General features: G+C 53.1%; 2 protein-coding genes across 3 annotated transcripts; one reads left to right on the forward strand and one right to left on the reverse strand.

Annotated features, from left to right (window-relative positions):
• The first annotated feature begins 1030 nt into the window (after window positions 1-1030).
• On the forward strand, window positions 1031-15590 carry MDM4 (MDM4 regulator of p53). Of its 2 annotated transcripts, XM_075722300.1 has the most exons (10): window positions 1031-1139; window positions 3859-3933; window positions 5301-5434; window positions 5898-5947; window positions 8841-8902; window positions 9659-9755; window positions 11143-11303; window positions 11869-12003; window positions 12754-12834; window positions 14621-15590. In XM_075722300.1, exons 1-10 carry the CDS (start codon window positions 1065-1067, stop codon window positions 15173-15175), a joined length of 1425 nt encoding a protein of 474 aa, XP_075578415.1. In that variant the 5' UTR covers window positions 1031-1064; the 3' UTR covers window positions 15176-15590. The 2 variants fall into 2 exon arrangements, with proteins under 2 accessions (XP_075578415.1, XP_075578416.1); XM_075722301.1 differs by lacking the exons at window positions 5301-5434; window positions 5898-5947; window positions 8841-8902; ... (1 more) ...; window positions 11143-11303; window positions 11869-12003.
• Window positions 15591-31327: 15737 nt separating this feature from the next.
• Window positions 31328-33454, reverse strand: LRRN2 (leucine rich repeat neuronal 2). The gene has a single exon (XM_009480950.2). It carries the CDS (start codon window positions 33452-33454, stop codon window positions 31328-31330), a length of 2127 nt encoding a protein of 708 aa, XP_009479225.2.
• Between the last annotated feature and the right edge of the window lie 36151 nt (window positions 33455-69605).

A 69605-nucleotide genomic window follows, 5' to 3' on the forward strand; every position in this document is an offset into this window, starting at 1 on the left:
AAGATTTCCACTGTGGTCGATTGTGACTCAGCTTCTGTTTCCCCGCCTCTGACTCAAGGATTTCACCATATTCAGAGTTTGCCAGTGGTCTGATGGAGACTGGCAGTTCCCTTGAGCTGGCAGATCCCCAAGTTCCTTGCCACATTGAGCCACTCCTAGAGACAGGCAGAGTCAAAGCATCCTCAGTGCCACAGCAAATCTGTCCCAGTTGTTGTCACATGGCTGTTTGTCAGGCACTGGGCAGCTGGATGCAGCTTGGGCAGGACAAAGCAGATCAGTTTGGACAGAGCAGGTGAGGGGCACAGTAACGTTAGCATTATACAGCAGTCATTTAAGATATGCATGCAGGGCAAGTTTTAAACTCTGGTTTCCTGAAGCTTCTAAGAAGTGGAAGTGGTTAAACTCTGTCGTGGTTTAGCCCCAGCCAGCAACTAAGCACCACGCAGCCGCTCGCTCACTCCCCCTACCCCAATGGGATGGGGGAGAGAATCGGAGGAGTAAGAGTGAGAAACACTCCTGGGTTGAGATAAGAACAGTTGAATAATGGAAATAAAGTAAAATAGTAATGCTAATAGTAACAGTATAATAATGATAATAATAATAATGATACACGAAGCAAGTGATGCACAATGCAATTGCTCACCACCTGCCAACCAATACCCAGACAGTTCCCGAGCAGCGATTGCTGCTCCCTGGCCACCCCCCCCCCCAGTTTATATACTGAGCATGACGTCATATGGTATGGAATAGCCCTTGGGGCAGTTTGGATCAACTATTCTGGCTGTGCCCCCTCCCAGCTTCTTGTGCGCCTGGCAGAGCATGGGAAGCTGAAAAAGTCCTTGACTAGCATAAGCAGTACTGAGCAACAACTAAAAACATCAGCCTGTTATCAACATTCTTCTCCTACTAAATCCAAAACACAGCACTATGCCTGCTGCTAGGAAGAAAATTAACTCTATCCCAGCCAAAACCAGGACAAACTCAAAACCAGGTTTCTCAGCTTAACTAGTGCACAAACCTTCTCATTTATAGGTTTGTGCTACAAACAGCTAATCATTACCACAATGACATCTTCAAGCTCTGCCCAGCATCCAGCAGCTGAGAATGCCCGCAGAATCACACTCGGACAAGTTAACCAGGTAAGAATCTGTCCCACTTATCTTCACTGCTTTCTCCTCACTAAAGCATGATTTCTTCCATCAAATCAAAGCTTTCTGAGTACATTTAAGTAAGAAGAACTTAGCCTAATGGAGTAGGGCTTTTATCCTGAGGCATTGTGTTAGCTTTCACTATCAGATCAATGATTTATGAATATTTTAAAGGGGGAGAAGGGGAAAAAGCAGTTAAAACTGGCCATACAAGAAATTGCATAATGCATATTTTTGTGCTGAACCTGTACTTGGAAGTATTCCACATACAGCATTCCTCCTAGTGCTAGACAGTTTGTGACTGTTGTATGGGAGCTTTGTAACCTTGTATGCTGAACTTTGTCTAGCATCCCCATGCCTTTTTTGAAGTCAACTTAGGTAAGTATTGAGCATGTAGTACTCACATTATTGACTATTCCTAGAGTGTCCTTGGAACAAAAGGTAGTTGTAGCTGCAAGCCAAGGCCAACGTGGCAGGTGTGTGGTTTGATTATGGCTCAACACCATGTTGACAGCCAGAGAAAGAGAAATTTGCAAACAACAACAGTAGAAATCTGGTCTAAAAACCAGGAAGATTTCTCCAAGACAGGCATCCAACCTTCCCAAGCCTATTAATTGGAAAAAGCATCTCCACAATATGAGGGGATGTGGTAAGAGTGGAAATAAGCTGGTGGGAAGTTGAGAGATCCTCCCATTTGAGGCTTAATTTAGAACCCATCTGAGGCTTAATGTAGAAGCTTTGAAATGTAGCCAAGTCATGCAGAATTGAATGTATATGCTTATTTGTTCAACTCACTCTGTGTGAAAAAATAAGTAAATAGGCTCTGATATTAGTAGCAAAATATTGATTGTCAACACTCAGTGTCTTAGGCATTGCAGAATAAACACTTCCATTTTGGCTGTACTGTAGCAGCTAAGAGCCCATTTTAAAATGATCAAGCTAACTAGGTTACTTCTTTAATCAGAAAGAGATGTATAAGAAGTTACTTCAAAATCCATTTGAGAGTGGTCATTAGAGAAATGAATGAATGTAAACACATAATTTCATCTTATTAAAAACCATGTGCTGATACAAGCACTTATTTCAGTTGTGCTGAGCTTTTTCCTAGTGAAAAAGCTGTTCTTGAGAAAGAGACTTTGGGCTGGACACAAGCTGTTCCACTGGAGCTTGAAAATGCATTTAACAAAACAATAATGAGAAAACAGGCAGACCAGACACATTCACAGAGGAGGTGATTTTTTTTACAATATTAGAAAACAGTGGAACCAATTCCTTGCCAAGATACTGTCAGACAGCTGAGTGACAAATTACATTTGTGACAAGCAACCAAAACCTGCTCTTACCTTGTGCAGGTGCTGCAGCTCAGGCTGTCTCTTGAGAAGATGTTGCAGGGCTGCAAGCAGGCTCTACTCCTTGGGAAAGGAAGTGGAATTGCAATTGCATTTATATAGGCAGAAAGCAGGGGTGGTATGAGACACAGGTGAACCCACCTAACATTGATAGTGAAGGGCCTTTCCTACCTACCGTGTATTACATGCCTTGAGAAGGCACACGCCTTGTCAAGGGGGAAACAGCAGTGAACATCATGTGCTGAGGACTGGCCTTTCTGTCCTGTGACTGAAATATCTTGCTGTATTAGCATCTGATAGGCGAGGAGAACAGAGGAAGAGATTCAGTGTGGGAAACATGTGCGTTAGTATACAATATTGTACACAAATGTGTAGCATTCAGAGAACAGTGAGGGCTGTCTGACATTTTTAGGGAACGCAAGGCATCAGATCATGTGGTGGCACTCTCCTAGGAATTGTTAAAATTCTTGTGGAGTAGATGAACTGGCAACGTAGGGGGGAAGTAGCTATTTAAAACTTGCTGCTGTTTTATATAGCATCATCTGTCTCATCTGCTACTCAAAGCTGCTTGGGTGTGTGGGTGAAACCTAAAGGGGTTGTGGAGCAGTTGCATGGTTCCCAGAGTGCTTTTTTTTTAATATAATAAAGACTTTGGTTGCTGAGTGAGATCCACAGAAAATACAGGTTCTGATCCTTGGTGTTCATTAACCACACCTCGTGTTTAATGCAGTCTTATTATTATGTGCCTATTCATGGATCCTAATAAATACATACTCCCTAAGGTCTGTACAGAGCAGACCCAATTTGTTCACTGCACTAATTGGGAAAATTCAGGCATGCTGCTCTTGAAGTGGCAATCTGAATGCACCGTCATTGCTCCTAAATATATGACTCAGTACATTTGGTTAGTCACTGCCTAGGACTCCATACCAAGGGTCTGAGTTTCCAATCTTCCCTCACAGGATGAATGACATCAAAGTTAATGGGACAATGTGAGTGATTAAAGCCTTTAGAGCTGGCTGCCCAGATTCCTTGGCTTTTTTTGTCTTGCACTTGAGTCAGAATGATTGTGCTGATTTTCAGTCCTTCTAAATTCTTTTTAAGGGGTTGTCCATGCAGATTACTTGCAAAAAAGAATACCAGCCTTCAGCAGGTTAGCCTGAGGCAAGCAGTGTTTCCCCAAGACCTCCAACTCCCACCACGGTTGTCAGCTCTGTGCTTGGTGTGTCTTACACAGGCTGACTTGGACAGCTTGGGTTCCTTAGCTGTGATGTGCAGCCTGCATGCCAGGGTGACGAGCTTTCTCTCAGCAGGGCGCTGCTTCGTGTCATTCAAACAGAACTCTGTGCTTTGTGTTTTAGGTGCGACCCAAACTGCAGCTTCTGAAGATTCTGCAGGCTGCAGGTGCCCAAGGTGAAACCTTCACACTGAAGGAGGTGGGCTCATTTTCTAGGCCTGTCCCTGGTTCTTTGGGAGATGGCTCTTTGTGGGGAAGGGATGGGACTGGCTATTAATTTTTCTGTACTTTGAAGCCCTGGCTTGCAAAACAGGGATACCTTACCCCTAGGGCTGTTGTGATTTGGTTGATCATAAATTGTCTTGAGAGCTGCCGGAGGAATTGGAATAAGAGCGTGAAATATTAAAGAAAATTATTTATCCTGGAAAATCAGAAACCTCTTTCTCTAAAGGAGACATGGGCTAGCCACATTGCTTAGAGCTCGTAGGAGATTCTGTTCAATTGTCTTGCTCTCTGCTCAGTGCACAAAAGCCTTCAAAATTGAATTCTAGTTGATATTTTTCTTTAACTTTCCTTTGAAATGGCTTGTCAGCTAAACCTAAGAGACCCTGTGAATTCATTTATTTTAAGATTAAAATGCAATATGTGTACAAGATTAAAAAAATGACACTGACTGTGATTTACAAGAGTATCCTGTCTGCAAAGAATTAAATGCAGTGGTTTTTCATTATGAATGTGTCAAATATTCCTGCAGAGCCCTGTGACTTATTTTAAACACTTATGCATTTAAATAACTTATTTAGCTTCTAAAAATTTTTGCAAAAACAAATTGAACGGTTTAAATGGGGGGAGTTGAGTATTAAATGCAGGTTATTTGTATAGATTAACATTTTAACTCAGTTCAGTCAGTTTTTTCTGCAGTGAATGGAGTACTGTTAGCAACTTTTTGGTGATGCTGTCATTCAGGAGGGTCACTTTGGTGGGTAATGGGGGGTGGAACCTGCCTATATGATGCTTAACGCACTTTGCTTTCTCCTCTTGTACTCTGGATTCCTCACTGTAGCTGGCAGTGTCCGCTAGCTCTCAGAGGACGTTTGCTCTCCATCCTTCTTTGTGATACTAATGCACTCATTTTTTGCATCTTGCAAATTGTCTCCTGAGGGACAGCACTGTAGCTTGTAGTCATCCCTGTGCTCTCACTGAGGGAGACTGCCCAGACAGAAGTGTTATCACCCATGTCGTGTTTCGTTTTAACGTGAGGTAGCAGAGTGACTTCTGTCGATTCATCTTTGACTCAGTTTTCCTTCTTATCAAGGGTTAATAGTTACAAACCTTATAGCAATATGGTAAAGCGTAACTCTCCCTTGGTTGGGAGGTACCGATGAATTGCAGATGCGCATAATAAGCATCTGTTTGACTCTATTGGACTCTATTGTCAAGTACTATTTGACTCACACTGTGTAGGGTAGCGGGAGGCAAGTATCGTAAACTAAAGCGAATTTCCAGGGTCTTTGGTGGTTTGGTTTCAACTGCAGATACGGCTAATGGTATGTTATGTATCCACAGGTTATGCATTACCTAGGACAGTATATAATGGTGAGGCAGCTATACGACAAAAGACAGCAGCACATGGTCTATTGTGGAGGAGATCAGCTAGGAGAACTGCTGGGACTGGAGAGCTTCTCTGTAAAAGATCCAAGGTAGGAAAAAGTGACCTTTAATGTACGTTGTATTATAGAGGTTGCCGAGACAGACTCTTGGTGTCAGTGTTTCTGTTCACTGTCGCATAAGCCTCCGTGAATACCAAGTGCCCTGCTGAGTGGCTTATTGGTAATGCATTTGACAAGTTTGAGTTTAGCTCCTTTGTTCTGAAGAGCCAGTTCTGAATGGTTCAGGCAGTGAGCTGCTTGAGGTGACATCTTTTCCCCCTTTTATTTCTGCATCTTCTCAGGCCCTTGATCTCACACTTAAGCGAAAATCTGCATCCTTCAGTTAAGTTCTGAGTTAGACTTCTCTGTAGCAAGCATTTAGGAGTGGCAAAAAAACCCCACTGCGGCTTCCAGTGTCTCTCTGGATAATAAAAGAGAATTTCTGTCCCTGGTTTAAAAGGGTAATGCTGTTTGGTTTCATGAGTATACTCAACTGTCGCCTTCTTTCCCACAGCCCAGTCTATGACATGTTGAAACGGAACCTGACTTCTGCTGCAATGGCAGGTAGGTTTGTCACAGTATGGGCATATTCAATGTAGTGTTGATGTAACTTGGGTAAGTAATGATATTCAGAAAAGAGAAATGTTTCTGAAGTTGGAACAAACTGCTAATGAAGCCTTTGACAAGACAGTCTCTTTGAGTATGTGTCTTTTGTGTGTGTCCACCATCAGTAGCTGTGGTATGAAATCAGTTAGCTGTTTGAGTAATGTGGCTGCCTATAACCAATGGCCAAACCTTGGAGCAGCAGACACCCTCTGTCTGGAAGCACACTGACGGAGCTAAATACTGTGGATGTACAAATCAACGTGGCTGAAGTATCCCACCCAAATCATTACTGATTTCTCAGTCTTCTCTCAGTTTCATAGCATGCTGTGACTTCTCGCTCTCACCTCATTTTATACTTTCATAGTCTTGAGACTGAATATAAGAGTGCTGGAAACCCAGCCTAGTTCTGCAAGCCAAAGAGGTCTGGACTTCAATCAGACACTTGAACCTTCAAAAGTCACTGTTATTTTCCCAGCTCATAAGAGAAATCAAATCTATCTACATCAAAAGCCCTTCAGTCATAAATTAAAATCTGTTCTTAAATTAATCTCAGCTGATGGCTTCCTTGCAGCCAGTTTCCATTGTACAGCTGGTAATCTTCATTTGAAAAAAAACTTGTGATGAAACTACAAGTGTGTGAATCATGAGGGACCTGCACCAGGAGAGTTGTGGAGTCTTGTGCCGTACTTCCTGGGGTCTCTAAGCAGATAATATGGACTTAGTTCTTCATAAGGGCTTAGTCTGGTTTTGCACACGTACATAAAAGCTTGTGCAAATTTAGAAACAGAAAACATGGCCCTAAACTGCTTAGTTGTCTTCTTTGAGCCATGTATTGGTGCCTCTGAGGTCCCCCTCCTTTCTCTATTTATACAGAAGAATCTTCCTAAGTGGACTCTTGTCTAAACACGTTACCTCCAGAATAACTGTGTGAGTGCTGTTTTCCTCGCTGGTGATGCCCTAGCCTCTTCCCTATAGGCAGTGTATGTGGAGAGCAAAGGATCCCAGCGAAACACTCTCTCTGCTGCCTTCTCCCCTTCTACTTGGTGTGTGCGTGTGTCTGCGTGCGTGCGGCTGGGTGTGCGTGTATGGTCCAGTCATGGTGTAACTATTTTTAAACCTGCCAAAGGAAATACTGTTCCTTTAGGGAGATGATCACTGAGTTATACCACCGTGTCTGCTTGTGTATGTGTGTGACTATAAAACGAAACAAGCTTGGCAGACCAGACCTTTGACAAATACTTAAGAAGGATGGAGTCTAGGTATTGTTTTTCCTTCATCGCAACATACGAATAACTAGAAGTGCCATAGGGCTGAAAGAGGTCTTCACGTTTCATGTTTTGTCATAGCTGCTTGTATTCATTAGCCAAATCGGTATTTATCAGCACATCATTTTGCAGATTATCTTGGCCACTTCTTTTAAGTACACCTGTAGAAAGAAAAGTGACAGTAGTGCATCTTGATAATAAGGACTAAGCTCTTACATAATGCTGTTTATCAGAGGGTGCCCTTACTTGGCTAGCTTTCACTCACATGAGGCATATTTAGGAATACCTCGCTTTAAGGACATTTTGTATAGTATATGTTGGCTTCAAAAAAGGAAGCCTTCCAATAAGTGGAGTGTCTTTTCACACAGTGTTCAAGGCTAGTTTGCATTATTTATAAAGTGTTAGAAGGGTAGGTCTTTACCTCTTCTAATGCCCCTGCAGAGCCAAAGCAATTATGGATGAGCCAACTGGCTTCTGTTTTCCTTCAGGTATTAAATAATCAGTGACTGCAGACGCTGTAGGGTGATGGAAGGAAGAAAGGAAAGCTGAACTAATGCATGGAGGGCAAAGAATATGGGCTGTAGCCATGTCATTTTGTGGTCCCGTGTTTTGGCCCATTTTATGGACCACTTTGCGGTCCAGTTTTCTGCCTATAGCAGCAGTTTTCAGTGTCTTCATATCAGTGTCATGATTCATGGTGTGAACTGGACTGTTCATGTCTGCCTGGCATTCAGCAGGGAATTTCTCTGCTAAATTGAAAGGGGAGCAGGCAGGAATCACCCTTGCATCTTTTGTTCTCTAGCAAGTCATTCTGTTTAAAGGGTAGACTTCCTAAGTGCAAGTCTCCTATTATGTAGAAAGATTTCTGTTAATTTGATTGTTCTTGCTATTTAGGTTGGCCTTTTCATTAACTCTTGGGGCCAGCATAATCATCTGGATTAAATTGTGCTGTGGATGTGTATATATACACAGTTACTGAGGAAAGAGCTTGCTATGCATGCAATTTTCCCCTCTTTAGTCTAGTCATTGTTCTTCCTGCCCACACCCTTTAAGAAAGATGTTTTTCCTGTCTCAGCATAAGCTGAAATAGATGGTGTCCTCAGGTATTTATAAAAATCTTACTCTTCTGTGTTCACCTTCTTCAGCATGGATCTGATCCAGCCTTCAAGTGAGAGTCCCCACCCTTTGCTATTGCTCTGGGTTTCTGCCTCCATGCAAACCTCTTGTGTAAAGGACCTAGAACTTGTGATGGGAGGACAGCCTGTAGGAAAAACAATAGTTTTTCACATTGGGAAGAAGGTTCTTACGTGCTGTGAGGTTTTATCAAGCTTCATCTCTGAGGAGGCACAGACTCTCTATTCCATAGGCTAATGCTTCCATATGTACCTAGCAAAGCCTAGGGAATACTGGAGTAATGCCTCTAGGAAATGGCCAGCTCTCTAAGGAAGAAAGGGTTCTGTTTCTCTTAAAGGGTTACTTAGAGGTCTGCCAAGTCTGTCTCGTTGGTTGCTTGCTGAAGACCCTCTGTGTTGTGAGAATGGTTATTACCAGGGAAGGTTTTTTCTTTTGTTTTACCTGCCATCTAGATGCTGCACAGAATCTCGCAAAGGAACAGAGCGTCGATAAGCCAAGCCAAGACCAGCTGAAGGTAAACCCACTGCCTGGTGGTTTCTTTTGTTGTACAGAGTGCCCCTTCTCTGTACCTGTGCATGGTGGACTGCCAGAACTTTGTGCTGCTTGGCTGCCAGGTCCTCACCTTCCTGAAAAGTTCTTGGAGTCCACAGAGCAGGGACAGAGTGACCCTTCTCTGTTCTCTTCATAACAGAGTACCAGTCTCTGAGCGCGTTTCTCTGGGGTGTAGCACTTCTAGTCCTCAGTTCCTCCAGCGTGCTCTGTATTTTCATGTCTTTCCCCCCTCTCTCCCACCCCCTCTCCGAGTAGGAATTGCCAAATAATTAAGCTTTCTAAAATGTGTGAACAAGTTTTGTGTTTAGTAGGATTGTTTTCAGAAGCTTTCAGGCAGAATCGGAAACCTAGGAAAAATCTTTGCACATTCAAACTTGTTTTCAGGTATATTTTGGGATTAAGGTAGTCTGATCCGGGAGGTGTCTGTTCACATTGGGGGCCAGACATCACAGTATGACTGCATTAAAGATGGCAACTTTTGGACTTTGGCCAATCTTAAGATTTTTCCTAGGTTGCAAGTATATTGTTTGTGCTGATTACAGATGCATTAGCCTTCTTAAAGGGTTAATACTGTGTAGTTCTTGTTCAGAAACTTTTATTTCTCTTCATAACTTCTTGGTCTTGTACTGCAGCTGGTGACTGGGAATGGAAGTGCTACATCCCCTTGTCCCTATAAGCTCTGATGGACTAACATCTGTTTTTTCCTTCCTTCATGCAGTTTAGCCATCAAGAAGGTTCTGACACTGGCATCGTGGAGGGTGAAAGCAATGCTTCTGCTTTGTCTACCTCAGAGCAAAAATGTGAGAATTATGAAGGTGAGTGCCAGCTTTTCCACAGTAGCACAGTGTGTACAAGCTCTTCTGCTCCTTCTCCAGTATGACATGTTAAGCTCTGCATCAGCAAAATGCTGGAGGAGGGTGTTGGGAGACTAATAAAAACCTGTTGTGGAATATAATCTTTAAAAATCATCATTTTATGCTAAAGATTGAGAGAACTGCAAATGTTCGCCAAAGGTATTTTATGATAGACGTGTTTTCTAGCTTGGATATTTGGTCTCATAAATAAACACTTTGAATAAAATGGCAGGTTAAGCCCCAAAAGCACATCTATCACTAAACAATGCCATGAAAAATCTTAGAGACCTTGCTGAAGGGTATTTTAAATGCTGAAATTATACTTGTATCTATTTATCTTCCCAAGGGACTCTCTCCTCTGATTACATAGAACACAGCCTGAGACGTCTGCAGTCATTACCTGCAAACCAATCAGGGAACTGAATAACAATGGATTTTTTTTTTTTTTTCTATCCAGCTTAAGTGTAATACAGCTCCTTCGTATTTAGACATTTCCTTTGTTTTAATGTCTGGGGATTTCTTGCTGGTTCACTCATATGGATTTCTGATGTTACGGAAGCAATTTTCCTGTTTTTCTACTTCCTATTCTCAAGTCGTTCTCATACCAAGGAACCTAATTTGTAAAACCAGATCTTCTTTGCAAGTGTGGGTATTTCCAGATCAAATGAGAGGGGTAGATGTTTTCCTGGCTGCATGTACAAAAGAGGTAGAAACAGTCCTTGTCTGTGCCTTTGAAACTCTTGGCATGCAAGAGAGAGAGATTCAAGGTTATCTTGAAATTCAGACCGCTGAGTTTAGGATCATAGACTAAACTGCACAGGCTAAAAAGGAGGCTGAAGCATGGGGTTATGGAGAATGGATTCTTACCTTCCTGCTTCCTATTTTGAGCCTGGTTTGGGAATTCAGGAGCTCCCATCACTGGAAATTTGAACTAAATTCTAACCAGTTCTTTCTGCATCTTAAGTCACTCAAGAAATCTACTCGGTGTTGACTTGGTTAGAGCTCTGAAAGAAGTGTTTGTGTTTCTGTATTGAGTCTTAAAAGTAAGGTAAAGCTAAAGAGAACCTGTACCGTTATAGAGACCCTGGGAACACTGGGATGCTTCTCTGACCTCTGATGGCTGTGCAGTGACTATTTTGCCAGGTTCACTTGGGTAGATACACGAGTACAGATGTGCGGCAGATCTAACATCCCAGTACACTCGTACAAAGCCCAAAGCTCTTAGCAGTAACTGGCTGTAAGAAGGAGCAAGAAAGATTTCTAAAATCGGACGGGGCCAGATTTTTCTCTGCTAGTCTCTTAAATTATGTAGGTGTGGCATGACTTAGATTCTACTTGGCTCTTACAGACAAAGACTTAATAGAAAACCTCTCTAAAAGCAAGAAGCCTAAACTGGACCTAGTGTTTGAGGAATGGGATGTAGCTGGTCTTCCATGGTGGTTTTTAGGCAACCTCAGAAGCAATTACAAGTCCAGAAGTAATGGATCAACAGATATTCAGACTAACCAGGTGTGTAGACATTTTAAATAGGTGCGCTGTATTCTCTTCCTCTCCTCTTTTGGGTTCCAAGTAAATAAAATATTCTTGTTCTTTCTTTCCCCTTCCCACTCCAGGATTTTCAGCCTCTCCCTTGTGTGTTCCTGTCCCAGCCTTTCACATCAGGTGGTTGGTTACCTTTAGTGTTGTTAAATAAACTAGGCACTCTCTGAAGGCTGCGCTCAGCCATTGGAGGTCCTTCTGCACTCCAGAGCATTGGTTGTATTTCAGGAGTTGCCCCTCTTCTGGGTTGAAAGTTGGTACGCGGTGCAGGTGGCTGTAGCATGGTAGCCAGCTGCTGTACGGCCAGCTAGCAAGGGGAGTGAGCATAGTGCTGCTTGCAAAACGGGGTGTCTTGGTGAGAGTAGTGAGCTGCCCCTTTCTCTCCCAGGGGTGACTGGAGAAGCTGCCCAGGGCTGAGAAGGCTGTTAGTGAGGAAGAGGGGAGAGGCAATCGCTGTGGCGATGGCTGCGGTGCTGGTATTCCTGCTGCTGATAACCTGAGCTCTAAGTGGTCTCTCCTGTTTCTTTTCCAACAGGACATAGACACTGCCATTGTTTCAGATACTACTGATGACTTGTGGTTCCTCAATGAATGCCCGTCAGATCAGAGCAGTGCTGCAGTCAAGGTGGAAACGGTTGACTGTGAGGAAGTGAAAGAAAGTGACAAAAAGGTACCTCTTCAAACAGCCACAGTGCATGTGTTCCACAGGTTGGCCTTGTTTAATTGATCTCATGGTGCTGTGCTGATTTTGGAGGAGCTAGATCTATAATCATCCAGAGTTTAAACTGTGTTTAGAAAAGGCAGTCACCATTCCATATATGGGGTGAGAGCTTTCCTGTGTAGTCAGTCTGCGTGGGTTTGGTTTAAATGCGTGCATTTTCAAGGCACAAAATGAATTTAAAATTAATTAAAACTCTAGCAGCAACTTTCCTATATTTCTAGCCAATATCTGCAAGACTAATAAATGAAAAGACTTGAAGAGGAAAATCTCGGTTTATGTTGTGTTAGCATTCAGTATAAGATAGGCTGGCCTGAGTCTGCTAGCTGAAGTGGTAGTAAGATTGGTCACAATTAATTAATTAATTGAGTAATTAATCAAATGTGTGTTAAAAGGATTGAGTTCATGATTTCTTCTATGGAAATTAGTAGGACCGCTCAGGTGTGTATGTGTTTGTATGATCCTTGTGTGTATCAGAGAGAGAGAGAGGAGTTGACCACAGGCAAATACGACTGTAAACCAGCCCAGCAACAGCTATCATCATTCTGGAATAGATACAGTACATAAAATGGCTTTTCATTCACTTCTAGAAATGGTTTAATTCTCATGGGGAGGATGTAGTCATTTTAGTTTTGGCGTACAGTGTCAGGCACATAAATACAGATTATTGTGCTCCTCTAACAATACATCCACTCTCTCCAGGTGACCGAGGATGCATGTTTGCATGACTTTGAGGATTCTCAGTGCTTAAGTGATGACACGGATACAGAAGCTGCTTCTGAGGTAGGCGTCCTTTAGGTCAGCGTTCCTTGCTTGGAGTGTGCTGCAGTCCTAGCTGTAGCTGAAAAAACTCATCCTACAGCTACTGCTGGTTGTGGTAGGAGAAGCTCATTCTTGTATGGGTTTCAAAGGCCAAAAAAAGGCAAAAAATCAAGCCAAAAAAAGCTTTTTTGTAACCTACGTGAAGGAACGTAGAGAAGTTGGCTTGACCTGGTCTGGTTTGGTTTGGATAGGGCTCTGTTAAATTCTAAACTGGATGGGCATTGAGCACTGGCAGCCCATGAATGCTCTGACCCACCCAGTGCAAAGACACCAAGTGTCTGTCCTGGCCACAGAGCAGTTCTGGAACTTGCGTGATTTTGGCCATTTTTTTGTGGCAATGTGAGAGAATTTATACATGCTCTAGCTAGGAGGGTTTTTTGACTAGGAGATTAGGGTCCTTGTTTCTACATTGTTCGTCCCTTTTGTGCAGGGTAATGTAGTGTCAGCATAGGCAGCCACTGGCTTTTTACTCATGATTTAAATTGTCCCTTCACACACCCAGGAGGTGAATGAAGATCAGGCCCCCAGCTTCTAGCATGGTCAGTCTAATGCTATATGAACATAGTATTAACAATATCCATGCATGTTTTAATAAGGTTAATTCCATATTGTCCTCTGATAGGAAATCTGGAGTATAGTCCTTGGCAGAGGTTCAGAAATCTAAAGTAGGCACATTGTAGTCACTGAAGTGCTCATGCTCAAAAAAAACTTGTTAGTGGAAATTTCTGTGTCAGGATCAGGGTTCCACTGAGTCCTGGGTGTCCAGACCAGCTCTGAAGCTATGCCTTGTTTTGTGGTAGTCTCTGGGATGAGAAGAGAATCCACTTCTCATCTCCCCCCATTTTTCTGAAGATATTTGTAAATGGCCTTTGTCAGGAGGAGAGCCTGCGTACCTGCTGGTGTAATGTCTTTGCCCTTGCAGTGCCTCTCTAAGGACAGACCACAGCTCTTTTCCCCGTTTAAATGAAAAAACAAGATGGAAAGAGAGAACAAGCAGTAATTACTGGGTTGTCACCCCTCCCCACTACCCCATTCCTCTTCTGAATTCCCTCATGATAGGTATTGAGGGACATCAAATTTGTGTTCTTTCATCTGTCCATTTTCTCTCCCAGTCCTGCAGGCTGCCTTCTGAGGTTTTGTTTTAAGTCAGCAAAAGTGTGTCATGATACTCTTTGCAACTGATAGCACCAAAATTTTTTAGCATTTTTTTTTTAGACTCTGCATGTTTGACAAATTAGGATGTCCCTGGCATTGGACAGCTGAATCATAGCTCTGAACTTGGGCAGCTCTTGCCCTTGCTATGTGGGGTAATCAAGTAAGCCGCTATTTATTAGTTGTGCAGATTCAACAGATGCTAAGTGATTAGTGAATCTGGGAAATATATTCCTGACTGATTCCAGGAGCTCTACCCTTGAATTTCGAGTGAGATACTGAAAATTCAATAAACTGCACAGCTTGAGAACATTGTATTCTTCCAGAGTGCTGAAGGCTGGGAGGAAGGAAGGACAGATTTTTAATGCTTAAAAGATCTGCATCTGTAGAATGCACAGGGGTAGTCAAATTCTCTTTAGGCTTTCTGAGGTGCTGATAATCAAACTAGCAATCATGCATTTGCAAGCTTATATGCAGTAATAAATGTCCTTTTTTGATGAAGCTTCTTTGCTGCTTTTCCTGTGTAGAGGAAACGAGTCGTATGCAAGAATACACTAACTTGCTGCTGTTTTTGTCTGCCTCAATCATTTCTTAGGACTGCTGGCAATGTACCAAATGCAAGAAATTTAACTCTCCAGGCAAACGGTACTGTTACCGCTGCTGGGCCTTACGGAAGGACTGGTACTCAGATTGTCCCAAACTGGCTCATTCTCTTTCTCTGTCCAACATTGATGCTATGCAAAACAAAAATGATGATGAAGGGATAGATGTCCCAGACTGCCGAAGGACTATTTCTGCTCCAGTTGGCCAACCCAAAGACTTGTACATGGTAGAAAACAAACCACGTGTAGATCCCTGCAGCTCTATTGAGTCTTTGGATTTGGCACAAGAATGTGAAAGCAAGGAGTCTCTGTTGCATTTCACTGAGCATAAAAAGGAGGAAGAAATACAGTCTTTGGAGAGTATAAAAAAATTACTGAATCCTTGCTTCTTATGCCATCACAGACCACGGGATGGGAATATTGTCCATGGAAGGACTGCTCACCTTGTGGCCTGTTTCAGGTGTGCAAAGATGCTGAAGAAAAAGAGATCACCTTGCCCAGTGTGCAGGAAAGAGATTGAGATGGTGATCAGGATCTTTATGGGGTAGTTGTGCCAGTTCAGGCCTTCTCCACCAAAAGATAGCATACACAGGTTTTCTTGCACTCACATAAACCCTAGCTTGAGAGTTTGGCCGGCGAATACCAAAGAGAATTAAGATTCAAATCTGACCGAGAACACTGAGGAATTCTCTGCATTAAATGAAGCAGCATCCACTTTTTGATGTCCATGGAAATTAAGGCCCGTAGGGAGCGAGGGGTGACCGGCACGTTGGTATCAATGCCCTAGCTTTGAAATTGTCTAAATCTTCTAATTTCAGCTCAGTGGTGTCATTAGGATTCTCTGTTCTGACAACTGGTCCTTGCAGAAAACAAGTTTTGGAAAGAGTTAGAACTTTGGCTGCTGGAGTGTTGTTCTCCAATGTGTGCAATGCCTTATAAGGGGGAGTCTGTATCTGTGAGAGAGAGAGAGAGAGAGAGATATGCAGGGGTGGGAAAGAGGGCGGGAGGGAAGGGTGGACCAAGGTGTTTGCAATTTAGATAAGCCATTTCTCCAAGGATCAGTTCTCCTGAGGACACTGAGAAGTAAATAACCTGGTTTCTGAATTTTTTTTTTTTGTTCGTTTAATGTAGGTTTGTTAGATAAGGTGAAGGTCCTCTTGCTCCCAGACTTGAAGTCCTCCCAAACTTTTAATCCGCAGCTATCTCAGGTCACATATCAGATGGCAAAAGAATACTTTGCTCTGTTATTGGCTCTTCTAATTTCTATTTTAATTTATATTGATTTTTTTTTTTTCATTTAAATACAGTTCTATGTCATCTTGTATAGCTTTGATGAAGCCTGTCCAGCATTAGCTCAGAACGTGGTCTGTCAGCTGGATCAAACCATAACAGCTCTATGCATGTTTTGGGATGTTCTCATGGCTCTGTGCTTACAGCACCATTGCAACTTCTACCTGCTTCATGTCATTAGGCCAGTCTAGATGGCAGAGGCTTACTTTAGATAGGCCAGTCTAGATGGCAGAGGCTCACTTTAGAGTGCGATGTGGCTTTAAAGACAGGATATGGGCCTTTGAGGGAAACAAGATAATTCCTGTAAAGCACCGATTGCAGCTGGTTAGTCTATGGGCTGTGCTTGGTGTTAGTTTTTTTAATTTTCTCCTCTGATTTTCTTTCCCTGTGACTTAATGCTTCAAATCTGTTTGCAACATTTACGTTGTCCTTCAGAGCTACGCATGGTTGCTCTGCTGGCTGTTAAAACTCAGCTAGAACTTGGCATTTTAAAAACATCTAACACTTTTCCGAGATCATATCCTAGAATGTGCTCAGATCTTCCTCAGCCTTCCTGTTCTCCAGGGCTTTGGAGGGCCTGCATCGCGCAGCAGTAGCAATGGTGCTATACCTTTCAGGTATACAGGCATTTGAATTCAGTACAGAATAAACCCTGGTTTGTCATCTTCTCTATAATTCCCTCTCTGATCTATGAAGTACATCTGAAGACAGCAAAAAAAGAGAAGATAGTGCTCATACCTCAGTGCTTCTCTAGGCTGTTTCCCCCTTGTTTTCCACACTCCTTGTGCTGGTCCAGCCCTTGCAGGTCAGGCGTGCAGTGGAAGGCTCCAGAAGCTGCCCAGCAGAAGGTCCCAGCAAACTGCGACGTCAAAGTTGTTGTTTCTCTGCAAAGATACCAGAGTAGGTGCTATATGCAGTCACTGCCAATCAGTGCCAAAAGTCGTGTCTACTTTATATTTTGCATAGTATTGTGATTATTTCTATGTTGGCTATAATTTAGACTATTATTGTTGGCTGTTATTTACAGTTGTATTTTAAAAATCGGAGGATAACTGTCTGGTGTTTTGACGCACTATCTGTAAGTCCATGGGAATCAATCCACGTGGAAAAGCTGTCTTACTGCTCCCTTAACTAAAGAGCTGTTAAATTGCTGGTGATGCACTTTAATCATGGTAAGTTCAGCAACGTGGAATCAAGATTAGTATTGTGGCACTTTGTGGCACTTCTGAATACTGTGAATTCCCCCTGGTCCCGATTGCTTCCAAGACCTAAGTGTTTTGCTAAAAGCAGTTTTACTGAATTGTTCAGATCTGGCCACACTGAAAAGCATGTAATTTCTCTTGACCAAAAAAAAAAAAAAGTCAGGAGGGTTTCCAGTAATGGGGTTGAATATCCCTACCAAAATCCTACTGAGATCTGTATGCAGCTTCCATTATTAAATGAAAATTGTTGTCAGTGTGGCAGTTTGTGATAAAAAGCAAATCTCAGAGATAACTTTCAGTGCAACAATCTTTGTATCTGTGACTTCTTGTTCAGCATAACCGCGGTGTTTACAACATGCATTTGTCAATTTATTAATTCTTTTTTAACTAAAATAGTGGATGTAGTGTATAACAATGTTACAGTTGATTTTCCTTCCTATAGAAGAATAAGCTATTGCAGCGCAAGCACATTGTGTGTAGCTGTAACTGCCGAGGTTGCGGCTAGGGCTTGGAGGGGGGAGTTTTGGTGCAGGAGAACAGGAGAAGAATGTTTTATTGCTTTAACTTAAGTCTAAGTCGAAATAAGTAGGCATTTACCAAGAACTGCTCTTCTGACACTTTTTAGGAAGTGCAGACTTCAGGTATGGGTTGAAGAACTAGCTCAAAGCACTCAGCTACAATACTTCCGTTGCAGCGCAGATGAGAGATTGGATAGGCAGTGCTATTACTTTCCTTTTGTACACACGCCGCGGTTAACGTGGAGTCCTAATTCAGCAACCTGTTTTTTGGAGAAACCAAGCATTTACCCGAGATGGGTGCGAACTCAGGTTCTCTGAATACGTCATTGGTGTCTCAGCAGATGACAGTTCTTCTCTCTTACGGTGGTTTCCTATGAAGTGCAATATGAGAGAAGAGGTCCTTGGGTACTCTTTAGCAGTCGTTGCTGCACACCTGTTAGGAGAAGTGTTGAGCGCAGCTGTCTTGCAATGCCCAGACTAGAAAGGTTTATCTGTTTCACTGGATTTTTTTTTCCTTGGTGACATTGGTTGGTGTTCCTCAGGAACCTGCTGAAGTCTCACTACCATAAGTGTACCTGTAGGTCAGGTTTCATTTATTAGGTCCCTCAGCTTTTCAGCCAGAAGTTTTGGCACCAGTTATCCCCAGAAACAATGCATTTCTTACTTTGGTGGATGTTTAAATATAGTATGGGAACCATGAACCTCACAGCTGTATAGCACCGTTTAGCACATTATAGTGCTGCAGTGCGAAACCGGACGCATACGTGAACTCCCTATTGCAGCCAGAGGTACACACTTTGCATTTACTCCTGAAAGTCCTTTCATTTTAAGTAAGTGCCTCTTCTGAGTTACTCTCGGTGACTCTTGTTCACTGACATGGACAGCACATCAGCCTTTTCTTCAGCTCTATTTAAAAATCTCAGCATCCCTCCTCTGTTGAGATGTATTATCAAGCCAGTTTAGTCTAAACAAAGCCACTACACGAATTATGAAGACACGTTGGAGCAGCCCCCTAGAGTGCTTATTTCTTCTGAACGGTGGGTGTTTCCACAGAGACAGCTATGAACTTTCTGCCTGTGTTACATATTTATTGCGGTGCATGACTATGATGGAAACCATAACGTAGCTTGCCAGGGTCTGCTCCATTCTTCCGCATCCAACATAGATTGTATCTGCTACTGAGAACCTGTCCTTGCAGAGAAAAAGCAGCTGTTGGACAAATGGAAATAGAAATGGAGTGAAAACTGAGTGTCTCAAAACCCATCAGGGTACCTTAACTTTTGCCTGCTCACACTCTGAACTTCATCTTCCAGTCCTGGAAGAAAAAGCAAAATGCTCTCACTAGAGGCCTTCAGTGAAGGCTGACCGTTTTGGAAGGTGCCATGATTAAGCAATTGAAGAAAGAGCCAGGGCATTGGTCTCCATTCTGTCTTTGTCAATAAGCTGAGCAAGGAACTTTGAGTCCTGTGCGTGCTCTTTGGCCACCTGGACACAGGCAAGCAGCGTCGGGATCCTTGAAAAGGAGGTACCGTGAGGCTGTTCTATCAAGAGTAAGAATGAGACCCACAAATTATGTGGGGGTGATAAACTGTGTGTTTGGAACAGCTCCAGAAGCACAGACCTTTGGGCGGCAGCTTTTCTGCTCTGGAAATCCATCTTCGGTTAGCTGTCCACGATGGCTGGAATTTTGTTTGCTCCTTTGAAAACAAACGAGACCCCGCTTGCGACTACCTGGTAGCGTCTGGCCAGCAGAACAGTCAGCTGCCGCAAGCTGGGTTACGCATCCCATCGACCTGCTCTCTGCACCTTATTGTGATTAATACAGGCAGCTGCTGTGATTGCAGTCCTGTTTTTTCTGTGCTGTTTTACCCTGGTAATGTGCACTTGCTGCCCACACATCTGTGGGGACACCCCACGCCTGCCATGCCGAGCAGGTGCTCCGAGAAGATGCAGCGCCTTGACCTCGGCAATGATCTTCAGAGTCTCCGACCTCTAGAATACATAAGCACATCTGAGGAGCAGTCTGAGAAAATAAAGAAGGCAGGAACACGTACCTCTGGCAAAGATAAAGACTTGCTGTTCTGGAAAGAGTGATTACCTATTAGATCGCCCCAGCACCCTTCCCTTGAGTCTGTTTCCACATACATTTTTCTTGTTTAGAAAAACTCCGCGTCTCCATATACACCCACACAGTTGCTGCAGTAACAAGCAGGAGCGCTTGCTAAACAACATCTGTGTGTTTGCACTATTTTAAAAAAGAGGCATGTACCACAAAATTGATGACCTGTTTTTGTGTCCTGCACGTAACGAATTTAATTAAATTGAGCGCATTCTATGATAACGTAGGTTTATTTTTTTCATTTGTACTGCGTTGCGGGAAAAAGCTTTTAAGTAAAGGCCTGGTACCAGTTAAGCAGCCTGTGATCTTCCTGTGCGTCCGTTTCCAGGGCAGGAGAGACCTCCCATCCCTCCCGGGATGCATCTGCCTTGCAGTTGGGTGGGGAGGCTGTAGCATGAACGTACGTGTTTGCAAAAGCCAGGGAACGACTTAGGCTTCCTCTCCTGAGCCAGCTCGAAGCAGTACTCGCCGCGCTGTTTTTAAGCTGGTTCCCCAGTCCCATTGCCACCAACGGCTCTAGCCGCTCCGGGTTCCCAGGAGGGGTTAACCACCATGTCATTTGCTTGTGGTAGTGCCAGGAGGTCTCTTAGCCCTTCTCCAGCTGGGTTTTAACGCTGTTTGCTTTGCACGTGGGATGGAAGTGGCCCCAGCGAAGGCGGCGTGTGCCCATGCACCCCGGCGTGCACCCGTGCACCCCGGGCAGGCGGCTCACTAGAGGGCACCCGCCGGCCGTGCTCGGCGCGGAGCGGGATGCTGGCAGCTTCCTTCCAGCTCTCATCTTGCCTCCGGCCTCTACACGCTGAACATTTAAGACTGGTAGAAATAGGTTGCACTGAGGGGTGCGAGTCCCACGGCTGGGGTTTGGCTTTCCGTATTTGCCTCTTGGTTTACAGTGCTGGTGGAGACCAGCAGGCTGCAGGTAGTTGGGAGGAAGGCAGAGGAGCCACGCTCTGCTCTTCTGTGTTGTGAAGTAGCCCCGCACGTGCCCAGCAGCGATTTATCACTAGCTGCTTGCCAAGGAGGAGGTGCTGCTTCGTAATGAAGAGCATCTTGATCGCTTTGTAGGAAAACAATACAACTCCACCTGTGCCATCAGAACAGGAGAACCAGAGCTGGTTCCCCCTCCCTGACACGAGGATACCTGCTGGCAGAGGGCAGAGTTGGTTGGTATTTATGCTCCTGCCCAGCTGCCCCTGCTCATTCCCTGCCTGTGTTTCTACGAGCAGCTTTAGGCAGGGCTGGCGTCCAGGCTCGCCTGTTGGCAGACAGCTGGGTCGTACCCAGCAGCCATTTCCATTCTGTTCTGCAGCAGCTATGAGAGCAGCAATTAGGCTTGCTGGTAACCTCTGCCAGTCTTAAACCTGCAGGGAAGTTTCTGGCTCTGCCCCCGCAGTCCTCTGTGTAACCTTGCACCCTGCCAAGAAAACCAACCTGTCCCAACTGCTCCAAAGCACAGGAGCTGCATAAAGTGGAGCACCTGCGTCTGTCCTGTTTGCCAGGGGCTGTGTTGTGCCGGGGAGATCCCCCACCCTCGCTCTGCCCGCCCTCTCTGCCAGCAGCAGGCAAAAGGAATCCCCGCGGCTTTAACAGGAAAAGGTATTGGAGCAAAGTGGAGTTGCTCACCTCTGAATTTGACTTCTTAACAGGGGAGGCTGGCCAGATGCATGCTGCGATGGCTGTTCATCTCGTACAGGAAACAACAGCATTTCGTCTTCCTTGCAAGTGCAACCACGATGTGTTTCTGTGGGAAAGAAATACTGTTCTGTGTCTTGGAAAATAAAGGATCCTTTTTTGCTGTAGCCTGTCAAGCAGCCAGAGCTCAGTATTCCAACCCTGCTCAGCTTCTGCCCTCTGAAGTCCCTCCACCTCACCGTGCCTCCTCTTTTTTCTCTCATCTTTTGTAGGAAAGTGATTATTTTGGGCCAGCGTTTGTGGCACTCCCAGATTCCCTTAAGCAGTTGCAGGTCTGTGCAGGGGCACCCTCTAAAACCTCTGCTCTTCAGTCTGTTGTTGGAAGCCAGCGGCACTTATTCCTCCTCTGCCTTGGGGTAACAGACAACAGAACCCGGCCCACTGAAAATAAACAGTCTCGCTTCATCCAAACACCTTCCCCAGAATTGTCAGTGACCCAAATGTCAACATCAGGGAAAAATAAAAGCTCTCTGAAACCCAATCTTTCTGATGTGAGCCACACCGCTGCTGTCCCGGCCCCCCGCACAGGCTGGGCGACCCCCTGAAGGTCTGCCTGGGGTCTGCAGCTGGAGCTCACTGGGGCCGTGCGAAACCTCGCCAGCAAAGCAGGCTCCGCACCGCAGGTGTGAGCTGCCAGCGCACAAAAACCACGGTGGTTTTAAGAAAAAGAAAAAAAAAAAAAAAGCAGCTTTTTCTTTTAGCAGCTAAAGCCTCGTTAATTTGAAGATTGAAAGGGCCACGCTACTGGAAACCGGCATCACAGCCCCAGCGGCAGGTCCGAACGGGGATTAAAAGGAACCAGCGTGAGACCCCGCGTCGGTGGGGTCCGGGGAAGCGGAGGGAAGCGCTGCGGGGGCCGAGCCGTCTCCTGCGCAAAGGATGGGGAGCTCTTAGATCCGCACACAGCTGTTGTTTCTGGAAAGCCAGACCAGCCGCTCCGCTCTTTGCCTTTGTAGCTCTGTTTAATGAGACAGCAGCGCTCTACCTCAGAGAAGAGCGGAGCCTCGATGCCCACCGAGGGCTCGCACCTTCCCTGCACAGCACCAGAGACACAGAATCATAGAATCGTTTAGGTTGGAAAAGACCTTTAAGATCATCAAGTCCAACCATTAACCTACACTACCAAGTCCACCCCCCCATTACTGCAGCATCCTCTTGTTTAGCCGGTGGTAAATCGGGAAGGATTATTTACCGGAGTGATTTAGTGAGATGCTTTAAATGGCATGTAAATGTTTGCATATTGCTTTGAGCAGGGGAACAGCTTTACAAGTGCTAGCTATTGTTATTTTGCTTTGGAAACCATGTTCTCCTAAAAATCAATATCACAAAGAAGAATGTGCGAGCAAGCTAGTGAACTTGCTACAATACTCTTATTATTGCCATTAGCAGAGAGGCTTGTAACCCGCGCTGACACAGCCCTTCGAGCTCTGGGTGTTATTCTCACTTGGTGTAAAGCATCACGAGAGAACACCCCTACCTCTGACCCTTGCTTGCAAAACTGTTTTCTGCTCATACCTAGAAATACAACATCTTGCAGTCAGGCCTTTAAACTATAGACGCCCCCCCGCCAAAACAACTGCATGCGATTGCTCTGGCTGAAAACACAAGTCCACAAACATTTTGCTGCCAATCAGCCGTGCCACGGAAGAGGACGAGCGTGGGCAGAGCAGGCTCCCTGTCCCTCGCCGCTAATGCCGTGCCGCTGCGCTCTGCAGACGGACCCGGGGGTTGCTGACGCTTGGCCACCCAAAGTGGGCTTAATGGTGGAAACAGTCGGGTGTCCTCCCCGGCCCCCGTTCTGCGTCTGCTTTCAAGTCCCGCTTGCTCCCCAAGTGCTTGGGTAGGTGCTTTGGGTTTTATCCCACGGCAGGGATTTATCCGGCAAGCTGGGAAGCTGCTGGGAAGCGTGGGAGGCTCCCACTGGGTGCCCGCTGTCCTCGTTGGAGGGACGGGCGCAGCCTTGCTCACCCTCTCCAGCCTCCAGCCCCGCTGAGCTTCACCAGGCTCTGCGGGAGGCTTTCCCCCCTCCATGGTGCTGAGCTGAACCCCTGGCTGCAAACTCATTTACTCATTTTTGGATTTCCTGGTTTTTTGTTTTTTTTTTTTCCTTTTTTGCTCACCCCCCCCGCCTTGCAGGCGTCCAGGTGCAGCCCTAGGCAGTCCGTGGATGCCAGGGCAGAAAACCGGTGCCTGCCCCGGCTGCAATCCCAGCGCTCCCCTGCTCAGCTGCCTGGAGGAAGCAGCTTATTCCTGCCTTTGCTGGAAGGGGATCTTTTATTTATCTCCTTGGTGACTTTATCTGGACTTAATGTTCTATAGGTGCCACTTTTAGCTGTCTTCTCCCCCCTTTCCCTTAACCTTGTTTGTGTAATCACTGCGCCCAAATTAAATATTTACTGTGTTCTCCGTACTGGTGAGCCTCCCGGTTCCCCTCCACTTCCAATTAAAGATTTACTAGGTGGGCATCAGCGCTTCTGCAAGGCCAACAAACCAGCTCCCCCTCGTTAGAGTTTTTAAGTGCTTCGTTATCATAGTTCAGCAGAGCACACCGTAAACGAGATCTAAACAGCACCGGCACGCACGCGCTCACCCCGCGGCGCCTGGCTTCACGCGTGCGAGGCCGAGCCCAAAAGCAGCAGGGTGTGAGGAGCAGGACGGGCGAACGTGCGTCTCTGGAGGGGTCTCTGGGCTCCGGCTCCCCCCCGGATGGCGTGGGGGGGCCTGGGCACAGCCCTGCGGCGGGGACGCGGGGATGCCGGGCAGGGCTGGGTCAGGCGTCACTCCCACCGCGGCTCCGCTCTGTTTGAGCCGGGTGGACCTGCTGCCCGTCCTCAGGCCGCGTTAGGACAGGGCAGCTGACTGCAAAACAGGCAGACACAGGGGACTTTCTCACCACTCTGCTGCAATATTTATAATTAACCAACTTTTTAGATCAATATTTTATTGGGAAGGTTGCTGGGGTAATGCACGCTTTGAGCATCTGCCCTCCACGTGAGTGAAGCCTGGGCTATTAGGAATAATGAACTTTTTGCTAGTTACCTTTAGCGAACTAATAAATTTTTTAATGCTAGCTGGAAATTTAATAATGGCAATTTAGTCAGTGACCTCAAAACGCACAGAAAAAGGTGAGGGAAGCGGACGGGGCCCAGCAGCGGGAACGAAGCGGCAGGCAGGAGCTCGGTGGCACAGCCGGCGAACGAAGCCCAGCGCGGGCGGCTTTGGCAGCAGGGATGCTGGAGGGATGTGGCGATGCAGGGGAAGGAGCCGGAGCACCCGCAGCCCCACGCGCGCACCGTGCTCAGCACCGCCACGGTCACGCGACTCTTTGGCAGAGAGCGAGGAAACGGCCGGGTTTCCAGGAGCTGCTGAGCCAAGGCGTCGAGAGCCACCGTTGGCTCCTGGCCCCTCCTCAGCTGCTGGGCACTGCCGCAACGCACGCTGCTTTTGATTTCCAAGGAGAGGAAAAAACACTTTTACCCCCCATTTCCGCCCCCCCCAGACCACCTTGGGCTTTTCGGGAAGAGCCCGGGCCTCAGCACCACCAGCGTCCCCCCTGCAAGCAGCCGTTTTCCCCCCACCTCGTCAGCAGCCGAGCAGCTGTCAGGGACCTGCATTATTTATCTGCTCAGTAACATTTACTGGGATCTAGTGTTTAATAACTGTCACTCCAATATATCTTTTCTTAATCCCCTCAGATCTGTAGCTGTGGCAATTTTAAATATTTATCAACACAGTTTGTGTGTTCACTGTTAAGGTTGCAATTTTCTTGTAATTAAAGATTTACAAGACACTGCTCAAGATTTAGAAAGGATTGGCAAAGATCAAAGCTGTTTGGTATTCACGCTAGAAATCACCGGCTCTCCGGAGGTTTTCCACAGGACCCCGGTACGCGGGTGATGGTGCAGACCTCCCCTTTATATTTGGGGTTTTTTTGCTGTTACTTTTAAGCGCTTTTGCTGGCTCTCGTTGCGGAGGTGGGAGCTTTTGCCCCCCGCCTCCATGTGTCCCCATATCTTGCTGACACGGCGGAGTCCCTGCCAAAACCTTACGTTCCTTGGGGCCCCATCCAGCCCTGGGGCGAGCCCCCGGCCGCGAGCCACTTCAGGAAGGGCCCTGCTCGCCCCACGACAGCCCCCCCAGTTCCTGCACTCGCTGCCTGCTCCTGCCGCCGCCAAGCTGGGCTCTGGCTTGTTATTCCCTATTAATATTCATTCCCCATCAGCGCGAGCCCTGCCTGCCTTTCCCCCCTCCCGCCTCTCTTCCCATTTAGCCACATGCAAATCCAAAATCAATTTTTCCCCTGCCTAACCAAGATTAAATATGCTTCCAGGGTGACTCGGCAGCAGCAAGGGTTCCAGGGGTGCCCCACGCACCCCGCTGGCAGCGGACCCCGGGATGGGAGCAGGGTGCTGTGCCCCTTGCGCCTGCTTTCCCTGGGGTGGCCGCAGCCTCCCGCACCCTTGCTCGCTGTGGGGTCAGACCCCAAATGCCGGGCCCAAAGTGCCAGCCGGGCGCACACCAGTGCCTTCGTTAATTATTTCAGCCTGCCTGGTACAGGCAGCACGAGCGGACCCGGTAGCCAGCAGCGAGCACCCAACTCTCACCAGGACCCGCAGTGCCCGTGGTCCCACTGGCACCGCTGATGCCTCCTGTGCCGCTGCTGCTGCACGTCCCCGCTCCTCCAGAGACCCCCCTGTGCCGTGGGACAAATTCAAGCCGCAGCCTTATCCATGACAGCATCCCCTGCAGATGGCTCGGCCATCCGGAGAGGAGCCAGCACTGGGAAGGGAGCGGGGCTTCCCAAAACGCTGCCAGGCAGAGAGGGAAGGCGAGAGCTGCGAGCAGCCAGCCGGGGCGGTGAGAGCAGGCAGAGCAGCTAATTGCAAATAGCCCCTGGAGAGGTCAGCACTTTTCTAGCCTCAGACAGCTCCAAACTGACCTCCTGCCACCTCTCCTGCCCCGCTGCTTTCCATCAGCCTGATTTTAGCCTCAATTGCCCACTTGAACGCAGCTGAATCCATTTACTCGGGCCAGCTGGGCTGCTCTAGCAGGGGGCAGGAGCTGCCTCAGCTCTGAAAGGCTGGAAAAGGCGATGGGAAATAAATGAGCTGCAATCATTTCTCCACTGTGGCTCCTGCCTTCGCTGCTTCTTACTTCCTTTGGGGGCTTCTGGATGGAGAGGCCAAAGAAGCGCTTGTCTCCTGACCCTAGTATGTGCTTGGAAAAGGGACCAAGGACCATAAGTCACTACGTGGCTCCCTGCCTCAGTTTCCCCACCTGTAGATCAGTGGTAAAGGAGGGAGGGAGGGAGAGAAGTGATGAAGCATTCGGAAGGAGAGCTGCTTGCTGTGGAGACCGACAGGTAGATTTTCCTAAAGGTTTTGAAAGCTGCACCTGCTTCATCATAATGGCATCATGCATATGGATAACACTGCTGACATTTCCCAGGGAGGTCGGGTGTTTTAATTTAAATCATTTTTGAGGAAGTGCTGGAGAGAGGAGTAGGCCTGCTTTGGTTCTCTAACGAACTAATAAATCTGTGCCTGTCGCGCTCCTCCCAGAGCCCGAAAGCCCTTGGTGCAGGCAGGGAGACAGGCGGGTGGCCCTGCCACCCAGCGATGGGTGCTGAGAATGGGGCATCTCCGCCGCAGGGCCCTCGGCAGCTGCAAGGGCTCTGCGAAAGAAGGACACAAGGATGGAGCCACTCCAAAAACCAGTTTTATTAGGTGCTTAAAATAGAGCCTGGCACGCAACGTTCTCAGTTGGCTTTGTCGAGAGAAGCTCAGTTGCATATGAGATCCGCGATGCTGTTTGCACTGAGGAGGAGGAGGAGGAGGGGTAGAGGACAGAAGAAGCAGAAATGAGGACTTGTACTGCTACCCTCAAAGTGAAGGTAATTATAAAAAAAAAAAAAAAAATTAACCTGATGAGCAGCCAAGGAAGAGTGGTTTATGGGAGAGAAACCAGTGCCTGGGGATGAGACCTGATGGGCCAGGCTGGAGGAGAAGCATTTCCCAAATAAGCCTTTGACATCCCAGGCGGATGGAGGGGGAGGACTGGGAGGTGATGGAGGTCTTGCTCACGCCCCCCAGCACCCCGGCAGCACCCAGGAGGGATGTCAGGGGTTGGTGACAGTCTCTTGGGCTTGGGAAATTTGGGAGCATTTTCACTAAAGCATCTCTTTGAGAGCTGCATCCCTGCATGGTGCTTGGAAACGGAGCCTGCTGCCCCCTGCTACAGGTAAAGCTGCATCAGTGGTTAATGACTTCTTCTGCCTAAAAAAACCCCATCTTGTTTCTAATTTGAGTTGCCCTGGCTCTTGCCATGCCTTTGGGGGGCAGATTGAAGAGCCCTCTCGTTGAGAGCAACCTGGGTCAGCCACCGCTTTCCCCCCTTCTGAAGCATCTCTGGTTCTTGCCACATCCTTGCTCTCTGGGCTGGGAGATGAGACCCCACAGAGTGAGCCCGCCTCGGTTCCCCCTTGAAGGGAACTTAAGACGCAATTAGATTTCCCTGTGCCTAAAAAGCCCCGTTCCACCTGCCCGGCAGCCCAAATTAACCCTGGTGCGCACCAGCAAAGCCTCCCCAGGTGCAGAACCCAGCCTCCAGGCAGAGGACAGGCTGTAAGTCCGGATCATGAGCCCCGTAAAACTTCGCAGCCACTATAATTCACCCGGCGAGGTTCATTTTTGGCCGGATACCTCCCAATGAGGAGCGTGAGCGTCGCTGCCCTGTGCGGGGGGGCTCGGTGCCATGGGGAGGGCGGCAGCCGGGGCTGCTCCCCCAGCAAACCGTGCTGGGTGCCGCAAGATGCGGAGGGTGAAACGCGCTGTGGGGCTGCTGTGGGACGCTTGGCTCTCGCCTGCCTCCTCCGGCGAGGGCTGGCTTTAATTCAGCCGCCTGCCTTGGATGCGCTCGGTTGTGGCCTCTGTGGGAGGCCGGGTCTCCGAGCAGACGGGACCTCGTCGCCCAGGATGACTCGGGTGGGTGCTGGTCCCAGGATGACTCGGGTGGGTGCTGGTCCCAGGATGACTCGGGTGGGTGCTGCTGAGGCTCTGCCTGCAGCTCCAGCTCCGCGTGCCCCATCCAGGCTTGGGCACGGGGGACACGGAACGGTTTATGGAGCGTTTCCTCCAGCACAGTGCCCAGGAAAAACTGGTTGGTGCATTAATAATAAATAACAACAACAATGAATAGTGTATGAGGCACCCACGGTGCTCTCAGCTGACGTGTCAGAGGAAGGGGGGGGATAGGCGCGGTTCACAGCAGCGCTCCTGTTTGGGGGCATTGGGGGGGTGATTTGGCCACCCCTCTCCCGTTGGGGAGCCTGGGCTGGGGCACCCACCCGGGGACCCACTGGGAAATGAGTCCCACAGCGGTGGGTGCCTCTCTCTGAATGCGCTGCATCGAGCTTGGGGTCGCTCCGGTTTCAAAGGAAATGAAATTAATTGCATGTATCTTGCATTTTAATCTCTGGTTTGCAGGCGTCGCTTTTAGGTGAGAGCAGGCAACTCGGGCAGCGGCTGAACACTCACCTCCCACCCCAGCAAGGCAGCAGCAGCCACGATAACCGTGATCAAAGAGGCTTTTTCTCTACACCTACAAAATTACAGCCTTTGAGGGGCTCGGCCCTTGCTTTGCTTGGGAACTGATGATGTTTTTTTGCAGGGAGCGGGATGGCGGAGGGGAAGGGAGATGCAGGCGCTGCCTGGGGCTCAGCCCATGCATCGCAGGGACAAGCAGGATTAAATCAGGGATGTGTTTACACCGGGGAAATTTCTCAGCGACTATTTCCACATGTTCCAGCACCAGTTTAGCTGAACCACAGGGAATATATTTTGCATTTAAGTTTCCTCACTGTACAAAAGACAGAGGAGAAAGGCTGTTTCAGGCCCTGAGTCTGCAAACACTGATGGCTGCACACCTGAGCGGAGCTGGTGGGGCTGGGGCTCCGCAGCTGAATATTCAAAGCGGATCACGACTCTAATTCAACAAAGTATTTAAGCCTGCACTTAACTTTCAGCTTGCGCTTAGGGCCCCTGGAGATCTCGCTGGGTCCTGAACACATGCTGAAGTGCTTTGGTGAGTGGCGATGGCGCGCTGAATGGGGACCGGGGAGAGCCATTACCCTCCGAAATAATTACCCGGCGAAGGCGCAGAAGCAGTTTCGCGTGCCTGGCTGAGCACGGAGCTTATCCAGCGGGGAACCATCTCGCCTTGGCTGGAAGATGAATGAGGAGTTCAAACAGCTTCTTACTCTGTCAAGTTTTTCTGGTCCCTTCAAAGCCCTGCGCACGCAGCAATTGCGCTGGCACAACCGGCTTTGCCCGAGGGGGCACCACGTCCGTGCAGAGACGCTGTCTCCTGGGGTACCTGCACCCCATCAGCCCCCCAGGTCTGGCTGGGATGGCTTTTCTTGCTCTTTCCCATGGAAGAACCCCCAAGCGAGGTGCTGGCCAGGCTCTGGATGCACCCGTGCCCATACCACGGGCTGCACCGGGGTCTCTTGGGGCCGCGTGTGTGTCGGTAAAGGCACGTTTTGTTTAGGGCTGCAGTTAAACCGACCCCGAAGTCCTCATCTCTAACAAGCAGGGATCAGGTTTAGGCCCAAGCAAGGGGATGGCTTGTTCCCGTTACCCAGGGAAGGGAACATCGCCAGCAGCACCAGTGCCCGCTGGGCAGGCGGGGACGGGCTCCTTCAAGCCTCACTGATGTGGGTTCGCCAGGTCCCTCGCTTTGGCACAACCCGGGGGGGCTGGTGCTGCCCTCTGCTCCCTTTCATTTGCAATTTTAATTGCTTCTCAGAGAAAGAAGCAGCAACAGCCCAGGAGAGCGGGTTTTGGACCCTCCCTTCACCTCCCGCCCCACGCACAGCGATGCGCAGGGGCTGCTGGCACATGGGGGCTGTCCTGCGGAGCCCCCGCACCGAAGCAAGGAGTTCCTACTATGAAGCCCTCCAGCTGTACACCAATATACAAAGGATTTCCCTTTTTCTTTTTTTTCCTTTTCTTTTTTTATACAAAAACAGAAAAGCAAGAATTTCCTTCCCCTCCCCCCACCCTTTTCTTCCCATTTTTCCTCCTCTCTTCTTTTTTAACATTAGCCACAAAAGTTTACAAAATAGCCTTGAGATTACGCTTGCGGGATATAGGATCTAGTCAACCCTGGCAGAAGCTGGCCAGCCCTGCAGGGATGCCAATGAAGAGATGCGTCACCATCGTCATTTCTGTTTCTTTTGCCCAAAGTCCCCTCCTTTTCCCCTCCGCTTCCCTCCAGCCGACAGCAGCGAGCAAACAACAGGGCAGGGGGGAAGGCGCTGGGGGTGGGTTTGTGGCTGATTATCTGAGTGCTCAAAAAAACCCAAACAAACAAAAAAGAAACAAAAAAGAACATGTATCCCAAAGGGAAAGGCCTTTTTTTTTTTTTTTGTACTTCCAAAACAGGGACTGTCCAGTGAGGGCGGTGACACCGCTGGGGTGTCTCGTGGTGCCGGGGGACGTGGGGAAGGGGAGAGCTGCTGATCAGCTGTATGGCTCTTCGACCTCTCGGGGCATTGTCCCCCTCGGGCTCCGGTCCCTCTGAGCCCACCCGGCTGCCCAGCGGGTGCTTTCAGGAGCCGTGCACAGATCCGGACCCTATGCATGGATCTGGACCCTGCCAGGACCACAAAGAAGCTCTGCAAGCCCCATGGCCAGCTCTGCTCCTCTCCGTCGGCAACACAGCTTTGACTCTTGGTCAAGTCCATGAAATTCTTTTTTTTTCTTTTTTGTTCAGTTTTGTAGTTTAGGGTTTTGGGGGTTTTTTTTGGTAAAAAATAGTTTCTCCCTCCCCACCCCAAACCACCCCACCCCACAGTCAGCCCCACCACTGTGTCAGCCTTCAGCAGTCCAGGGCAGCTGCTTGCACCTCCACGGCCAGGAGCTGCCCCCCATGCTGCCCCCGAGCCCAGGGCTGGGCCAGGGGGGGATAGACCACGCGCACGGCCGTGGCACCCCGCAGCAGCTCCCCCCCGAAGCCGTAGCGAGCTACGAGGCTGGCAGCAAGGAGCAGGAGACAGAGGACCAGCAGCGTCAGGAGGCTCTGCCTGCCCTCCAGGAGCCAGTAGTGGTGGGCAGCCTCTTTAGTCCTGGCGTTCACACAAGCCACCTTGGCCTGTAAGTCTACAAAGGCCACGTGGAGGCAAGCCCAGTATTCCGTGTCCTGGTGGAGCCGGGTGATGTTGTACATGTGGGTCCCCATGGGGATCCGGGCCACGTTGGTCATGTCCAAGTTGGAGCTAAGCAAGAAGCTGGACCAGGTGAGGTTGGAGGAGATGGTGTTGAGATGTGGCTTCCAGGCAACCAGGATGTGGTAGGCCTGGACATCTGCCACCACCAGCTCCAGGCTGTCCTCACTGAGTGGGAAGGAGTGGTTGACCATCATGCTGATGCTCTTGGTGTCTGCCCCGAGGAGGTTGTGAGCCACACAGGTGTACAGCCCGGCCTCCCGAGCCGAGATCCCATGAATCTCCAGTGTCCCTTCGGGGTGCACCTTGTACCGCCCATCTTCCGCATAGGGGATCAGCTTCACCCCCGAAGGGGTGACCCAGTAGATCTCCGGGTCCGGCTCTGCCAGAGCTCGGCAATGCAAGGAGACATTGTCACCATCAGCCACCTCTAAGTGGGAGGGGAAGCTCTTGGTGGAGATGAGAGGCAGGCACCGGTCCGTCATCTCCCGGAAGGGGACATCCCGAATGTGCCTCCTCTTGAGGTCGGGGGGCTCAGCGCACAGTGTGGACTGGGGTTCAATGAAGCGGATGTGGTTTTCCGTGGTGTTGACCCAGCGGATGACGCAGTCACAGCGGATGGGGTTGCTGTGGATGCTGATCTCCTGCAGGTTGGGCAGGGACTCAACTGTCTGCTTATGCAAGGCACTTAGGGCGTTGTTGTTGAGCATGAGGGTTTCCAGTTGCGGAAGGTGGTGGAACGCGTTGGGGTGGATAAAGGACAGCTTGGGGTTGTTGGTCACATCTAGCTTGGTCAGCTCGGGGAGGTTGATCAAGGCAAACTGGTCTATGGACACCAATTCCTCCATGTTGTTGAGCCCCAGCTCTTTGAGGTGCAGCATGTTTGTGAAGTCACTCTGCTTGACCCTCTGCAACGGGTTTTTGTTCAGATCCAGGAACTTGAGGCCAGGAACTTGCTGCAGCGCCCGCTTGGGGACATTCACGAGCTTGTTGTCATAGAAAGACAGGCTCTCCAGGCTCCGCAGCCCTTCCAGTGCGTAGTCCGAGATCTCCCTCAAGTTCATCCCAGCCAAAACCAAACTCCGCAGGTTTGACAGGGGCCTGAAATTCATATCCAAGATCGTATCCACCCTGTTGCCTCCTATCATGAGGATCTCTAGGCTGGGGAGCATCTGGAACCAGCGGCTGTCAACAGTCCTCAGCAGGTTGGAGTTGAGGTGAAGGCGCAGCAGGCTGCTGAGGCCGGAGAAAGCACGGGGAGCGATCCTGCAGAGCTGGTTATGGTTCAGGTAGAGCTCCTGCAGGTTGCCCAGCCCGGGAAAGCTGCCATCGGGCAGCTCGGCCAGCTGGTTCTCCTCCAGGTGCAGGCTGAGCAGCTGGGGCATGCTCTTCAGTCCAAAGTCCCAGACATCAGAGAAGCTGTTCTGCGACAAGTCCAGCTCTGAGAGGTTTCTGAGATAGTCCAGCTCACTCTGCTCAAGCCTGGCGATATTGTTGCTTTGCAAGAGCAGGGTCTGGGTCCCCTCCGGCAGGTCTTCTGGCACGGTGGAGATGAACAAGTCATTACAGTCCACTGTGGCAGCCTCCCGGTACACCGAACGGGGGGTGTACCATGGCCTGATCTGGCAGACGCACTGCGGCGGGCATTTGACCTTCCAGGGCACGATGGGGATGGCGGTGGCGGCCACCACGCAGAGCAGAAGCGAGCTGGTTTGGAAGAGTCTCATTTTCGGCTGGTGGGACCGGCTTCCTCCCAGGCAGGAAAGGCTCACGGGGCACATCCAGACCCGGGCATGGGGAGACAGCCAGGTGGGGACAGCATCCACGGGAGAAGATGCTCCATGCGAGCCCCTGGCACCGATCAGCTCCTGCTGCCGGCTGCCCTGCCTGGCCCCCACTGCCGAGAGCACATAACACCCGCGACCAGGGCTGGTGCCTTCAGTCAGAGCTTCGCCTTTTCTTCCTCCCCAAATGATTCATTTTTGCACTCGGCTGCATCTTTCGGGTTTCTCCTCAAAGTCATTCCTGAAAGAGGCCAGACAACAAGTTGTGTTAGAGGAGACCTCATGCACGTTGTCAACAAATGTGTCAGAGTTTAATCTGTTTTATATCCATAGCATTAACAATTCCCTCCCAGCCCAAGAGGTTTTGAGTGTAATTAGCCCATGGATGCTCTGCCCAGGGCCACCAGCAGCCCATGGACCTTGGGCCAGCCTGGCTCAAAGGCTTTCCCATGAGCAGAGCTGGAGATGTCAGGAAGAAAGAACTCCATGGGGGTAACTTTCCTCCAGGCTCTCAGGACTCTGCTTTCTGCCCATTATCTCCCCCAGCACCACATGTCCCCATCCAGGAGCTCCCAGCCCTACTTGCAGCCCCCAAACATGTTCATGCCCAGTTGGGCTTATGGAAGAAACATGGCCCTGAGCACAGACCTGCTTCTTGGCATCTCTTGCAGAAGCCCTGCAGCAATGCAGGGACCACAGGCTCAGAGCTCAGTTTGCTTTGCGCTGGAACAGGTTATCCCAGACCCATCTCATCCCTTTTATTTCTACACTAGCAAAGCAGCAAGCACACCTGCCTCCACACAAACCCAGGCCTCAAGGCTTAAAGCAGCCAGTGCTGGGGGGGCTGGTGTCCTGTGGGGCTGATGCTGAGCAGAAAGCCAAGGTTTTAGGGAAAGAGCAGGATATGAACAAGCACAGCCCCCTGCACAATGGGGCTGCAGCAACCCCATAAACCCCTGCAAACCCCCTCCACAGCAAAGCCCCCCCCCCAGCTCCTTTTAAAGCACTGGCCTGGGGTGAGGGCAATTTCCTGGGAGGGGAAACCTTGATTGCACTCATTAGAAGCTCCTGGGGGAATGCAGAAGCCCCTTAACCCCCTCCATGCTGGGTGCGACCCTGGCCTCAGCCCCTTGCCTTGCACCCTTTCTGGGGAAGAGGGGTCGGGGGTTCCTCGGTGAGGTGTTCGGTGAGGGGCTTGGGGGGGTGCGAGCCCCCGGCACCTCCCTGCCCCTCTCCCCACCCAGCTGCGGGGTTCAGAGGAGCCAGAGCCGGCCACCACCCCACCTTTGATTTTTTGATGTGCTACAGCTCTCCTGACCCATGCTGACACAAATCAAACCAAGCCCCAAAGCTTCTCCCTATCTTAAAAGACTCTCACGCAGCAGGAAAAAACATTAAAAAGCAGCCAGAGTGGGAAAAGAAAGTTCCTCTCCAAGCAGCTCTATTTTATCACCCCCTTTTTCTCCCTGTAAAGGGCTTCCAACCAAAGTTTATTCAGCATCGACTTATCCAAGCCTTGCTCCAGAATTGATCCCGCACACTTCCCTTCTTGCCTGCTGCGAGGGCATTGGCTTTTAAACCATCTCCCGGAGAAACAGCATTAAAGAAGAGGAAGGCTGTATTGATTTCTGCATCCTTCTGATGGACCCTCATCTTTCTTTTTGAGTGCACAGGCATTTCTGTGACTATAAATCTCTCCAGCCATTAAAATATTACAGAATCTTTTCTCCCTTAAAAAATAATATGGAGGAATGGGGTTTTTTTATTTCCTTAAGGCTGTGAAGAAGAGCCCAGAAAAAGCACCTTGTTTCAAACTCCATTTTACAGGGAAGAGTCCCCGGCTTTGCTGTTGGGTGATATCTCCACAGGGTTTGTGTCTGTAACTGGGTTTTATCACTTTTGCCCAGCACAGGATGGGGTTGCAGCGCTGATGGCTGTGGAAAGTCTTGCATGCAAGACGATGCTGTAACAGGCCAGGTGTTTGTATAAGTAATAGGATCAGAGCTTGCAGGAAAATGTCATTTCTTTGGAAACGCTGGGTACTAAACTTTGGACTTCATGGTTTCAAATGGCATGGAGCAAACCAAACGGGGAGGGCATCGGCAGCATGCGGTCCCCGCTGTGGGATACAAGCCCCGGGGAGGACAGAACTTGCGAGGGACAGACTGACCCCCTCTGCCAGGACAGCCTGGCTCCCTGGTGACAGGAGTGGCAGCCCGGGGACCTGCGCCATGAATTCCTGCAGTTCAGCCACAGGGTGGTGGGGAGCTGGGGAAGGAGAGGGCAGGATCCTGCTGGTTGTCTTTTATCCATTACCCAGCGAAGTCAGGCTCATTATTTCTTAATTAGGCACCGAAGAAGCCTGCAGGTTGCATGCAAACTCATTTAGCCTTTTATTGCACTGCACCAAAGATGGATGGAGGGATGGAGCAGGCAGCCCCGCAGCTCCCACGGCCACGGTTTTACTTCTATCTGTTCACCATTTGGGTTCGAAAGCCTCCCCCTGCGGAGCTGCGTCCCTGCCAGCCTGGGGAGTCGGTGCGGGAGCCAGGGCTGGCGCGGGTGAGGGACGGGGGTCCCGGGAGAGAGCTGGCCCAGGGGAGACCCGGACCTCGAGGGGCTCACACAGGGGACCGGGGGGGTCCATTCCCCGTGTGCAACCTTGCAGCGATTCATGCACGCACATGCACGCACGTATCCTGAACTCCCACCCGCCCCGTCCAGCCGCAACTCCCCAGCAGCACCAAAGCACCGACCGCGCCCCGAAAACCCTTGTTTTCCCCCCATACAGACTCAGGGCGTGGAACAAGACAGAAAAGCGGAGGGACCCGGGATTTGAGGCTAATAAATAGAGAGATCAGGCTTGAGACACGGCTCAGGTTGGGAGGCTAAGTGGTGTCTCCCAGGGAGCCCAGATTTCATCTCCTCTCCAAGACAGACTGATTTGCTGCCTTTGCGGGCAGTGGGAAGACGCTGCCCCAGATAACGGGAGCCTTGGTGAAAGCAGAGAGAGGAAGGGGCACGGCAAGGAGGAGCAGGGCCGCAGGTTGCTGGAGGGTCTGCTGGGGACCGGGACCCCCTCTGCGGCCAGGCTGGGCTCCGGCAAGGCCACGGGTCCCACATTCCCCTCCAGTGCTGGCAGCCCCTGGCTGCTATTTCGGGCTCTTCCTCAGCGTGGGCTGTGGCGAGAGTGACGGCAGGGAGCTGGGTGACGTTTCTGCTCGGAGTTTATTTTTTTCCAAAAATGTAGAGCCAGGGGGCTGAAACATTTGCTGCAGTGCCCTGAGCACCGGGAAATGGAAAATACCCCCAGTTCCCTTTTTGCCCCAGCAGGACCCAAGCCTGGTCCCCACACCGGGGATGCCACTCATCTCTTCCATAGTTTCCCAGCATTTACCCAATTCCTTGGTCTCCCTAAGGCATTTCCGTGACTTTTCCCTTCAAGGCTTTTCTCCCAGGTACAAATGTCCACCTCCCCTTCCACACAGCTCACTGCAAAGCGTGATTGCAAAGAAGCTGGAGCCCTGGTATGCCTTTAGTAAGGAATTTATCCACAGGCGGTCCCCAAAGGCTCGAGACACAAAGTGCCAGGGCCAGGCAGGAGGTCTGTGGTGCTGCCCCAAATGGTACCGGCCTGAATTTGCCACAAGCCCACGACACTCTCTGTGGTGTCGCTTGCTGATGGGGGGCTCAAGGAATCTCTTTCCATCCCAGCCAGGCATGCTCAGGGACAGAGGGGGATACAGCGGAGAAATAGGGAAAGGAGAAGGAATAAGGGGGGATGAAAGCACCGTAAGGAGATAAAGAGGGAGGACCAGAGGTGAAAAGGAGAAAGAAAGGGACAAAGAGACCATCAGAGAATGAGGCTGGGAGAGGGAGATGAGTCGGGGAGTGCAGGAGAGATGGGGTGTGCAGTGCCGGGGAGAAGGGAGTGCGGCTGCATGAAGAGGCAGCAGAAACCCAGGGAAGGAAAAAAAAAATAGAAAAGCAATGAGAATGAGAATTGATGAGGCACAGAGAAGGGAAGAGTCTTTTCATCAGCAAGTTTGCTGGATGAAGCCAGGAGATAAATCACCCAGTGGAAGGAGCCTTGGTCTCAGTACTTGCACCGGCTGCCTCTCTCCCTCTGTCATCTGTCTAATAGCCTGGCTTTGGGAGATAAATGGCTGCAGCTGAGCCCCGGGCTCTCCTGCCCTTCCCTCTCCCTTACTGCAGCCAGAAGCGCCCGGCGCTTCCCCCAGCGTGCTGCCGGGCGGGAGGCCATGGACAGCCCCTGCACCCCGAGGGGATGGGGAGGACCCCGACTGCTCCCAGGGTCCCTGGGCTGGGGACCCCGTGCTCAGCCCGTGGCCCCTCTCTGCAGGCAGCAGCTCTCCCACGGCCATGGCCCCAAGGGGTAGCAGATGCCCCAGCCCGCACCGCATCTCCCCAGGGGCCAGGAGCTCCTGCCAAGCCCCTGTCTTTTCTGGGTGACGGCTTCAAGCAAAGCAGCGCAGACAGCAGCCTGCGACGCGGCCATCGCTCTCGAAGCTGCCAAGCCCCTGTCTTTTCTGGGTGACGGCTTTAAGCGAGCAGCGCACACAGCAGCCTGCGACGCGGCCATCACTCTCACAGCTTTCCAGCGCTGCTGCACTTCGGCGGCTGCTAAGCCTTCACGTCCCCGTCACCGGCCCTGCCAGCTCCCAGCGGAGGCAGATGAGAAGTGGCAGTCGGATGCTGTGGGAAAATCCCCGTTCCCCCCCGCCGTCCCCGCCACCTTTTGCTCTTTTCGACGGCACGAATCAAATCTGCAGCCAGCCCTCGGGAGAAGATGCGGCGGCAGAAGGATGGGAATGACCCGGGCACTGCGCCCTCGGCTTTGCTGGGTTTGCAGCCGGAGACACGCACACGCTGCCAGGCCAGCCTGGTCCAGCCTCTCTGCACACTGAGACAACGCTAGACCAAACCGCACAGCCCCAGCGTAGCCCCAGAAAAGGGATTTTTTTGGCACATCGCCTCGCCCAGCTCTCGGCCCCAGCTGCTCTGGGCTCAGGACTTTTCGTGGTTGACACGCAGCAAAGTTTGTCCCCTCAGGCTGAGGTCACAGCTCCCCCATTTAAACCTCTGTGTAAAAGTTTTGCTTTTATTTGTGATAAAACCAACAAGAATTAAATAGGATTCTGTATCAATTACTTGTAAAACTTAGAAATAGGCTCCTCTGCTCTTATCTGAAACACTCCTATATCACTTTTCTTATCTGGAGGGAGATGCTGTATTACATCCTGCAGCGCTTTGCTGTAACAGCTGGTTTTATGAGGTTGCCTCTGGGGTCTCGCTGTCTGCAGGGCTGTCACCATCCCCTGCCCCAGAGCAGCCGGCACATCTCCTCTGAACCACTCCCCCCGCCGGATAAAAAGTCCTCGGGAACATCCTATTTCCAGCAGTGCTGAGCACCCACAGCGTGCCTGGCAGCTGGAGGCGGCCGCACGCCGTTCGCGCGTCGAAATCCAGGCTGGGAGGAGAGAGGAGAGGGACGGCGAGGGCTCTGGGGTCCCAACAGACCAGCCCTGCTGCCGGCACGATGCCAGCTGGGAACGTGACATATTTATGATGTTTTGGTAGCACTAAAAGCCTTAGTGCAAATGCAAAGCAAGCTTTTTCCTTCCCCCCCGGGGTAACTCCTGCCTTCTGGGAAGTGAGCACAAACGGTGCCAGCGCAGGCACTTTGCGGATGCGTCCACCCTGGGCCAGCCGCTCGCACCGGGGCAGCTCTGCCCATGGCCCTTGCACGCTGCCCCGGGTCCCCATCCCTGCCTGCTCCCGCCATGGAGCGCAGGATCAGGCCCGCCTGATCTAGATCTAGAAGTACAGTTACAGTATGGCAAATACATCCCAAGGGATCATTAAATCGCAGGCATTCTGGATCAGCCACTTATACAACTGTGATGCTAATGGCATCTATTAGATAGCTGTTAATCTTGAATAAATGTTTTTAATGATCCACTGTTTAACATACAATAACTGACGTATTAAATCTCAGTTAAGCTGCGGAGGTCAAGTCATTATCTGGGGCTAATGGTGGCAGGGATGATGCAGAGACGTAACTCTGGGTATCAGGAAAAGGAAATATATCCTTCAAGTGTCATATAGGCTCTCAAAAGGGGTTTCTGGTGTAGGGACCAGCCGGTGCCCCGGGCACTACGGGGGCTGGGGCAGCGATGAGGCAGCTCCAGGATGCGGGATGAGCCCTGGGCTGAGCATCCCCACGTGCCTGGGGGCAAGCCCTACCCCCGCGGAGTCTCAGCCCTTTCACTCCCGGGTTTCTAGGGATTTTCTCCATTTGAACCATCAAGGGGAGGAAACGGTAGGTGAGAACTAGCCGTGCAGCCGGAGGGATGCCTCTGCAGGCATCTTGAGTTCACTGCAGCTGATACAGGGATAGAAAATGGCAGCAATTGCTGTGTGAGATACATGCTTGAGCGAGGAAACCCGTTCAAGCACTGTGGCGCAGTGTCCATCCAAAGCTTCACTTTGTCGTGGGAAGCAACAGTTTCTCCAAGTCAGCCGTCCTTGGCAGGCAGGTCTCCGTGCCTCACCCACGGCCATGAAAGCCCAAAGCCCCCGGCCAGGTTTGACTTTCCTCCTTGGACCTCCAACATCTCTCAGTGGTTGCACCGGCCAGCACTGGCGAGATGCACCACGTGAGAAGGAAAACTTCATGCACAGGGAATGGAGCACTGGGGCTTCAATCATCCAATCATAGAATCATCGAATCCTTTGGGTTGGAAGGGACCTTTAGAGATCATCTAGCCCAACCCCAGTGCAGCTGGAGACCTTGGTGGAGCTTCGGCTGAGCTCGGGTCTCCCATGTCCTGGGCTTTAATTTGCTCCTGTTGCTGATGAGAAACTCCTTCACGCAAAGACACGGCCAGGGTAACCCCCCGGCGCCATGGGTCAGGATTTCTGGGCTCAGTCCCCATCTTGGACTCGCACTGGGACCGTGGCAAAACAGCTCAGCCTTGCTCTGCCTGGCATGCAAGGCGACGGCAAAGCAAGCACTCCGTGTTTCTGGAAGCCAAACACATCCCCTCCCTCCCGCTGGTAAAAGGGGGCTGGCATGTTTCAGCAACACTGCCGGGGAGCTCATATCTCCGAGCAAGCAGCTCCAAAGCTCTGTTCAGCGCAAAGATCCCAACACAAACCTTGGCACGGAGTTTACGGCCACGTCAGAAAACAAACAAATAAATAAAGAAAGAAAAGACACCAAATCTCCCCCCGTAGCGTGGCAACCGCTCCCCCCGCATCCACGGCAGCCTCCCTCATCTGTATGCTCCGTCACAGCCCCGCACCATCCGCCGGGTGAGCACCATGGCAACACCGTGGTCTTTAAACACAGGAGTTTGTGCTGCGATCGCAAACAGCATTAGGCAATTTAATTAAGCAGCTGGCAAAAGGAAAAACTTTGTCTGTTTGAGGCGTTTTATTAAATTCCGGCGTATTATGCAGCTCTGCGTCTTCGCTGTCTGGTTCGAGGGATGGGAGGATGCTCCCGCCCCAGCCTTTCTGCAGCTTCACCTCCAGCTAAAGCAAACAAACAAACCCAAGGCATGCGGGGTGGCACGGCGTGGAGCACGGGGAACCCCGCACGGGTCCCTGCACCCCACCTCGCGTGCTCTCTGCACCCACACACGGGGCCACGGCAGCAAAGCCACGCTCTGGCCCCGAGTTGCAATTTCGGGTCGTTATCCCCTGAAAAGCATTTACATGAGACAGGGAACAGAATCTTGCGAAACCAACAGCACCGGGCTGCTGCTCTGCCAGCTTTTCTGGTGGTTTCTTTCCTCGGTTAAACCTTGTTTTGTGCAGAGAGACCCAGGGATGTTGTTTGTGGGCCTTCGCCTGCATCTCTCCTGGCAGGGAGGGTGATAGCGTTATTTCTGCTTGTCTAGGAGGAAGCCAGGAGATAAAAAGCTGCTGGGAGCGTGCAAAGCAAACTGCTCGGCTTCCTGCACCTTGCTGTTGCGCCGATCTGCCAGGAGCCGGCGGGCAGGAGCGGTGCCCGCTTCTTATCTGGATGCTTCTCTCCCTCCACTTCAGATGTTTTTTAATGAGGAGGGCTGGGAAATAAGCCTGTTGTTGTTCTTCTTTTGCTTTCGGGCTCTGGAAGGGTTGCGGGGGTTCTGCCTGCCTCCAAAACGTTCCCACAGGTCCCTGTGGCTTCCCGGCGATGCTGCTGCCAGCTTCAGGCACAGCCTCCAGCCTGGACCATGCAGGATTTGGCCCTGCTCAGCCACAAACTGCCCACGCGGCGCTGAGTACATCCCAGAGCTGGTTTTGACCCCGCACTCATGGCCTGAGGATAAGCACGGTCCCATCCTGCCAGGATGCCGAGAGACCGGGTGCCTTGGTGGCCGGGGAGATGCTCGGGGAGGAGCCAGGATCCCTGGGCTGGAGGTCCCTGCAGCAGCTTCTCCAAAACATGACTCAGCGGCATTCAGGCTTTCTGAAGGTTTATTCCTCTTGGAGATAATCCTTGCCCCTCATGTCCCTCGTCCTCTTTGATTGCAAAAGTTGAGACCACGAGACCTTGCTGGGGAGCAGCGCCAGGGCTGGGTGGCCACACACGGCACCAGGGACGGATGCTTAGATGGCACCCGGCGCTCCCTGCGACACCCAGAGCTGTGGCTGGGCTTCTTAGTGGACCAGTTAAATCCATCTGCGCTGCCCTGCCTGCTTGGGAAGGCGGCTTTGGAGGTGCCAAGCTGGTGGCACAAGCTCTAGAGGCAGCAGGTTTTCCCCCCATGTCCTGCATGTGGCATGCTCACGTCTGCAGGAAGCCTCAAATCCATTACTTTTTGGCTGGGCAGCCCTGGGGCCATCTCATTTTATCCCCGAGAATCACAGGGCCGGTCTCCAGGCTGTGGCGTTAACTGGTGCATCTGTAAATGTCTTGCAAAAGCCAACTGGAAAAGCTGGCTGATCTCTACTCCTGGTTGCCTGAAGAAACAAAAGGCTGGGAAGATGGAGCCTCAGTCTCGGCTCATAGCTGAATTGTCCTTTACTCTGTAAAATTTGCGTTGTTTAACAAAACCTGTGCTGCATTGGGCTGCAGCTCGCTGCATTTTTGGAAGCATCTCTAATGACTGGCACCGTCTGTGGGCTGCAGCAGGAGCTGAACTCCAGCTGTGCGTGGCTGGACTCTGCGCCTGCAGATCCCGCTCCCCAGCACCCTTGCAGTCCCCTTTCAAATGCCAAAGTCAAGAACATCCCGGGCAGAAAGGGGATGGAGAAGCAGGGGAGAAGGGTCAGGCAGGGCCGGTGCCAGTGAGCTCGGTGAAAGCAGGAGGGCTGCCATGCCTGGTTTTGTAGGCACCTATCTCATCCCCCTGCCACCGTCTCTTTTGCAATCTGAAGATCCCTGGCCCATTTTGCTTTTCATATGGGGCCTGTTTCACAGCTCTGGCCATCGCCGTTTGCCTGCCCAGACCCTTCCCACCCGGGCAGGAGAACCTGCAGGTGCTGCTCAGATCGCAGCCGTATCACTGGCTTTGGTCTGCTGCTTTATTTATTCCCTAATAATCCCCTGCCTGCCATATGCCCTTTCCGACTGTTGCTGCACTGTGCCACTGTTTCCAGAGCTATCTCCAGATCTTCTTCCTGAGTGGCAATAGCTAATTTAGAGCCCTTCAGCCTGTAAAAGCCATCGCTGAGCCTCTGAGAGCCTAGCGCAGGGTTTCAAATGGCATTTGCCTCCTTAATCACCCAGAGGCTTTAGAAAATGCTGTCTGTGATCAGCAAAGCTCCCAGTCTCCGGAACACGGGCAGCTGCGTGGAGCTGCATGCTCCAACCCCAGCACCCTCAGAGAGGTCCTAGCGTGCCAGGATGCCCTGAGCATCCCGAGCCCGTTCGAAAGCCTCACCCTTCCCTTCTGCTGCGCTCAACTCCCACCTTCCAGCCCCGCGGTGACCCCCAGCTCGCAGGCACCATGTCCTTGCTCTGGGACCTTCCTGGCAAGGCACAGCTCAGCCCGCCCGGGTCGGAGGCAGAAAGCCCGGCTCCCTTCCCGGGGCAAGCGCTGCCCGGCAGCAGGGAGCCGAGCCGCAGGCGCAGCCTGTCCCTGGCACCACCGTGGCGTGGCCGAGACACAAACAGCTCCAGCCCGGTAATGAGCTCCCCCAGTTCCTCCTCCCTGCCGTGCTGTGGAGCGGTGTGTTAAATAATTCAGGCGAGCTCTTGAACTGCCTGGAAAACACCTCCAGGTCTTTCCTAATGAGCTCGCTACGGACCTGCCGTCCAAGGCTAGAGGAGCAGGGAGAGCCAGTCCCTCCACCAACACGCAGACTGGTGCACGCACAGGCCACCACTGTGTCCCTGAATGCCGCGGCGTGGCTGGCTAGCGGGTCCCCAAATTCCTCAGTCATGCATGTAGCACCACGAGCATCTCGCAACAGGAGGGAGGTGGCCAGGCCATGTCCCGGCTGGTGCAGAGCGGACCAGGAGCTGCATCGGTGCACGCAGCACAGCCGTCAAGCACCAGCAGCAGCACCACCAAAGCCAGGCAGATTCAAACGAGGCAGAAATGGTCACTGCAACAGAGAACAAAACGTGGAGCAAAGTCCCCTGCGGGGAGATGGACTCTGCTTGCTGGTGCTGTCAAAGCCAAATCCTTTCAGCGTGGCCCAAGCCCAGGTCCCGGGCTGGGTGCTGGGGCATCGCATGGAGCTCGCGCGTGGAGCAGGGCACAGCTTCCCTCCAGCAATCCTTCCACCCCCAAAGCCTCGCTCCATAGCACGGTGGCACAGGTGGCTGGGGGCAACCACACCGGACCCCACAAGCGGCAAAGGCTCTGAGAGCTGCTCCGGAGCAGCGCCAGAAAGCCTCAGATCAAGCCCTGCACCACTGGGTCCCTCCATTTTCCCCCTCCAGTGTCCCCTTTCCCTTGTGCCAAGCCCCGTGGTGCCCTGGGCAGCGCCCGGCCGCATCCCCCAGCCCGGCGGGGGGGGGCAGGAGCAGGGCACCGCAGACGCAGCCCTGCCGCCCGCTGAGGGATCACGCAGTGATGTCACTCATGCTCTTAGCAGGGCTCTTGTCCTCCTGTTGCCTGTCATTTTCTGGTTCTCGGTGGCAGGCTCCGATGACAGACACGGCTGCTGTGATGCGACCCCCCAGGGGTCTTGGGAGCAATGGGACAGGATGAGGAGGAGGAGGAAGGGGGAGCAGGGTGGGTGGTAGGGGCATGGGCAATGCATCTTCTCGGGCAGGAGCATGTCCAGGAGGGAGGATTCGGTCTCACCAAGGCTGGCTACAAAACCTAGGTTTAATGTTTGCTTGGCAGCCTCCAGCAAGGGGGGTTAAGCCTGCAATAACAAAGCCTGCTGCCTGTCAGTGGCATTTTGTGCTGCTGATTTGGGGCTACGGGAGGGACAGAGGTGAAAATGCACGTGGGAAGAAAGTGGTGGGAAAGAGAGGGAGATGGAGAGATCCCCTGTGGGCTATGGCGCTGCGCTGGGCTGCTCTCACCACCCAAATTCCCACCCAACTTCCATCTCAGGGGGAATTTCCCACAGCTGCTGAGCTCCTCTGCACTCTGGGGAAAGTCCCAATAGTCCAAAGGGGCTCTAGGAAAACCAGATTAATCCCTGAAGGCAGGAAAATCACAGGGATCCCCACCTCCGGAGGCACCAGCCCCAGCTCTGCTCCAGCAGACCGTTCTGCCTGCTTTGCTCTTGTCCTCTTTTCAGCAGGACCTCAGGGGTGGGTGCACCCATGGGTGACACCGCGGCTTTGTCCCACTCATGGTTTCTGGGTGGAGGAGCACGCCTGCGGGCTGAGCCCGAGCCCTTCGCCCACCGCAAGCCAGAAACTGAGCAAGACCAACACGGGCTTGTCTGGAGAGTCCTGGCCTTGAAAACAGAGCAGACGCGAGTCCCAGACGGCCCTGCCAATTCCAGCTAATAAAAAGGATATTTCACACATCAGGCACTTTGCAGACACGTTAATGAGAGCAAACAAAGGCTCTGCGATGCAGATTAGGGGATGCAGGAACGGGAGCTGCTGGTCACAGGCAGCCCAGCCGGTGGGCTTTTCCGTCCTGCTCCTGGGGGGCACCCCCGGGAGCATCCCAGGGACCACGGCCGGACTCTGCCCTCCGGCAGCTCCACGAGGCTGAAACGCTGCTTTGGAGGGTAGTGCCTTGGGGGTCAGCCCTCCCCGATCCCCCCCGGCAGCTCTGACCGGGTGCTGGGGAGGGAGTTGGGCAGGCTGGAGCTCCCAAAATCATCCCCAGGGCTGGGGAAAGGACCAGCGCGGTGCTGCGGCCGCTCCCCGAGAGCGAGAGGAGGCAGGACGCCAAGGAGCCGTATTTTACATGCAGCTAAGAACCGCATAAATACAAGGGAAGGCGAAGGGGTGAAGGGGGAGCCTAAATCATCGCCTCCGCTCCTGCCATATATTTCAAGTGCGGCAGGAGGGCTGGCGGGCAGCAGAGCCGGCCGGGGTGCTCGCTGCTGGCCCCGGGGATGAAGCACACGGCTGTCCCGCTCGCAGGCAGCGGGCACCACCAGCCAGCTGGGATGCGGCAGCTCCCAGCATCGCCCTGACGGAGCAAACGGCGGCACTCGAACTTCTGTGGCCTGGCCCTCCGTGTCGGCGAGGAGGGGAGAAAGGTGCTGTGCACCCTGAGGGGCTGCACCCACGCAGGACACGTGTCCCGGCGCTGTGAAACCCAGCTCTCATCAAGCCAGTACTACCACGAGTAAACTACGATTCAGGATCGTGCAGTTGCTTCAACTCCAGTGACATTAGGAGCTTTAAACTAGGCGAATGCCACATTAAAACCTGATTTCTGCTACTTCCCATGCAGACTACCCAGAAAGGGAAGCACTGCTGGAAGGGTTAATTCCACTCCACCTTCCCCTTTTCTAAAGGAGACATTTCATGCCATGCTGAATAAATAAAATAATGTGATATTACAAAAGACTGCAGCACAGTATATTAGATACCACAGCACTGTTGCAGGGCGTCTGTCAGCACCAATCACAATGACTGATGACTTATCAAGAATGGACCTGACATTTCCAAATGAGCTGTTTTGATAGAGTTGTCATTCAAAGGGGATCTAAAATAAAATAATAATAGTAATAAAAACTCCAGATAGGAACAGGAAGAGAAATGGAAAACATTTGCCGCCTCTGTCCCACCTATTTAAGGGTTTCCAGCCTGGCAGAAGGACAATTTGGCGTACGGCACGGGTGGGTCAGGAGGGACGTGCACAGAGATGGGTGAGTCTGTATGGCCGGAGGGAAAGCGGCCGCATCCTCTCTCCAGAAGCAACGCTTTGCTAAGGCACAGCTACAGCCCAGATTTCCCTTCCAGATCCAACCCGTAGCCAGGGTGCAGAGGGACAGACGGCCCCGGCACCCTCGTCCACGCGGCAGGGCAGGACGCAGCCACCCCGGTTGCTGGCCGCCTTGCTAATGGAGGGAGGTCATGCAGCCGGCACGTGCACCCATGTCCTTTCCCTCAAATGGCTTTTAAACGCTCAGATTTCAAAGATAATGAGGCAGCTACAAATTTTGTGAAAATAGGCAGCTGGGGAAGGCTTCGGTGGGTGTTTAACCTCACCAGGCACTGGAGGCATGGAGGAGAGCAGCCCTGCCTGACCGCAGCCGGCACCTTCAGGGTGCCAGAGCTGCCCAGCGTGCAAACGCGTGTCGGTGGCACACCCAGCCACCACCGCTCCGATGCTCACAGCATGGTATTGTCCACCTGAACACCGGACATCTCCATGCAGACGTTGCACGTCAGACCACTGCGGTCCGTGCCTGGGTCTACGCTGCCGCTGCCACACTCGAGCGGCTCCCGGGGCAGAGCCTCAGCACAGGGGCACTGAACAGGCAGAGCCGTTTGCGCTTCGTGGGGTTGCCTTCGGGGAGCGCGTTGCTGTGTCTCCTTGCCTTTTCCTTTAGGCACTGTGCATACACTTGAATTTTTGAAATAAAGTAGTATTGCGGCGTATTATTGCTCTTCTGGAGAGGGAAATTTGCAAGGGATACAGAGTGCCTCTTGCAAATCTGGGGCTCTGTCAAACCACAAGCAATATTGCACTGGCCCTCGTGGCTGGGAGCCGATGGAGCCCTGCCTGCAGGACAGGCTCTGCACAGCCGGGAGCCTGCGGAGGCAATCCTGCACCCACGGGTGCTCAGAGCTGTGCAGGGGGTGAAGGTGAGAGCTGCCCAGGGCTGGACGTGGTGCCTCTCCGCAACGAGAGCCTTCCCACAGGCGACGGGGCAGCTCGCAGCCCTGGCACGGACAGCCTGGGTACGCGGCATCCCCCATGCCAGAGCCCGCTGAGCGCGGGGCAGGGCTGCGAGCCCGCTCCCAGCCAGCAAGGGCAGGGCACAGGGTCCCCAGGAGGACATCTGCAGCGGGTGGGTGCAGACACAGCCAGAGCACCCAGGAGCTGCGTGGGGACACGTGAGGGGAGAGACAGCCCGCCACCAACTTGTCTTGGGAGGAACTGACAAAATGCTGCTTTCAAAAAAAACCACCGAAGCTGCCCTCCGCATGACTGAGCTCTGAGCAGATCTTTTATCCATTTGTGTTGCAGAAGGAGGGAGAGGGGCTGTTTTTGGAGGAACTTTCAGATGCGTCATTATGGGTTCAAAAGGACTGTGAAAAAAGATAAACCTGACATGGGATGTAGGCACATGTGCACATACATATGCATAGTAAGAGCAAAGAGATATTCAAGAGCCATCTTGAAGCAAAAATCTACAGTGTTTGCAATATACACAAAATCAACATGCTAAGTTGTTCTTCCTCAAAATGCAGACCAAAATAAAAGACTTTACCTTTCCAATGCCTCCTCTGCAGCCACCTCCACATGCCTAACACAGCAGGGAGAGGAGGGAAGAGCTCAAACACACCATCAAGGGGCCAAATTTTGGGCCAGGCTTCTCCAAAGGCACACAGGGTGCAGACTTGCAGCCCTCAGGCTCTCAGAAACCAAACCAGAAATCAAACCACCACAGGGAAGCACTCTAGAAAACACACAGAAAAGACACACCGCTCATCCACAGCCACCGAGATCCTCCCGCTGGCTGCAAAATACCTGCAGTGAGCCCCTTAAGACCAGGAGTTAATGAGCACAGAGTCCAACTTCTGCATCTCCAACCCCCCAGCAAAGCAGCAGCTCACAGCACACCCACACCACCCAGCACCTGCCCAATTAAATAGGCAGCTCCAGGATGGCTCTAATGAGGTCCTCCTGGCCCTGATGAGGCCCCATCGTTCCGTGATTACTGCTGATCCTGGCCAGAGGCTCCTGCGACTGAGTGACAACTCTGCAAGCTGCCGGTCCCCATCCCGGTGACAGCAGGAGCCGGCGCTGGTGACGCTGAGATGGCTGCGCTGGGGCTGGGCGGGCATCGCTGCAACGCTGGGTTGCTCAGTTTAGGGGAAACTTTGTGATCCCTGAAATCGGGCTGGTCCTACCTCCGTGTAACGGAGCTCGCCGGAGGAAGGGGGTCAGGTGCTCGGGGCTGAGCGGGTGAACGGGTGTCCTGCAAATTGCAACCCCGACAAGGTGCAGCGGGATGCGCTCTGCGGGGCAAGGAGGGAGCTGCCGGCTGTGGCCGAAGGGATGCTGCGCTGCAGGCAGCCAGCGCTGTACTTATGGCCTTCCAGGAGCGATTTTAATTGTTTTTAGCTTCAGATGAGATGGGCTTTGACCTCAGTTGTGCAAACAGCTAAGCAAATCAGCCCTAACTGAGCCCAAGATGTCTGCAGGGCACATTAGCTGTAACTCCGGGCGAGGGCTGCGGAGCGAGTTGAGGGCACGGCTGGGGCAGGGTCGCCTCCGGACCCTCCCCAGGTGGCACAAGAGAACGGGGAAGCAAATTGAACTGGTGGCAGCGCCAGGCAGGGCTGGCCAGGCTGCCGTGCGAGCTCGCAAGCTGCCCAGGGCGCGTGCGGGTTAGGTCCAGGATGCTGCTGGCGGCGTGCTGGGCTGCAGAAAGGGGGTGAGCAGGGAACAGTTTCGCTTACTTCAACTGGCCCCGAAAGACGTTTCATCTTCATCACAAGTTCATTGCGACCCACATCCCCGCCCCAAACTGGAAGTGACTCTTTTCCCTGACAAAAAGTAGTTTCCCTTATGTAGCCGTCATTTAATCTTCGTCTCGCTCATACACTTGTTTCTCCTCTTCCCTCCGCCCTGCTCCTCCTCACGGCTCGCTGCCTGCTGCTTTTAACAGGCGAGGCAGCGGGGCTGTTGGACGCAGCAGAGCAGCGGTGGCCCAGCGTGGGGCTCGAGGGCATGCTGATACTCAACCTCGCAGGTTTTGGATAAGCTCTGAAACCAGGTTTCTGTTCATCCGAGGGTCACAGAAAGTACGTTTTCCCTTTAGAGCGAAGCTATTAAAACTCACGCTCAGGCCATATTCCAGGCTGGGTGATTACTGCCTGCCAACGCCTCATTCCCTCTGCAGTTTTAATTGGTGCTATTAAAGAGCTGCAGTGCTTCACCCCAGAAGAGGCTCAGTCTCTCTAGCAGGATGAAGGAGCCCTCTCCTTAGCGCTTGTGTTAAAATTATCAGACACTTGAGGCTGGGGAGGAGGGAAAGCTGTGCAGACTTGGCGTGTGGCAAAGTGTCTGCTCCCTGGCTCAGGAGCGTTTTGCTGTCACTTTGCCCTGCGTTAAATGATGCACAGAAGCTGCAGAGTGGGAGCGGGCCGGGGCCGGGCGTCTCAGAGATGGATGATGTGATGTGCAAACAGATCCAGTGCCAAGGGCTGCTATATCCTGATGACAACTCGTCTGCTTCGTGCTGAGGATGGAGGAGAAGGGAGGCTGCAAGGCTCAGAAAGTAGCAGGGTGGTTTTGCAAAGTTCGCCAACCTCGGATGGCTCTGCTCATCCCGACCCCACTGGGCATCACGCAACTCCCAGCCAAAGCTACACCGGAGAGAGAGATTCACTTGGTATTCGAGACCCAGCAACCACCTTCTTCAATCTAAATTAAGTATTAAAGTGAAAGGCAATTCAGTGAGACCATGAATTCATTAGAAAACATAGCTAGATACAAAAGGTGCTGCGGATGATAACACGTCGGGGAGGTGGGGATGGGGCGGGGGGAGCGGGGTGCAGAGAGAGACGTACGAGCAGCAGTGAGTTAAAATCAGAAAGGGGAAAAAAATAAAATCAGTACATTATTTTAGATGAAGATTAAATGACAGGCCCTGCTTCAAAGGGCAAGCGCGAGAGGCTAACAGGCTGTGACAAACCAGAATGCATGGACACAGGCAGCCAATTCCCTTAAATAAAAGTTTTATTGGCCATGATATCTGAAAACAAGCTGCCTGCAATAGGGATTAATGGTTTTCTCCAGCCTCCCCCAGCACTCTCCATCCCGGGGAGGGCCACGGCTGCGGGCCGGGTGCTGCATCCCCGGGTGGCCCCGCTGCAGCCAGGGATGCCAGGGGGCTGTGGGGCCGGGGGAGGAGGAGCGAGACGGAATCACTTAGCCTTCATTAGGCCAAATTAGGATCAGAAGTGAGATGACAATTACAATTTGTGACCGGCTAATTGTTCGCCTCAGAAGCTGATCGCTGTGCAGATTGGGAAAATTAATTGTTCGCAGTCCCAGGTGGGTTGGCTTTGAACCCTGCCGAAGAAGCGGAGCTCCTGCCGGCGATGCCGCCGGCTCTCCAGCCAGCCCCAGGGATGACGTCCCGCAGACGGCATCGCCGGGGGTCTCCAGGCACGCCACGGAGCCCTGGAGGGCTGGCAGACCCCTAAAGCCCCTCACTGCCTCCGGAGTGGAGCAGAGCACCCATGGGGTGCTCAGCACCCTGTGTTAAGGCCCGGAGCGCCTGGCCGTATGGGATGGCAGCGCTGAGACCTGCCGCCTCCACAACGGGAGCACCCGTCGTCCTCGCCCTGCGCGGCGGCACGGCGGCCTTGCCTGCAGACCCCTGCCCTGCCCACCCGGCCGGGGAGGGAGCTGCCTTCCCGCCGGGGCTTGCGAGTGCCGCAGCCACCGCTGCTCCGTCATCCACCCGGCGCCGAGTGTGCTGTGTCAAGCCCAGCTCCCATCAATCAAACCTACCCCTTCAGAGCATCCTTCTTGATTTTTATCCCCAGGGTGCTTGGGAAAGGGTGTTGTGAACACTTGGATATAATTACAACTTCTAATGGGGCTGCCAGAGAGGGGGAAGGAGCCAGATTTCAGTGGAAATGGAGACCTCCAGCTTCTGCCTTCGCTCTGGCTCTCCCATCTCCCGGGTTTCTGGCAGGCTCCCCGTCCACAGCGCTCGCTGCGTGGGAGCCAGCTCTCTGCCGGGGGCTGCAGAGCCCGGGCTCACGTCAGCCCCTTGTCTGGGGGGATGCAGGCTGGAGCGTGGCGCGGGCTCTCCCGTGGGAAAGCATCCGCTGCGATGCGCAGGTGGGCTCTTTGCAATCCCCGCTCCACCAGGCAGTGCCCCGGCCGAGGGACCTTTTCCCTCTCCATCTCCCCAGGCTGTTAATTAGCTGTGAGGTTCACCCATGCCTCTCTGGTAGCAGAGGACAGCTCAGCCTGATTTCCCTCCCCTGTTAACCACCGTCACAGCCCTGCTCTCAGCAGCAGGCAGGCTGAAGGGCCAGGCAGGGAGAGCAGCAGGCAGCCCGGCATCTCTGAGAGCCCGCTGCCGCCCCAGCACGACCGGCGATTCAAGTCTAAAGCATCTCCCAAGGACTGCAGCTCCGCTCCCTGCGAAGAGGCTCCGCGCCGGGTCCCTGCGAGCCGTGGGGGGTCCTTTCCCCCACGCAGCTTTGAGACAGAAACGGCTCCTGCAGCTCCCACAGCCCGGGGGAGGCTGTCGGCACGGAGCGAGGAGCGCAGCGGCTGACAGGGGCTGACAGCAGCCGGGCACTGGGATGCGATAACTCCTCTGGCTGTGCGCGCCTGTTGAGCTGCGACAACATGACAGCAATAGTAGCTCGTAATCCGCACAAGTATGTGTGTGTGCCTTGCAGCAGTGTGTGTGCTGGAGAGACAGGTGCACGCCAGGAAATTATGATATATATTTCCGTGACATGCTATTTCCCTCTGTTGTGCGTTGCAGATACAGGGAAAGACCCCATAGATCGTTACGGTGGGAGGAAATGCTGCCAGCCTGCAGGGAAGAATGGCTCCTTGTCAACCATTTGGGACAAGATTTTCAAAGGGCTCATCTCCCATGCGCTCTAAATGATGCAGACAGCTCTGAAGCTCTGGACACTGAGTCCATTTGAAAAATCAAGGCAGTGCTGCATAGGAGCTAGGAGTGAAGAGGGATGCTCACATCTCTTCCATTTATTTCTTCATCTCTCTAATCAAACAAACAAGTAGCATGCCCAGAGCTGCAGCGGGCAGGCAGAGGCTGTTTGAACCTTCCTCTCCAGAGATGTTAAAGCCCAGAGGAAAGTGTGCATCTCTCTGTGTTGCTCCTGGCTGCTCGGACAGGGTCCCCATCCCACCCAGCACAAAGGCTTGGTCCCCGTCCCAGCCTGCGGGCATCTCGGGCCCTAAAACCAGCAGACCGATGGCCAGGGTAACCGCTGTCCTGGCAGCATGGCTGCAGACGCTGCCTGTGCTGCATCAGCCCGAGTGACCTTCCCTAGCAGATCAGCTTGCCAGCAGGAAGGATCGATACCCTCGGCACAGCCTGGGGGGTGGGGTGGCCATTAAAGCTGGCTCATTTGCAGAGCAGCCCCCTCAAATCTCCCCCCCTCTTTCCACTACCCACACCAAGGCCAAGGGCAGCATCCTTTGGAGAGGGGATGCTCCGGGCAATGTCAAAGGCTTTTGAGCTCTGCTACCCACGTGGCACTTCGCAAACCAGCCATGAAGCCAAGCCGAGCTACGGGCTCCGACGGGGACAGAGACCAGGGGTCTCTGCCCTTGGGGAGGGCACATCCGTGTCCGTCTGTCGGACCAAAACCCCCCAGGCCCCTGGAATAAGGTCTCGACTCCCAGCGAGACAGTGAAAACACTGGCGACGGTGGCTCAGGGCAGCTCGGGGTGCTGGATCGGGTGCAGACCAAGGGGCTGCCCAGCGCCCGTGCAGCCCCCAGCCGCGGTGGTCCTGTCCCGGTCCAGAGCCTGGGAACAGCCCGGGGCTGCTCCAGCCTGTCCCCCTGGGATATTTTTAGGAAGAAATGTTCTGCTGCTGCAGTGTCTTGATATCAGACCCTTCAGAGGGATAAATCGAGGCTCTTTAAACTTCCTACATGAGGGGAGGGCAGGGTGAGGAGGAACAGGTTATTAAACAAAGCTTAAAAAAAGGAAAGAATTCCTGAGTATAATTAAAATCTAAATCGTGATGGGATATCTCCTGTTATTTCTCTAGAGGTGTCTGTTGTTGGAAACAATATTTCTTCAGCTAAGCAGTAGTGCTGCAGGCAGGGAATGGTGCACAGACGGTGCCAAGAGGCGAGGGCCAGGGGTACCTCGTGGTACTGGGGGCTCAGCTGGTCCCTTGCCATCTCCATCTTATTTGTCTCTTCATTCATGGATTGCGCTGCTCTTCCAGGAGCAAAGGGAGCCAGGAGCTCACAGGGACGGCTGGCCACCCATGCCGTGGTGGCTGGCTCGGGCAGGGGCCGGGCAGGGGCACGGGCAGGGTTCAGCGCCAGCAAACCGATGGACAGGTGACCCCCGCGTCAGCGAGGGGCAGCAGAACAGGGTCGCATCACGCGTGCAAAGTGGGGCGAGGGCAGCCGCGGCTGGAGCCCAGCCCTGCTCCCTTTGCTCTTCAGCAGACGAAAGGTCAGGATGGCAATGCAGCTGCTTGTAAGTGCCATGAAATCAAGCTAATTTCTAATTACGGGGAAGTCTCTCCCTGTTATCTTGCTGGCACACACTGGCCTCCTTGGGCCATGCGGCTGCGATAAAGAGCTGGCGTTACAAAGCACCTCCTGAGGGCTTGATGACCCCACGGAGTGACACGAAAAAGCAGCTCAGCAGTGTCTGCAGGGATGCGAGATGCTCCTGGGGGTGCTGAGCCTGCCCCGCGGAGGCCTGGACTCCCCCGCCGCTTCCCACCGCAGACCACATCTTGACGAGCTGCTGCTCTGTTGCTGCGATGCCCCTGGAGATGCCAGAAGGCCATGAGGTCCTAGCAAACCCCCCTGGGCTGGCAGATACCGGGGAACAGCGAGAGGTGGCTCGGTTCTCCCTTCCCCGCGCTGCCAGCCAGCAGCAGCCTCGCTGCGTTCGACAGCTGGGCTCGGTGGCTGCAGGACAGGGGTGGGAGGAGGGAAGCTCCAGCAATAAAAATGCAAAAACAAAAGCAGATCCAGGCTGGTGATGACCCATCAAACAAGGGGAACGACCCCCTGCCCCTGTGCTGCAACAGCTTGTCACTGACCCTGAGATCCCCCAAGCCTTCCCATGATTTTATCTGAGCTTCAGTGCGCGCGGATTCCTGCTCAGGGTTAAACATTTTGGTAATTGCAAACCCAATGTTTCAGCAGCTTATAAGGACATGACAGCCAGAAAGAGCACATCGGTGACATTAAAGGGTTGGACGCGAAGCTGTTCCTGGCCATGCCGGTAACTTTGTCCCCGCCGGTCTCTGCTTGCCCTCCATGCTGTTTCCCACGTGCAACACACACGGCAGCCTCTCTGCAGGAAAAAACCAAGGCGGGTGGCTCGCGTGGCTCGTGCCTCTGAAGGAACTCGGCGGAAGAGCTCAGAGCCACACGCTCACCTGCTGAGAACCGGGCTGAAAGCCTTGCATTGCTCCCAGGGCCCACGTACAGGTTCAGCAGACAGAAATGGGCCCCCCGCTAAGGGCAAAAAGCATCGCCAAATCGCTGAAAAAGCCTCCGACCGTTTGCAAAGCCAGCCCTCGCCATGCCCGGGTCCAAGCCCTGCTTTCAGCCGGAGGGAGCCAGGCAGCCCTGCCTGGGGCATTGCTCCAGCCTCGCAAACTGCTCAGTGATGTTCATGAGCAGCTAAGAGGTACCTAATCCACCTGAATAAATCTGGGCGAGGTATTACTTTTGGTACTAAATGTGAATTTAAAGAAGAGTGCATTGATTTTTCTCTCTGTGCTGAATTTCACTGAGAAAAAGCTCGGATGTCCTACCAGCACAGCTGGAAATATGACGCTGAAGTTGCATCTCAGACCCCATCAAACCCTGCACCAATGTGGGGGTTTGCACAGCCCGGGGCCCCTCTTGCTTTTTGCTGCTCCTTCTTCTTGTTCTCCACTCTGGCTGGCTCCCGCCCAGTAAGAGCCATTCCTCCCCAGACCCCATGGCCCTCCTAACCTCCTCTCAGCCTTGTCGGGGAAAAAACAAGCCGTGATTTAGCACCTGCCTCTGGCAAAGGGCTGGCCAGTGGCTCCCGTCTCTGCCGCTCCCCGGGAAGCACGGGGGATGCTGTGCCCAGAGCAGGGGGCAGCACCAGGGCAGCCCCCCCAGCCCGACCCGGGCTCCGGCACCGCGCAGGATGCGCCTGCTCTTTGGGGCTGAGGGGAGACGAATCAACCTCTGGCAGCCAAAAAAGCCGTAGATTAGTGCAAATGCCAATAAATCATTAGGAATCATAAGAAAAATGTACGGTTGCCATAGCAACTGCCAGGCACAGCTTTGGGGCTGCTTCACCCCCTCCTCAGGCGCAGCTCGGTGGGGATGGAGGCAGAACCCTGTGCCGTGCCCTGAGAAGCCACCGCAGGCGGGAAGGGCTCAGCGAGCTGGGGGTGGCTGGGCCGGCATCGCCTTTATGGGGTTTGGGGGTGCTGGGCCCCTCCCCAGGGAGCAGTGGGGCTTTGCCACCAGCAGAGACCCCAGAGACCCTTTCCAGTGGGATAGGGACCGCTCGGTCCTTCACGAACCACGGGACCGACTCTGCCATCACGAGCCAGGGGTGTTGCACATCCCCCCCTGCACCCACCCACTGGGGAGGAACCGACACCCACCCCCTCAAATCTCCACGTTTGCTGCACCGGGGTCCCTGACCCCCGCGCCGGTGGGCACTGCCCTGCCCGTGGCCGAGCCTCGGGGCACGCGGTGGCTGATAAAGGTCCCCCCCAAACTGAAGGGGATGGAATAACCCTTCCTGGGTGAGGAATTGTGCTTATTCTTGGCAAAATCCACTTCCAGTTTATTTTAAATAAAATCATCTAACTGACTGCTGGGAGCCTGGGGGCAGAGGAGGGGAGAAAGGAATTGCTAGCGGAGAGGGAATTAGCCCGTAGGAGCAAGACTGTGATGAGCCGGGGTGACTCGGCCGCTGGCATTACTGAATTTGGATGATGCTGGGCTGGAGCCGAGAAGCGACCCTGAAATCCCACGTGTCCTGGAGGGGCTACGGAAAGGAAGAGCATTAAGGATCCAAGGTGCATCCCAGCTGCTCCTTCAGTCGTCCCCCTTGCGCTAATTGCAAAACCCCCGGCTTCCAGGGCTGCCGTGCCCCCCCCAGCCCTGGAGCACTCGGGCTGGAGCTGGGGACACCCTGGGGAAAGGCCACGGTGGGTTGGTGATGCTCTCCCACCCTCGCGGGGCTGACGGACCCAGAGGAGCCCGGTGCCTGCAGCGCCCAGCCTCCGGTGCTGCTCATTTTCCACAGCTCATTTTGACAGACGCTTCAGAAAGATGCAACCTCTCCCCTTTCCCCTTCTCCCCCTCTTTCTTTCCCACCCCCTCCCTCCACCCACAGCATCCTGCCGCGTGCCCGGGTTTCTGCCCACCCCGGTGCCACGCTTCCCTGAAGGTTTCTGCCCACCCTCCCTCCACCCCAGCATCCGCAACAGGAAAACCTGGTTCCTGTCCTCATCACAGCGAGTGCCGGCTGTCACCCGATGGAACAGGGCCCCCGCAGTCACCGAGCCGCCGCGGCAGCCGGTGCCAGTCCACCGAGCGCGGGCAGAGCGTAAGAAGTTGCCGCTTTCCCATCGTCTCCGGGAATTACAGCCCTCGGTGGCCCCACGCGCGTCCCCCCCTCCCCGCGCTGCAGCTGCACATGGCTGGCGGAAATGTCACCCACTTTGTCTTTAATTCACAAACATTGCCTCCCCCTGGGGATCTTTTTTTTTTTTTTTTAAATTCGGTTTATTCACAGAATTAAATCTCTTCTGATTTTCCAGGAGTGGCTCATCGCCTCTTAGTCATCCCGGGCTGCTGCGGAGATGGGGAGCTGCACCGGGGGGCAATCCCGCAGCGGCACGGGGAGGCAGCCCCGAGGGCAGGAGGTGCAGCGGGGTCACCCCCTGCCTTCCCCGCCTCTGCAGCCGGTGCAAAGGGACGGATTCAGCCCTTGGAAGCAGGAGCCACATCAACCTTCTCCATTGCCTCTGGCTGCAAACTTCCCTCCGCCCCCCGCCGCGCTGTGGTTTTTAAACCCACTCAGCTCTGCAACTCTATTATTTACAGGCGCTGCCCAAGGAGACCATCTGCACCAAGGACACCAGGAAAAAAAAAGATGGCACCAAGCCCTAGGCAGGGCGGATGGAGCTGCACCCAGCTCCCGCCGGAGCAGGGCCGGGGTCCGGCCACCCCGGCTGAGCGGCAGCGGGATGCGGTGTGCCAGGAGCGGCTGCTCTGCCAGACCGTCGCGCATCGCCCCTTCGCCTTCCCAGCGCGCCCGCCATTTCCCAGGAAAAACCGACTTTGGCAGCACGCTGCTCTCCACCCCCATCCCCACTCCGCACCTTTAAAAAAGTAAACCCAAAGCAAAACGCAACATCAGGCTGCTCCGCGAAGCCCCCGGCTCCCCGCGCTGCAGAGCTGCAGCAGTGCTGCCGCTGCCAGCCTGCGAGCAGAGGTCTCGGCACGATAAGCGATGGCTTTCGGATGTAAACAGTCCTGCTCATTTAACTTCCCTTAAAATCCGAGCAAAACAGGGAAAATGCGTGTGTGTGCCAAGCCAGGGAGGACAACCGTGGCCGAGGAAGTGGGGACAAGGGGGTACGTCTGCGGCTTCCCGGGAGGGTTTAACCGGCAAAGAGGGAGTCAACAAAATATTAAAAAGCCATAAAGCTAGCTGGAGAGTGTCAGTGAAATCCCTCTTGTCTTGTTTAACAGTAGCTCCATGAGAAGGAAAGAACAACGGATTTCAGCACGGAGCAGGGCTCGGGCGCAGGCGATGGAGAGGCATCGGGGCAGCCCCCAAACCCAGCAGCGTCGCGACGGAGCCGACCCCGGCCCTGCTCCTCCGCCCTTTCAAAGGCTGGATGCAGGGCTGAATCCTGCTGCACATCGGGAGCTAGAGGACTCGTCGGCTGCAGGAGCTGCGCCTTGCTGCCGGAGAGTCGGAGCCACACAGCGCTGCAGCCAGCAGCCGCGGCAGCCCGGGCGCTGGGACAGCCCGCCCCGCTCCGTCGCTGCTCCGAGCGACGGCGACAGCACGTAGGAGTTTGGAAAAGTGACTCAGAAATAGGACTCGGCGTATTTTTTCATGGGAATAAAAGCCTTCGCTGAAAAAGGCGGCTTCTGATCAACTGCAGCAATTTGTAAATTTGGATCAAACGCTGCAGCCCCCTTTGGGCCAAGGTGCCTAAATTCCAAATAGGCTTTTCAAGTCAAGCGAGCGGCTTTGATTATGCCTTGCCAAACAGCAGTTTGAACAACCAAACCATTGAATTAAATTTAATAATCATGCTATGAACGAGTGACAGACACCCAATTGAAATGCTTATTCCAGCACAAATCAAATTGGTTCGTTTTTTAATGTTTCACAAATAGGAAAAACAATTTTTTTTCTTTCCAGGTGACCAGGTGCTACTATTTCTTTTTTTTTTCCTCCTCTATTTTTCCAGGCTGTTGCTCTCTATCCATATGGTCCTGATGGGACACAGGACAGAGCAGAGAGAGGAGCTTCCCTGGGCTTTGGGGCAAAAATGCTTCCTTCCCCCAAACGAGAGCGCTGGAGTTAGTTGGGAAAGGCTGGTTAAAATGCAAAACCCCTTTTATGCTGACTACAAATTCCTCACTGATAAAGGCTCTTAAATTCAAAGCAAGTGGTATTAAGTCTCACAGAAGCACAGTGGCCTGTCTTCATGCAAAACAATTTTCTCAGCTTGAACCTGAAAACAGACTCGACCCAGCTTTGGTCAACAGGAAGGACAAAGCCGGTCACGCTCCGACCTCACATGCCAAATTTAATCTTGGAGTGATTTTTTTATGACTGGTTGTAAATGCCACAAAATATGGTTTTGTAATAGTGCCTGGGATAGGCTTTTAAAGCTGATGGGCAGCTCTGGAGCCTGGATAGGGTCAGGAGATATCAGAGCATTTATAAGCTGCTGGAGGGGGGAAGCCGGCATTAATTCTGAGTAGAGTTGGTGAATAATTTATCACAAGTAATTTATTGACTAAGTTTGTCTCTTTTCCCTGTCTGGGTGAAAAGCACCCCAGCGCAGAGAGCCAGCACAAGACTTAGGCACCACTTAAGTCCCAATTAAGCCCTTTGTGAATTGTCTGGGAACGGATCCCAATTTTCCCATATTTATTTGTTATTCAGAATTACACACCAAACAGAGCCGACACATAATTCCTGCTCTGCAGCGTGTTTGCAAACAGTTCCCGGGGAGCACCCGCTGCATGAACTCCAGCCGTTTCGAAGGGGCACGGGGGTTACTCAGGCCCCCATCCCTCCCGGACCGGGCTGGGGTAATTTGTGGGACCCAATTTCCCACATCAAGGAGCCCCAGGTGCTCACTGCTGCCAGAGGGTATGTGGGGGGGAGGCAAAGGGTGCTGGGGCTGCCACCCCCCTGCTCCAATGTGCAACCAGAGCAATTTTCTCAGCCATTTATTGCCTTCCTAAAACCCACCCATTGGAACAGCCTTTTACAAAACCCACTATAAATATATTTATCACAAAATACTCTCTGCCATCAACAACCACTAAACCTGCACATATATTTCACCGCCTATGAGCTGGCTGATGTCCTGGAACGGTGTTGGGCATTTCAGCAGCTGCCCTGGCCCAGCGCAGGAGGGATGCTGGAAGCGTCACACGTGGGGACCGGGGTGCAAAAGCCCGGGGTGACCGAGGCGCGGCTGCGGGCTGGCACAGCAGGAGGGCGAGGGGGGATGCCCTGGGCTCCGCGAGGAGCTCACGACTCGAGCATCTACGACCGAACCCTAAACTCAAAGCCAAAGTCCTAGTGCGGAGCCTTATCGACAGAGACTCTCTTCTTAATGAGAAGTCTTAAACTCATCTAATTTTAATGTTTTTCCCGATGCACTCCCAGCAAGCAGCAGACAGCACTCTGCGCTCGGCAGCAGCTCTAATTCTCCTTCTTGTGGCTTTCCTCAGCCAGGGCTGGGCAGAGCTGCAGCTTTCGATGCAGAGCACAGGAGAGGGCATTTCCCCCCGAGAACAACAATTTCATTTCCAGGAGGAGAACCAAAGTCACAGGTACCGCCCACGCACGCCGAGCAGGGGAAGAGTGACCATCCGTCAGTGCTGGGGACCCTCACACCTTGTCTTCGGTGGAGGGCAGCGGAACAGCCCCTCGGTGCGTTTCCCGGCAAAAGGGATGTGGGAGCAAGAAGGGATGGTGGTGGCGAGTTTCTGCATGCAAGGAGGGGATCACAGGGGCTCTGGGCTGGCATTTCTGCTCTTTAGGAAATAAGCCACACGCCAACAGGAATGCTAGCCCATGGGTAGCTGTTAGGACAGAAGGGAAGGGGTACTAGTGACCAGGGTTTACCCTGAAGGTGATTTAGGAGATACATCATCTGCTGGGAATAAAGAAAGGGAGAGAGCCCTGTGTTTGGACTTCCCTGCATGTGGAGAGGTGCTGGTAGCGTGGTGAAGTCCCCAGCCTTTCAGGTGCCCACCTGGACCAAGCTCCAGACCTTCCTAGCATCCTCCATCCCTGTCCTAGCCAGGAAATTTAGGCTCAAATCCCTAAATACCAGCGATCAGCTACAGCGAGGATGAACCCTCTGCTGCCATGAGCCAGCCCAGCTCTTTGAAGCAGAAGGAGTCGCGTCTGGTTAGAGCGGCTGAAGCTCTGCTCCGCGTTGGGAATCGGAGCCTGCATGGCACCTCCTTTGAAGCGCTGAGCGGAGGGGCTGCCCCAGCTCCCTGGGTAGGCGATTATGTGGCTTAATATATGGTGCTGTGGGGAAAGTGATTTCCTGGTGCTCCATCACCCCTAGCAAGGTGGGATGGGTTTAGGTCAGGGTCCTACCTAACTCACCACCCTTTTCCCCTGCACCAGAGGGATTTTGCAGGCTCTGCAATGGGTGTTGGCACAGCTCAGCTGGCAGCTGATGCCGAGCTCCTTGTTTTACATTGCAGAAGATGGAAAAGGTCCCACCCAAAGGAAGGGGTTTAAAATGGCCGAGGAGCAGAGACTCATTCCCGGATTTGGCCCTCAGCCCTGCTCTGCACAGCCACTTATGCTAGTGCCAACTGGGTGCCAAACCAGCCCCCCACTGCCCACAGAGAGGACCCAGGGTGCTGGGGGAGCAGTGCTCAGTGCCGGCTCTGTGCTGGGGAAAGGAGAGCCAGGAGCGCCGGGAAGAGCTGTGTCCCCAGCAAAGAGACTGGGCCAGCAGGACCAGGGTCCTGTGCCATGGGGAGCCAGGGTGGGAGCTGCATGGCAGTGCCCCATGTCCCAGGTGTGAACACCCGGGGCCGACGGACACCCACAAAAGGAGAAGCCCCATGGCAGGGAGCTGTCAATGCTCCGGGAAACTTGCACCAAGCCACATCTCATCACCCCACGGCTGCACTGCGCTTGGGCTTTTAGAGACAGAAATAAGCCATTTGCTTCCCAGCCTTGCATCTTGCATCCAGGCTGTGGGATCAGGGCTGCTCATCCTCAAAGCAACGGCAGGGGCTGGGTCCTGGCTCAGCACCCGCACAGCAACCCCAGGCAGGGAGACGGGCAGCACCCGCATGTAGCTTCTGACCTCCCAGCCTCGTTAGATCATGGCTTGAGGAAACAGATCCTCATGCCCAGAGGTGATGGCAGCAACTACCTGCAACTTCCAGCAAAAGCCTCCCTGGGAACACTGCTCCAAGGGTCCTTCTCCCACCCCACAGTGCCCAGCCCCGGGCACCCCCTCCTCCCCTCTGGGGTCCCACTGCTGCGCTGGAACAAGCCCTGGGCAGCAAAGGACTTCACCCCCTCCTCACCCATGGGAGAGAGGGGCATTGCTGAGATCTCCCAAATCCCTTTTTTCAGGCTCTGGCAGGAAGCAAGAAGAGGAGGAGACGATGAGGGCCTGGTGCCTGCCTGAGCATCGGGAGAGGCAAGGACAGCCGATGCCTCAGCCACACACAGAGCCATGGGTCGAGCCATGCCGAGCCATGGGTCCCTCCCGGTCCCGAGCACCCTTCCCAGACTGGGTCAGCACATGTGGGTGCAAGGGTCCCTACAGCAGGTCCCTCCCCACACACAGACCCCCAGGAGCCCTGGTCCCCATCGCTCCCCAGGCTGGCAGGGCTCAGCCACGCACCCCACAGCTGTGGGAGGGCACGGCTGCTTTGCACAGAGGTGCAAGCAGGGAGATTGCGGGTGGGTGCGTGTCTCCTGTGTGGCTGCATCAGGGAGGCACATGCCTACGGGAGCAGGGCTAGGAAGGGTTGAGAAAAACACAGAACCAGCACAGAAATCATTACCATGACACCATGGGCCCAGGGCTGACAGCGGCTGCTCCCGGGGTTTGCTTTGCCGTCACCTTTTGCCTGCCACCCCCGGGGCAGTCGGTCCTCTCCCTTGGGTGGTCTGCACCCAAAGGTGGGTTGCAAAGGAGGGAGGGAGACCAAAGGACCAGGCTGGTTTAACACAGCCTCTTTTCTACACTTAACTTCACTCCTTTAACATTTTCCACGGAGCTCAGGCACAGAGGGGTTAACGCATTGAAAGCGCTGCTCCTGGCTGGATCGCATCCTGCCGGCATCCCTGTGCAAGGCTGGATTTCAGTCTCAGCAGCACCAACCCCAGCGCTTCACCACAGGGCTCACCGCGGTTACCCCACGTTCTCATCCATGCCTGGGTGAGGATCAACTCAACCCCAGAGGAGTTTCCAGGACCGGGAATCCAGCTCCTGACATCGGTGCCTCACGCACCCCTTGCCCCCTCCCTGGACCACGCACCGGCGAGGCACCGATGCTGGGTGCATTTCCTATTTTCACCTGCTTTTTTTTCTTTTATTTTCAAATGTACCATTTATCCTCCATGCCAGAAATCAGTGAAAGCAAAGCCCTGGAAGGAAGGGGAAAAAAAAGAAACCAAACAAACTGCCAAGCAGCCAGCTCTGTGTTGCAGAACCCCCAGGCGCAGGACCCCCCCCCCCTCCAAAAAGTCACAACCGACCGACAGCACGGTTAACGGGGCTGGAGCCCAACTTACATTTGGACTCTCCTCCCGTCTCCCAGCGTTGCTGTCATCTGCCTGCCTGCTCCCCGCCACAGCTGCCCGCACATCTGGCTCGGGCAGAGCCCCGCCGGCAGACAAAGGGCCGGGGTTGCGTTGGACCTGCCAAAGCTGAGGGGGGTCCGTCCTTGTCCCTTCGGGGCTGGGGGGGACAGGAGGCCACCCCCTGCCAGGCTGCCCCCACGCTTGCCCTCAGCGCCCAGTCTGGAGGCAGCGGGGAGAGACCTTCATCCTTCCCTCGCACGGCTCCTTTGCAGCCGCACGCCCGTCGCTCCCTGCTGCCTGCGAACGCTCCCCCCTTCTCCTCCTCCTCCTCTCTTCTCCCCTCCCTTTCCCCATCCTCCTCCTCACTCGAGTCTTGTCACCACGGATGTGCCACCCACCTGAATCAGCTCCTGCCTGCTGCGCGCTTAACTCCTGCGGCTCTGGCGAGCACCCAAGGGGCAGCCCTGGCACCCCCAGCCCCTTGGGGAGAAGCCCCTGAGGACCAGGTATAAAAAGCCCCTGCAAAGGCTGAGCCGGCTGCTGGCACCCCTCGGCATCCGCAGTGCATCCTGCTCCCGCTGCAGCTGAGCCCGCTGCAGCACCGGGGTCCCCTCCCCACGGGCTGGGACACGGGGGTCACTGAGCCGGGGTGGGGGGTGTTCTCCCACGGTGCCGCGTGGCCCCACATTAGGAGGGAAGCAGGAGAGTCGGCGGGGTGGGCTTGTGGCCCAAATCCCCTCCTGCCCACCAGCACCCAAAGGGCTTCATTTGCTTTTGGAAAGGTCTGGCTGCACGTGGTCCTGGGAGCTCCACGCACCTGCTCCGGCCCAGGGTGACGCTGCAGCTGCCCCATGGCGTTTTTGCAGCCCCTTCCCCTGCCCCTCTGGCCAGGCGGTGGCCGAGTCCCCAAGCAGGACACGCTGCCGGTGGCTCACCTCCCCTGCTCAGGGATGCTCAGAGACTCTTAACCTTGAAAAACACTGGGGAGAAGCTGCCATCTGCTTTGCTATGTCTCGGATGGAGAGGTCTGGGGTCCCAGCTGCCCGTCTCCCACCCCATCCACCTTCGCACCCAGTGCGACGCAGGGAGAAGCGTCTCAGTCAGGCACAGTCACGGGGCTCTGACAAAGGCAGGATTCGGGCTGGGTGCAGCAGAGCAAACCCAGCTTTTGTTTGCTTTCCAGCAGTCGCTCCCCACAAATGCTTTTCCCAGCCCCATCCAGCAGCTGTCAGAGCCCTGCGGATGCCACACGCCCTGGGAGTGACAGTGGCCATTGAATCCCCATTTCATGCTCCAGAGCGTGAGCCAAGCTGGGGGTCTGGCTTGTTCCCAGAGCATTTGCCTGGGGCGGTGGGCTGGACGACAGGGATGGAGAACAGACATGCACAAACACGAGAGAGCCAGAGAAGGAGAAATTGGAGTGACCTGATTTAATTGGCAGGACTTCAATAACATAAAATCCCTGCCCATGTGCCCAAACCAAATGGGTGATGTTCTGGCATGTTGGCCTCCATTCAGCAAAGCATTTATGGAGATGCTTAATGGGAACACATGCTTAATGTTAGCCTCACTTAAATGCTTTGCAGCATAAACCGAGAGTCAAAGAGGGGTGTCGGCTGGAAGGTCTCCTCATGGCTTTTCAAATAGCAAGGGGTGAAATGTGAGGCTTTATCCAGACACCGGGGCATGCAGGGCCATACCCCTTTGTTTTGCAAAAACCCCATAAGCACCCTATGAAAGCCACTTCTCTCATGAGACTATGGAGCTCCCAGTCAGCTGAAGAAGCCCTTCCAGATTGTCTTTGTGCTGGTGCCCACGCCCTGCTGCGGCTGCCAGGACCATGGGTACTTAGAGGGAACAGGGGCTGGGATTGCTTCTGGTTTGCAATCTGTGCTGTGGGGCTGGCAGGGCAAGCGCCTCGCACCCTCCCCTCCACCAAAACTCAGCACGCAGGGGCTGAGCAGGCAGCCGGCCGCAACAAAGCCCCTGCAAACCGCTCAGTGCCCGTACCCAGGGCTGCAGCCTTGTGTGCCTGCAACACAGCACACAGACCTCTGTGAGAGAGGGGGAAGAGCTGCCTTGTGCCTTCTGTGCTTCAGGAGAGGTCCTCACCTTCCCTCGGCAGCACTTTCACAACCCCGCAAACGCTGGGGCTCTGGCTTTGCCTTGCCTCCTCACAGCCCCAATGCTCCCTCGCATGCTCAATCGCATTTTCGCCTGAGCCCAGCTCTGAAATTGCAAATGTCCAGCGATTTCTCCCACACCAAAGGTGCCAGCACTGAAAGCTCTTGCTGGCCCTCACCTTCCCTTGGCAGCACTTTCACAGCCCCACAAACACTGGGGCTCCGGGTTCACCTTGCCTCCTTATGGTCCCAACGCTCTTGCATGCTCATTCCCATTTTTGCCCGAGCCCGGCTCCCAAATTGCAGACGTCCAGCGATTTCTCCCACACCAAAGGTGCCAGCACTGAAAGTTCTTGCTAGTCCTCACCTTCCCTTGGCAGCACTTGCACAGCCCCAAACACTGCAGCTCCAGGTTTGCCTTGTCTCCGTACAGTCCCAACACTCTCAATTTCGTGAGAGCCCAGCTCCCAAACTGCAAGTGTCCAGCAATTTCTCCCACACCAAAGGTGCCAGGAGTGAAAGCTGTTGCTGCTCCTCACCTTCCCTTGGCTACGCTTCCAAAGCCCCGCAAACCCCAGGCTGCTGCATCGAGATGTCCGTGGCTCCCACGGGCACACGTAGTCACTCAGCACTTGATGGTGGCTCTCGACCCATCTGCCCCAGGGCTCTGTGCCGTGGCTCTGCCACGCCACGCTGGCAGGCTGGCTTCAGCGCAGGGAGGATCAGGGAAAGCTTTGCCTGCCCTGGCCACGTACCCGTGCGTGGATGCTCCTGCGCTTGGCTGGGTCCCTCTGCAGCACCCTGCAGTTGCTGGGGGCTGTTCTCAGGGCACCCAGTGCCCCAAAACATGGGCCTGGGGGAGGTGGGGTGGCAGCAGCTCCCTCCCCAGCCAGAGCTCCATCGCTCAGAGCAGCCGGCACTGCAGTGACCTCGCTCAGGGCTGGACCGACGAGCAAACTCCCTGGAAACAGCTGAACCCAGATGAACTGCACAGGGCTTTCATCCAAGGCTTGGTGGAAGCTTGTACAGCACCATTAAGCCCAGGTCATTTAATCACTTCTCATTCTAACTACAGGAGGTTCAAAGGTGCTTGTTTGGTCTTAAGACTAATTGAGTTTCTCCTCCTCTGCCACGGACTCCCTGCACAGCCTCAGGCAGGTCTGTAACTCAATGACCCCCTTCCCATTTGCTGGATGGGGACATGTCAACTCACTCCTGGTGACATGGGACATTTACTCCCTCGCAGAGGGGAGAGGCGCTGGCCCACATTGGCAGCATTCCCCCATGTGCTTTAGGAGCAAGAAGAGAAGCGTTTCTGTAAACACAGAGTCCCTCCACTGCAAGCAACAATGAAGACAGGCATTTCCCCCTGCTCCAGACACAGGCAGCGCTGCCAGGGAGGGAGAAGCTGGCCCTGGGTGGCCCGGAGCCCTCCCTGTCTAACACCTTGCTCGTGAACTGGCTCCTCCTGTGCGCTAAGGCAGCTTGCTGCAGATGATGACTAATGCATGTCACTCTCAAGATGATATCTTCAGGCAGATGAGTACAGCCTGATCCAGGTTTTAATTGTGTGGGATTTTAGCAGAGATGGCACTAATTTATTTTCTCTGCTGCTTCAGCAGTTCTCATGCCTCTTCTGCACTTGAAGTCACCTGGAACATACTCCCCTGGTGCAAGGGGTTAAAAACTTTTCTTGCTGGAGAAGCAGCTTGCGGTCTCAGGATGATTTTTTTTGCCTACAGCCAGTTACACATGTAGGGTTGTAAGGAGCTTCACATCCTCCTTCTCATCCTTTAACACACAATGTTAGCTCCTTGGGGAGCAGCACTAAGGCAGCCTTCCAGAGAAGCAGTACTTTTGGAGGGCTAAGCTTGGGCAAGCCACGCTCAGCCAAGCCTTAGCTCCAACAGACCTGCATGAACAAGGGCCCTGGTGCCTCCGCTTCCCCTCTGGATCAGCACAAGCTTGCCAAGCTTCATTTAAGGACACTCCTTGCAAAGACTCCGTGCAAGCATTTGGGGGCACAAAGCATATGGCACTGCTTCACCAGACCTCCCATTCCAGCAAGGGGTAGATGCTACCAGAAACCCACGTGAGAACAGCACACAGTCGGTGCCTTTCCTTGCCCCCTATGCCTTCAGGGTCTAACGTCACACCACCAGACTTCAATTTTCCATCCACAGGGGACAGAGAGCACACAAGACCTTGATCAGGAACTCACCAGCATGAAGAACAGCTAACATAAGGCAAGAAACATCACACTGACCATAGCTCCTTGGGTAACAACACCCCTCTGCCACAGGTCCCCTGGCTGTCGCTGCAGCTCTGCCCATCCCAGCTTGCGCAGCAGCATCCCAGCAATCAGGTCCCCACAAACCCCCCAGTGCAGCTCCCTGGGGGGTTCCTCCTTCCTCAGAGCCCAACCTGCTCCTGCACACCCAGGCACCAAAGCATCTCTCCTACTGCCTCTCCGGCACCTTTAAAGTGCCAGTGTTGCCTGTTTTTTTCCCCAGCTGAAGCCCACCTGGTTGGGCTGCTCTCATCCCACCCCTCCAGCTCTCATGCCCTGCACCTGGAGCAACGAGCCGGGCTAAGGAGGGATGAGGTTTCCCATCCGCAGCATCTCCCAGGGCCCCAAGCAGCATCCCAGCCTCTCCACAGCCCAATGTGCCAGGGTCAGGCAGGCCCTACACCTGCTTGGGAACGCTTGGAGGGCAGGAGGTGATGGTCCCAGTCCCTGGTGCTCGATGACAGGGTTGTTTTAGACAGCATCCATTCCCAGCAGCAGTTTCCTCCTCTCCTTCCTCCCAGGCATCGGCCGAGCCAAGCCCGACTTCGCTACCTCCCAGCGGGGACAGGAGCTGCTGGGCAAGAAGTACCCACACCTCCCGGAGACCCGCGTCGGCATTATTCATATATGGGAATTGTTTTTGGTGTCACGGTTATTATTATTCTTTAATGATTTAAGGACATAACAGCAGCTCCCTCAGGCAGCATGATGGAGTCATAAACCCCAGAGGTGTTCGGAAAAGCCGCCTGCAGCCCTTTCTCCGGAGCCAAAGAGGAGACGCCCCTTCCCCTCCCGCACCTCCCCTGTGCAGAATAAACCAAATCACATCCTAGCAGCAGGCAGTAAGTTATCGCAGGCCTATCGCTGGTGCAGGACAGAGCCGTAACTCAGGCGGGCTCCAGCTGCTCCTGAGTTACGGTATCTCTGCCGCCCGTGGCAGGGCAGCTATACGTTACCCTCGGCGCCCAGGGCTCTCCCATTGTGCATCGCTGGAAGCAGGGATCAATAGCCTTCTTCCTTCAGCAGCAATGCCAATTAAAACCAGCTGGGTAAAACACAAACTGGCTAGCACAGCCCGAGCCCCAAAGCTTCCCTGATCTGCCTTAGAAAAAGAGATTTTCAAGGATCTGCTATGTGTTTTCCTCCTACTCCCTCTTTCCCTCTCTCTACTGCAAAGGTAAACGCTGACCTCGCTTACCCTGTGCTTCCTCCAGCCTTGATTCGGATCCGTGACTCCTCCGCGGAGCAGCGCAGAGCCCGGGGGCTGCGGCTGCAAAGGCAGGGGGAGGTTTTGCACAGCGTGGGGCCCCGGAGCTGGCTGTGACACAGGCTTTGCACCTAGGACGAATGGCTGAATAATTGCCATTTTGGAGGAGTAACATATATTCGAGTTTAGGAGG

This window comes from Pelecanus crispus, chromosome 17 (assembly GCF_030463565.1).
Source record: "Pelecanus crispus isolate bPelCri1 chromosome 17, bPelCri1.pri, whole genome shotgun sequence".
In the NCBI taxonomy this organism is placed as follows: Eukaryota; Metazoa; Chordata; class Aves; order Pelecaniformes; family Pelecanidae; genus Pelecanus; species Pelecanus crispus.

What these genes read in the sequence shown, in the direction of transcription:
- LRRN2 (XM_009480950.2), bottom strand. Translation starts at nt 33,454, where the DNA reads ATGTGCCCCGTGAGCCTTTCCTGCCTGGGAGGAAGCCGGTCCCACCAG.
- MDM4 (XM_075722300.1), top strand. Translation starts at nt 1,065, where the DNA reads ATGACATCTTCAAGCTCTGCCCAGCATCCAGCAGCTGAGAATGCCCGC. An exon ending in GACTTCTGCTGCAATGGCAG is followed by an intron (nt 5,948 to 8,840) that starts GTAGGTTTGTCA and finishes CCTGCCATCTAG; the next exon opens with ATGCTGCACAGAATCTCGCA. An exon ending in AAAATGTGAGAATTATGAAG is followed by an intron (nt 9,756 to 11,142) that starts GTGAGTGCCAGC and finishes TGGCTCTTACAG; the next exon opens with ACAAAGACTTAATAGAAAAC.